General features: G+C 38.4%; 1 long non-coding RNA gene across 2 annotated transcripts; it reads right to left on the reverse strand.

The window, feature by feature from the left end:
- Positions 1-18788: 18788 nt before the first annotated feature.
- Positions 18789-23658, reverse strand: LOC130464311 (uncharacterized). Of its 2 annotated transcripts, XR_008924692.1 has the most exons (7): positions 23553-23658; positions 23148-23231; positions 20740-20788; positions 20536-20625; positions 19088-19959; positions 18949-19012; positions 18789-18851 (listed from the first exon to the last, which is right to left on the reverse strand). It is a non-coding gene; the product is annotated as an uncharacterized lncRNA (long non-coding RNA). The 2 variants fall into 2 exon arrangements; XR_008924691.1 differs by lacking the exons at positions 18789-18851; positions 18949-19012 and having other exon boundaries at positions 19019-19959.
- Between the last annotated feature and the right edge of the window lie 48431 nt (positions 23659-72089).

The following is a 72089-nucleotide window of genomic DNA, read 5'->3' on the forward strand; positions in this document are numbered from 1 at the left end:
ATTTAAATTCTACAAAGTTCCAACAGTTCAAGTTCAAGTGGCTATCAATCAATTTTCTACAAGAAGCCTACTATCATACAAGCATCATATCAACAAGCATTTCAAAGTACAAAAATCAAAGCTACATGCAATCCTAGAGATTATTTCTTAAGAAAAACATGAAATACTTACATGGACAAGCCAAGAACAACAAGATCAAGGGAGAGTATTTGACCTTTAAGAGAGAAAAAAAAAAGCAAGAGAATGGAAGTGTTTGCTCTTCAAATGGCATGGCAAGGGGGGCTTTTATAGCCCAACCCCGCGCTGAACTCCGAGCCCTGCGCTGGGCGCCGAGATGCCGCATGCGCAGAATCTTCAGCGCACGGTCCTCCGTGCTGATTGCACTTTCTTTGCTGCTACGGTTTTCTACACCAGGCATCAAACATAAAATCATGCTACCTTCCGAAATGACGGGTATATACCTGTATCTCCAAGCACCAATAGATGAATATCTCGAGAATACAAAGTCCAAAAAATACAACAATTTAGGCCTTCGACTCCAAACGGATCCAAGCTCCAGGAAAGTCAGCCGAAATTTCAAAATTTAAGAGCCAATAAAAAGCTCTTCTCCCCAGTGAAGCACATCCCCGGCGGATCAATTTCGGGTATTCAAAATTCAAAATTCAAGATTAAAAAAGTTCGAGATTCAAACTTTTCGATGCCAAGCTCCGTCCTAAACCAAAGGCGGAAGAGCAGTACAAGTATAAATCAGAGTCGTCATAACCGCACGGAGGTAGACTTTATCCTTTTTTCTAATGCCTGTTTTGTGCAGGTACCGGCGTACAAAGAATGGTCTTGATTGCAGAACATCTTGACCGTTCTCCGTCCCGAGTCGAAAACTTTGACTTGTGCTTTCCTAACCGGACGCTCAGTTAAAGTGGGGGCTTCCGTAGACACCTAAATCGTGTCTCCCCATTGGGATGATGACGATACCGTTATCCTTGCTAGGTGGTTGGAACAACTCCATGCGGAAGTCCCGATTGCTAGAATATATTCCAAAATCCAAGAGCCAAAGTCCAATCTCTGAGACCGTTCCCATTCCGGAACTCGATACAAAATACAATTTCCAAAAATCAATTTCAAATTCCAAGTGCAATCTCACCCAATGGACCATTTCATTGGTTTACAAGGACTTTTCCAGTCGAAATGACACTAAGCAATCCAAATTCGGGTGCCGACCCACAAAATCGAGCAAGCTGGGCCTCGTCCCGTAAAACCGAATTCAAAAAACCGAAACGGCTTATTTTTAGACGCAAACCAAACCTTAATCCCCAAGCAATCACTACGTGCCAATTTTGTACAATTCGTACAAAGGTACACCCATTACTAGCCAAATACAAGGACGACATCTTCGTCCTTGTTTGGCAGCTTCTGCGCCACGTCAACAGCGCCTGGCGTACCTGCTGCGTTGGACGCTGGCGTTAGCTGGCGTTTAGCCCTTCATTTTCCTATTTAAACCCCTAATTCTGAGCATTTAGGGAGGGTAAATCGAAAACAGAACTTCGTAATACAAAAATTGCCACTCAAAATCAAAATACAAAAACTCTTCAAAAATCTCATACAATCTCAAAGTTCTAAGCAATTGGGAGCTCCAAAAGGAATTCTAGCCTAAACCTAACTAGGTATTTCTGAATCCCAATCCTAATCTACAATGTTTCTATGATTTCTATTTCAAAATTATTAGTAAAGTTGGCACTTTTATTCTTAAAAGTGTCACTTACAACAATCATATACTTTTGCAAAATCTACACTTTATGTGATACAAATACAAAATTTCAAGATTCAATGATGTTTAAGGTTGTTTGTAATCACTTCCTTAAACTAGAATCATCTTCAAAACATGGAGTAATCAGAGGTGAGGCCTTTCTATTGTTTAAAGGTCTAATCTTTGAGATTCAATACTCCATTTTTCAATATACAATTTCAAGTTTCCAAATTCCAAGATTTAATGATGTTTAAGGTTGTTTGTAATCACTTCCTTAAACTAGAATCATTTCAAAATAGGAGCATATCAAAGATAAAGCCTTTTTAACATTTAAAGCTCCCATCTTTGAGATTCAAGACTCCTAAGTTCAATATTTCAAGTACAATATTTCAAGTCCAATATTTCAAGTTCAATATTTCAAGTCCAACATTTCAAGTTCAATTTATATGTTCAAAATCTAAGATACTTTAAGATGAGCAACTTGCCCTAAAGTTGAGATTTTTAGCTTTGAATCCGTGTCGGACGCACTTATTCTTAAGGAGTCGTTTGGCGTTCGGATCTCATGTGAAGGAAATAATGCCCTTGGTCCAAGTATGCATTCAATGCTAAGTCTAATAAATGCGGTTCAGTATTATTTATACAAGTTAATAATTCAGTGAGATCAAGTGAACTGTATGCCTAGCTAGAGGCCGCTTCAGTTCAAGTGGAATTAATAATATTAATCGATAGCTTACTCTTGACTGAACCCGTAGGGTCACACAAATAGTACGTGAACGGATAAAGTATTTAAAGGAATTAAATACTCCATTTATGGATATTCGGAATCGACGGATCTCGGTTCCAGTAGGAGCTGAAATCGTCAAAGGCAAATTATGAATACTCCGGAAACAATGATATTGCCGGAAACGGAAATATGGATCGTATCGGAAATATAAATATTATCCAAGTCGGAGATGTTGCCGGAAACGGAAACATGGTACGTATCGGAAAATATTATCGGAAATGGAAATATTGCCGGAATCAGAAATATTGCCGGAAACGGAAATGTTGTCAGAATCGAAAATATTATCGGAATCGAAAAATAATTTCGAAATCGGAAATATTAAATATTTGTTCGAAACGGAAATTAATTCCGGAATCGGAAATATTAAATATTGTTCGAATCGGAAATGAATTCCGGAAACGGAAAATTAATCGGAAGCGTGTCGTACGAAATAAATATCGAACGAGCTTGCTAGACGTAAGGCCCGACACGAAGCCAGGCCCACGCCTAGCAAGTCCAGCACGCAAGGCATGAGCAGCAACAGCCAAAGGCACGCAAGGCCCAGCGCAAGGCCAGGCCCAACGCGCCTTTGGGCTGCGAGCAACACGCGGGCTGCGAGCAAGCCATGGGCTGCGAGCCAGCCATGGGCTTCTCCACGCGCACGGGCATGGCCGGCACTCTTGTGGGCCGTGCTCGTGTGTGTGTTGAAGTTCGTGCATGCATTGAATACTTAAGAAATTAGGATTAGATTAAAAAGATTAATTTCCTAAAGTTACTAGTTTCAACTAAAGTCTAATTCTAATAGATTTAGATTACTTGAATCCTAGTAGACTTCTAATTCCATTATTTCTACCCTATAAATATGTGATGGCTTTCATAATTTCACGTTAATATTGCCTCAAATATTCGAATAATTCATAATACCTTAGGTGCAATTCTAGTTAATTAAATCTAAAGCGGATCCGAACTTGCTGTGGACTATCTACGAAAGGACGACATTTGGAGTCCTAAACTTGTTCTTGTTCGGTTCGGGAGCAGCTAGGGAAGGCACGCTTCACATGTATGTATCCTAAATTATGCTAATTGTTATGTGGCAATTAATTTGGATTCCTGGCTTTATGGTTTTTCCGCATGAAATATATATGATTTATATGTATCATAACCTAACAGTGGTATCAGAGCCTCTAATTAATTCCATAATAAATAGTTAACATGGTTAAATTTTATAAATTTGCAATGAATTAAAAGGGGTGATTAATTTCGAAATTTTCGATTTTTTGTAATTAATTGCAAATTCGTGCGATTATTTAGTGATATGTTCGCAGAATTTTCGACAGTTTAGTCAATAATGGTCGGAATCGTATAATTTTATAGTGAATTTCGCATGTAAACGGTGTTTTAAAATTTTGACTAAAATCAAAGATTTGATGCTGAACCCAGAATTCCCAAATTCAAAGCCTAAATATGACTTTTCGGAGGTTTTAGTTTTTCGAACGCAAAATTTGTAATTTTAAGATGTTAAATTAAATATTTGCGATTCTTGTTTGTAAATCTTGAATTTTTGATTGACCTACTGTATATGTTTAACAAATTTAAATGCCTAATCTTGTTAATTATACAACCTAATTTGTAATTGTGATTAATTTGTTGAAATTCGAATAATTTAGAATTTGATTTGTTTTTCAAATTTAATTGACAATTTAATTAGGTATCCATGATCAAAAACCACCATAAAAAATTGTTAGGTTTGATAAATTTTTTAATTTTTTATGACCTAAACTTGAATCAATGATAATCGGAAATTAATTTGAATAATAAATATTTGATATTTCGCCCTAAATTTATGAAATTAATATGTTTTTATCAATTTGTCTATAAATTTGAATTAAAAGTTTTGATTTTTATATAATCCGCTCATAAATCTTGCAAGCACAAACAATGGACGTTACGTGTTACCCTTAAGGGGTGTTGTATAGTGCGGGCATGCGACGACGAGCAAGGGAGCTCGTCGCCCATGCGGTACGAATGCAGCGAGCAAGCAAGCGTGGCATGCGCGCAAAGCAGTGGGCCTGCCTATGCGCTGTGTGCTGCGAGCATGGGCGGATGGGGCGAAGGGGCAAGGCACAAGCAAGCAAGCAGGCGCGCGCGAGCAGCGAGAGATGCCTCGCACCAGCGAGCTGCTGCTGCGCCTAGGCGTGGCTCGGCTTGCTGCGTCTAGGCGTGGCTGCTGCTCGTGCCTTGCTGTGCGATCAGTCGAGGGGCGCTGGTACCTTGTGAACTCGACGGGGCATGGGCGCAAGCCCATGGCCTCGTCTTGATCCGATTGATGCACTTTGAATTAAATTTTAAATTTGCAGTTGGAAAACGATTTTAATTAAATTTAAAATTCGTAATTTTATTTTTTCTCGGAATTTAATTTTGAATAATCTAATTATTATAAATTTATTTATACTAATTATTTTACTAAAATTAAAACTTTGATTAAATTTAAATTAATTAATTTAATAAACTGAAAATAAATTAAAGGATTCAAATTATAATTTATATGAGCTTTAAATTTTAATTAAATTTGTATGTTTCCGGTTAGACTAGGAAATACAATTTTATGTTTAAAATTAGTAAAGCATGTAAATTTAATGGTTTAAGTGGGAGCGTTTTAGTCATAAACTCTTGATTAGGTCTACATTCCTTTAAGGTTTAAACAACTTGATTAGAATTGGTAGATTATTGGAACCCTTGATTAATTGCTGCAAATATTTATGTGATGCATAATATGTTCAACTAACCAGCTATGTGGGCAATTCATTGATAAATGAATGGGTGAATGGTATATTGTAAATGTAATGTTTTGCAGGTTATGGAAAGTGACTAGTATGGCCCAAATAAGATAGAAAAAATGGTCTGCGTACCATTAATTTGAATGTAAAATTGGTCTAATGCACCAAAGTTTATAATTTAAATATGGTCTGCGTACCATCAAATAGTTGTAATTAGTTTCAATTATAACTTATCCTATTTGAAGAAAATGGCCCCTCCCATGGTGAAATTCAAGACGGAGTTTCAAATCCATTTTCAAGACGGAGTTTGAAGTTGAAGCTTCAAGATGAAGTCGGGCTATACTAGATCACATTTATATCTTATGCATGTTTTAAGTTATTTATTGCTTTAAATATGTCTTAATTATGCATAAGATTGTGGCTTGATTATGTTGCATGATTAAGGATTATAGCTGATCCTGTTTGAAGAAAATGGAGCCTCCCACGGTGAAATTCAAGACGAAGTTTCCATCCATTTTCAAGACGGAATTTGAAGTTGAAGCTTCAAGATGAAGTCGGGCCATACTAGATCACATTTATCTTATGCATGCTTTAAGTTATTTATTGCTTTTAAATATGTCTTAAATATGCATGAGATCGAAGCTTGATTATGTTGCATGATTAAGGATTTTAGTTCACTAAAAATCTAACCAACATAGTAAGAGCCTTAAGTTCCAAACTTTAAAAAGTGAGTTAAAAGGTGCCATGCATGCCAAAATAACATTTACTTGGATAAACCTTTACATCAATCTTAGTAATAGTTTTCCGCCTAAGCGAGGTGTTACTTATTGTTCCTAAAGGGGTAAGGTACACAAATAATTGTGAGTACATGTTAGTTTTGGTAAAACTCAACGATATAAGTAAAGAGTCCTTTTATGTCGTGGCAAATGAGATAGGTTTACCTAATAAGTTCTTAGACGTACCTATCAACCAAGAGTAGTTTCTAGACTATTAGCAAAGGCATTGCTTACCTAAAATATTTTAGAATTGAGTCTAAATACATAATGTGCTTAATTCTTCAATGATTTAAGGATCTTGGAATCATTTTATTCACACCTGCCGGAACACATAACTTGAATAAAATGCTTAATAAATGATAAATTATGCATGTCTGCTAGAATTTAAGTTTATTAAGAAAAACTGTGAATGGTTATTTATTTATTTATTCTTTTTCAATTGTAGTTTTTACTATGCCAAACAACAATTCATTCAACATCCGATCAATTCTCGAAAAGGAGAAGTTGAACGGGAAAAACTTCCTTGACTGGCAAAGGAACTTGCAAATAGTTCTTATGCAGGAAAAAAAAGGAGTATGTCCTAGAAGAGGCGATGCCCGAAGCCGCAAGCGACGTGGTCACTCAGGCAGCCCTCAATCGTTGGATTGATGCCAACAAAGATGTAAAGTGTCTAATGCTTCCAACCATGAGTGCAGATCTACAGAAAACGTTCATCAACTCAAATGCTTTCACAATCATCAGTGAGTTAAAGAACATGTTCCAAGATCTGGCTCGAGTTGAAAGATTCGAGATTCATAGGCAAATTCTTGAGACTAAGCTTAAAAAAGGCGAGCCCGTAAGTTCACATGTTCTCAAGATGATTGGACTCATTGAGAATATGAGTCGGCTGGATCAGCAATTTTCTCAGGAAATGGCTATAGACACCATCCTCCATTCTCTTCATAGCGGGTATGATCAGTTCAAGCTAAACTACAGTATAAAGAGTCTGGAAAAAACGCTCACTGAGCTTCACGGTATGCTGAAGACCGCTGAAAAGACGCTCAAAAGTGATAAGCAAGATGTGCTTATGGTGCGTGGGGGAAAGTTCAAGAAATCTGGCAAGAAGAGGAATGCTAAGAAAGGTGGCAAGAAGGCCAGCCCAACTAAGCAAGCTGGCGGCACCAATTCTGAAAAAAAGAAGGTGAGCCAACCCACTTCTGAATCTAAATGCTTCTACTACAAGAAGAAAGGGCATTGGAAGAGAGATTGCTTGAAGCTTAAGGAAGATAAGAAGAACGGAACAGTCGTTCCATCTTCAGGTATTTTCGTTATAGACTGTATACTTGCTAATTCAACTTCTTGGGTATTAGATACATGTTGTGGCTCACACTTATGTTCCAATTCGCAGGGACTAAGAAGAAGTAGAAGGTTAAGCAAGGGTGAAGTCAACCTACGAGTGGGAAATGGAGCACGGATTGCTGCATTAGCCGTAGGAACTTATTATTTGTCGTTACCCTCTGGGCTAGTTTTGGAACTGGAAGAATGTTTCCATGTTCCAAGTCTTACTAAAAACATCATTTATGTTTCTTGCTTAGATGCTAAGGGATTTTCCTTTTTAATAAAAGACAATAGTTGCTCGTTTTATTTCAAAGAGATGTTTTATGGATCTGCTAGATTAGTCAATGTACTTTATTTATTAGATCACGACAAACAAGTTTATAACAAAAATTCCAAAAAGGCCAAAAGGAATGATTTAGATCTCACCTATCTGTGGCATTGTCGATTAGGCCATATAAACATAAAGCGCATAGAAAGACTTCAAAAGGAAGGAATTCTAGAACCATTTGACTTAGAGGATTATGGTAAGTGCGAATCATGTTTACTTGGCAAAATGAAAAAGCAACCTTTCTCTAAAGTTGGAGAAAGAGCAACTGAACTATTGGGTTTAATGCATACAGATGTATGTGGACCAATGAGTACAAATGCTAGAGGTGGTTTCAGCTACTTTATCACTTTCACTGATGACTTCAGTAGATATGTTTATGTCTACCTAATGAAGCATAAGTCTGAATCCTTTGACAAATTCAAGGAATTTCAGAGTGAAGTAGAGAATCAATGAGGCAAGAAGATTAAGGCACTGCAGTCTGATAGAGGCGGTGAATATCTGAGCTATGAATTTGATGACCATCTGAAAGAATGTGGAATTCTACCATAATTGACTCCTCCTGGAACACCTCAATGGAACGATGTGTCTGAACGGAGGAATAGAACCTTGCTAGACATGGTTAGATCAATGACGGGTCAGGTCGAACTTCCAATAGAATTTTGGGGACATGCACTAAACACAGCTGCACTCACTATAAATAGAGCTCCGTCTAAAGCTGTTGAAAAGACTCCATATGAGTTATGGTTTGGAAAGCCTCTAAAAGTGTCTTTTCTTAAGATTTGGGGTTGTGAAGTATACGTCAAACGATTAATTTCAGATAAACTTCAACCAAAATCTGACAAATGTATCCTTGTGGGCTATCTAAAGGAAACAAAGGGGTATTACTTCTACAATACATCTGAGAACAAGGTGTTTGTTGCTCGAGATGGTATCTTTTTGGAAAGAGATCACATTTCCAAAATGACAAGTGGGAGAAAAGTAGACCTCGAAGAAATTCGAGTCGAACAACAAACTCTAGGGAATTCTCAAGATGACATTCAGGTTGAAACTCATAGATCTTTAGAAGAATCTGGTGAGAATCAAGGACCATCTAGAAATGTAACCCCGCGTAGATCGCAGAGATATAGATCTCAACCGCAAAGGTACTTAGGTATTTTGACGAACGAAAGCTATGAAGTTCTATTACTTGAAAGTAATGAACCTGCGACTTACAAACAAGCTATGACGAGCCCTAGCTCCAAGCAATGGCAAGAAGCCATGCAATCTGAATTAGACTCCATGTCTGAAAACCAAGTTTGGGATTTGGTTGATTTGCCAGTTGGCTACCAAGCCATAGGAAGCAAATGGGTTCTCAAACTGAAAAAGGACAAGGATGGAAAACTAGAAGTTTTCAAAGCTAGATTGGTTGCAAAAGGTTACAGGCCAGTCCACGGTGTGGATTACGATGAAACCTTTTCACTAGTTGCAATGCTAATTTCTATTCGGATAATGTTAGCAATCGCTGCATATTACTATAACGAAATATGGCAGATGGATGTCAAAACCGCTTTCTTAAACGGCATTTTGACAGATACTGTGTTTATGACACAGCCTGAGGGCACTAGAGGAAAAAACATCATAAGTTGCCCTTAAAATAGGCTTATAAGTTGCCAATTATAAGGGCAACATATGGGGGGTCACTTTTGTGAAATTATCAAAAGTTGCCCTTGACAAGGGAAACTTATAATCTTATAAGTTGCCCTTGTTTGCAACAAGGGCAACTTATGTGAAACTTATAAGTTGCCCTTGTTAGGTTATGATACATATGACAATTCATAAATCATGCGGAAAAACCATTTAGCCAGGAATACATATTATTTACACATAATCATATAGCATAGTTTAGATGCATACTCTTTGTTGCGTGCCTTCCCTAGCTGCGCCCGAACCGAACAAGAACAAGTCTTTAGGACTCCAAGTGTCGTCCCTCCGTAGATAGTCCAGAGCACGTCCGGATCCGCCTTAAGATTGACCAACTAGAATTGCCCTTAAGGTACTAATAATTTCGGCACTTTTAGGCAAGGTATGTGACTGAATTTTTCTCTCAAAAACTCACTTTGAATACTTGAATAATCTATGTAAATATGTGACCCTAGGCACCTATTTATAGAGTTATGGAAAAGGTTTTGGAATCCTATTAGGATACTAATTTATTTAATTATAATCCTACTAGGACTCTAATTAAATAATCATTATCTAATAGTTTTATGATTTAATCATATTTCAAATCCCGATTGCTTTAGGATTCCCGCACAAGCATTGCATGAGCACCGTACACCCGCGCAAGCCTTGCGGCCCACGCTAGGCGCACAGCGTTCGGCCCACTGCTGTGCTCTCGCGCGCGCGCCCCAGGCCTTGGCTGGGCCTGGCCTTGCGCTGGGCCTGGTCGAGGCTTGGCATGCGATGGTGCGTGTTGGCTCGTTGGGCGATGGCCTGGCTTCGTGCTGGGCCTTCGTCTAGCGGGCCTCGTCCGATGCTAATTCGTACGATACGCTTCCGATTAAATTCCCGATTCCGGATTTCATTTCCGATACGAACAATATTTAATATTTCCGATTCCGGAATCAATTTCTGTTTCGAACAAATATTTAATATTTCCGTTTCCGGAATTATTTTCCGATTCCGATAATATTTCCGATTCTGACAATATTTCCGTTTCCGGCAATATTTCCGATTCCGGCAATATTTCCATTTCCGATAATATTTTCCGATACGTACCATGTTTCCGTTTCCGGCAACATCTACGACTTGGATAATATTTATATTTCCGATACGATCCATATTTCCGTTTCCGGCAATATCATCGTTTCCGGAGTATTCATTTCTTTGTCTGTGACGATCTCAGCTCCCACTGAAACCAAGATCCGTCAATTCCGAATATCCATAGATGGAGTATTTAATGCCATTAAATACTTGATCCGTTTACGTACTATTTGTGTGACCCTACGGGTTCAGTCAAGAGTAAGCTGTGGATTAATATCATTAATTCCACTTGAACTGAAGCGGCCTCTAGCTAGGCATTCAGCTCACTTGATCTCACTGAATTATTAACTTGTTAATTAATACTGAACCGCATATATTAGACTTATCATTGAATGCATACTTGGACCAAGGGCATTATTTCCTTCAGTCTCCCACTTGTCCTTAGGGACAAGTGTAAATTTCCTAATTCCTTTGTCGCTCGATGCTTGCTCTTGAACATAAGGTAAGAGTTGTCATCTTTATTATGTCCAGAGGTGTTTCTCGGTTTCAGAGTTCAACTGATCAAATAAACAGATAATCATAGCCTATGATTCATCCGAGCACGGCCATGCATTTCACAGTTTCTAGCTCTCCGAGTGGCCTTGTACAACTTTTAAGCATCTCATCCCGATTTATGGGAGGACAATCCCAATCTTGCGCCCAAATGACGCGACACATTGTGACGCTTTTTGGGACAAATTGCGACGGTAAAGAGTGTCGCTATTTCACATAGCGACGCTTTGGGAGAGGGTCGCTATTTTCATTGCCGCTATTTACCGACGCTTTAAAGCGTCACAATTTGCAAAATATCGATGAATTTCGCCTCCGCTATTTGGGATATAGGGACTCTATAGATAGTCGCAATATTTAGACTGCAAAAAGCGTCACTATTTGCACGCTTATAGACACATTTCTCCGCCACTCACTACTACAAAAATGGGCAAATAGACCCGTCCAAAAAGGCATAAGAGACCTCCTCTGAGGGGGTCTCTAGATAGGGGGGTCTCTTTTTAAAAGAGACCCCTTCTTAGAAATGGGGTCTGTTTGTTAAAAGTTGGAGACCCTTCATGTAAGAAAAGGGGTCTCTTACGTAGCCTGATTATTAAAAATATTCAGACCCCATATGTAAGATATGGGGTCTCTTTGATTCTTTTATTAATTTATTTATTAATAAGCTCAGACCCCATATATAAGATATGGGGTCTCTTTGATTTTTTTTATTAATTTCGTTTCTAATAAGCTCAGACCCCATATGTAAGATATGGGGTCTCTTTGAACTTTTTAGTATTATGCCTAGAGAGCCCTTTTTACGAATAACGGGTCTCTTTTCATGTATGTTTTTTTTTTTTTTAAACATTAATTCAGTAAACCTGCTGCTGTAATATTTTTTTTATAATTTAACAATTGTAATTTTTACATGCTAAACCTGCTGTAATCTTTACATGCTAATAACCTGTACTTTTTTCATTCACCGATTGTATCAAACCACCTGCTGCTGTAATATTTTATAATAACTCAATAAACATTCCATAATAGTCCATATTACCAAAAAATATATTTACCAAAAATAATGTACAAAACGCAACTTTACATTAATTGTAATTTCCAAAAACGTAAAATAAAAAGTACGTTCTAAAATCTAATCATATATTCACACCGATTTGCCAATCAAAACTCATGGAGTTATTTCCATACCGTCATCTTTGTTTTCTTCATTTGATTCTTGCTTGAGAAAATACTCGAACCACATGTCTCTAACCTCATCAAACATTTTCTGTAAATAGGTTTCGTGAGAAACTGTAAATAAGTAACATAATTAGTATTTTAGTAAACGCATAGTTCTAGCAAATGCATAGTTCATTATAGGAAAGCATTTTGCACTTATGAGATTTGCCTTCTATCAGAAATGACATTTGCATCACATCTATACTTGCAGCCAATCAAATCAAGTTTCGGAGTCGATGCCTAGAATATTGTATGAAACTGTGAAGCTACAAAGATAGATACAAGAAGTCATGCAGTCACTGTACACATGCAGTCATGCAGCTCAGAACGAAGCATACTATGTGCAACTGTGATAGGCCTGGGGGATAGCACAATTTCAACATCTTCAAGTCTACCACAGTTGCATTTCACAATTTCCAAGCACCCGACCAACTAACACTGATCTGCTTATCGTCCCACACCAGATTATAAAGGGCCTTACTTTGATTCCTTATTGTCCTTTCAAATCATCAAATCATCAAATTATCAAACCATAAACCTGAATCTGTTTATGCTCCTAAGACCACATAAAGAATCTTATATTATCCTAAAAAAAAGAAAACAAGAGCATCTACACCATCAAGGACAACTCATGTCCAACATCTTACTCTAAACAGAAAAACAGGAGCATCTACGAAAGAAAAACAATAATACAGAATCAACCTATTAATAAGATCCTATGACATAAGGCAAGCAACACAATCAACCAACAACAAGAATAACCTCCAGCTAATATGAATCTGCTGCTATGACAAAAAAGGTTGTGGCTTTAGACGAGTGGTAGCTGCTGTTGTCCGTAAGATAAGTGCAAGATGGGAGGTTGAGCTAGCAGAAGCTGCTGCTGCTGTACGGTACGGCCTGATGATTGCTAAAGGGTTGAGCTTGAACAACATCATGGTGGAATGTGATGCATCAAATGTAGTCAGGAGTTTGAAGAGCAGGTCTGAGGGACTATCACCACTTATGTTAGTCCATGATGATAATAATCGGTTGAGGGATGATTTTGAGTCTTTTTCTTGTTTTCATAGGATAAGGATTGCAATAAAAATTTAGAGTTGACTCCTCGGGGCAAGACTGTCTATTTCTTCTTCTAGGACGTCTTATGACAAATGATAAGTCAGCCAGCACATGTTTCACAGCTTTTGTAATATAAACCAATATGGACTAAACCTAAACTAAAACATAGGATAAGGATTGCATTGTAGGGAAGTTTACTGTTTAAAACACATTTAAGAACTTACACACGAGTTGGCTCGTTAAACCTTTGCTCATCGTGCAAATTTGAGATCTAAGCACTACATTAGGTAATACAATCAATTCATGAGGACCCTTTCAAAAACTATGCACACACTAGCAACTTGTAAAGGGAGGTAAATTTATTAATACTAAAATGGTGGTTTAAGTGGATCAAATAGGGAAAAAAGGTTTTGTACCTGATGCAAGACAAATTGACAAGTGAAGAGTTTTTATGCTCAAGCACATTGAATATTTAGTCCAGTTTAAGTTCCCTAATGAATAGCATATCAAGTCTGGAAATACTTGGCATGAAATTTAGAATATATATCAAAAATATTTCTTGACACGAGTTCAAAACCTAATTTTGGCTTACATGTCGAAGATCCAAAATAAAAGTACCAAAAATTCGATCTCCAAGTTCAAAAGAAGTTGGGAACCTTATGTAAATACAAACTATAAGGACACGCTTTTATTACTCTACCATATGATCCCAGTAAATATTCAACTAATATGGAACCTTTGCAATGAAAGGCGGATTGTTTATAGAGAAATCACAAATTGTATATGGATTGCCATTTTCAACCAGTCATCATTTGCAACTTAGATTCCTAAAGATGATTCTATTGAGATATTTACTCTTTTACAATTCGTGATTGGAGTACACTTTCATACAACTAATTAGTCAAAGTTCAACCTCTACATTGCAAAAATAAGATAACCTGGTAACATATAAACAAATAAGTGACCAGGACTCATAACTCCACTGCCACTATTTAATTAAACCACAACTGCATTCAAGCATTATCCTCTACTTTTAAGACAATAATCCACGGAGGGAAAAACAATGAGAAACAGGGACAAAAACCGGCATTCTCTATAACAACTCAGGTGTCAAGGTCAGAATCTATCAAGATCCCAAATGGGAAACAGAAGATGTCATAACAATAGGTACTATGCAAGAGAAAATCGGTAAAATGTTATATGTGTCACGGCCACAGGTTTTATAGCAAAGTCATAAGAAAACTTAGAGAATTAGCATCTATATCTAATCATGGTCATGATCACGGAAGATGCAGAATTGAGAGGTGTACGGTGATTCCAATTTCTTAACTAAGTCCTAAATGAGTAATAAATCAAGAATCATTTCATTTTAGGAGACCTTTGTAATAGTATAATAAATCTATGTTCCCTATCCTGCGAAAATGAACAGAGTATGAATCCTTCAAGTGGCATTTGTGCTACACTATTCTCTCCCCCAACCCCACAAACAGAAACCAATGTGGAATAAGTACCAAGCAACAAGTTCCATAGCAGCACATAGTCTATCATTATGATTTGCGTCACATGAACATACATAATGGATCACAGCCAATTGAAAGAGCATTGGTATTAACCTTTTTTAGCAAGGCAGTGTTGTCCGCCTTCGTCTTCCTTTGGTATCCTGGTGGAGGGCAAAACTTCCAAGGGCAAGAATTTTTCACCCCTTGCAAGCGCAAATACTTGGACTAGTAAGCTAGTGCTAGGGAAATCCCCATCCTCCATTCTGCAATTAGACACAAGGATATCATCAATAGTGAATGAATTAAACTAACTTCTTTTTTACAGAATTAAACTGTTTCATGACCCAAAATACAGCAATAGAAGATAAATAGAGTGTGATGTTGTAGACCACGAATGTCCCAAACTGCAGAAGTCCCAAACTGCTTATATGTCAAAAAGAAACACGAAGCACATAAGATGATAAGACAGTTAAATATCATAAAATTCACGATGATAAAGGATTGACAAAAAGTTCAAATAATTTTCAGAATACTGATGAAAAACTTGATAATGTTGGACAACTTTCTGAATATGGTGGGGACGGTTCTGAGACCGCTTCCGAATTGAACTCATCTAGCCGTTGTTCTGGTGGCACTAATTCTGAAGCCGACGTTGTGTCTGGTATTAGGTCCCAAGATGACGGAAAAAAATAGAAAGAGAACAATATCTCTGAGAGAGTTGAGGAGCCAAAGGATTTGACTGACGAGCAAAATAAATCACGCTCAGCTGCTGATTCACCTGCAGATAAAAATGAAGTAACATCACCACCCATATCTGACAGTGTTTGAACTTAGCAATGCCAAAATGTCTTCCCGACACATTCCAACAGAAAAACACGGTACCAAACCACTAAACAAAAATCATACAACACATTTTAACCAATTAGATAAAAATGGACAAGGAATTGCATCTCAACAATGAGCACATATTTTTGGCCATTGCCACAACAAAAGACTATCACATCATCTCAAAGAAGACAAATGAAAGTCAAAGCTCAATATTGTAAAAAAAAGAGAAAATAAAAGAAGGAGGACAAGCACACTAGCAACTTATTCAGTCTATCCAAAGCCAATACTCTTTCTCATTCGACTCTTTTTTTCATCTTATTGGGGAGGGTGGGGAAAGGAGAAGAGGAACAGATCAAGCCTTCTGCAGTCTGTACAACAAATAACATATTCCCCAGAAACATATTGCTAATCTACTTCCATTTTAACCGATTACCATTTACAACAACCTTGGGGGAAAAAATGTCCCCGTATAGAACAAGTGTGCAAACATGACAAGGTCAAATTCATACTTTCCCGTGAAACTGGAAAACGTAACCAAAAACTGCAATTACATGAACATTAACACAAAATTGCAGCAACTGAAATTTCAGAAATTCAGAGGGGGAAACCTAAATTCGTAGTTGAAAATGAAGTAGAAAATTTCAGAAGAAAAAAGCCCTAACTTGTAGCAGAAATCAAAAATTGAAATCAAAAATCGAATAAACCCACAAGATATTCAGAAATTCAAAACAAAAATTAAAGAGAAGAAGAGAGTGCTGAGAAAAAAAAACCCTAAATCTGTAGTTCGTTAGGAACGATGGTGAGGTCGCCAATGGTAGCGTGGTTGTCCGATGGTAGTACAATTCGCCGGTGGTGGTGATTTTTTCCATGAGTTCGCCAATGGTTTCATTGCCCTGAAACCTAGATTGAATCGAGAGAAGAAGGTTTGGCCGTTTTGGGGGACAAATGACAAATGAAAGTAGAGACCCGTTGTGTAAAACGACGGATCTTTCGGTATCTTTTTTTCTTTATTTTGTATGAGAGGGAGCCGGAAGGTGGGTCATGTGATATATAAGAGACCCCTTTAGTTAAATGAAGGGTCTCTCGTATTTTTTATTTTATTTTAACGGAAAAAAAGTGGCCTTTTTTATACACTAGAGACCCTTTAATTAAGATAACGGGTCTCTTGTCTTTTTCCCTCTAACTTGAAATGGGTCTTTTGACTCATAAGAGACCCGTTATCTATCATATTAGATCTCCTAAATCAAAGAGAGCCGTTATATTGACCAACGGGTCTTTTGCTAAGGGTCTCTTTGCCCATTTTTGTAGTAGTGACTATAAACCATATAGAGACACTTTAGACACCCGAAATATTTAGACTCTTATTAGAGTCCCTATATGTTTACTTTCGTGCGAGTTCTCCTCATTCCCTCCAAAATAATTTAGACCCTTTGGAGCGTCACAATTTGCATCACACACACAGACATCAATTAATCTAAAATCACAAATTATTTATAAAATATATATTGACCATAGATGATAGTAATCAAATACTCTACATACTACATTATCATAAAACACCCTTAACGTCGTGCTTTGATTAATTTAGAAAAAGTGACATATAACAATATACATCATCCATACATTAAATTAATTTCCAGAGTCTAGTTAACTAAAATAAAAGGAATATGTTAAAAGAAAAACAACTTCCTATCATCATTTCTTCTACAAGATAGTCCAAAACTAAATAAAAACTACCTCCTGACTACGTACAAACTAATTACCAAGTAAACCTATTGCTATGCTAGCTTAGCTTCAAGATAACTTGTTGATCTTGATCTTGATCTACATATACCATGACCACTTGAATCATCAATAATCTGCAAAGAAAATTTAATATATATATATATATATATATATATATATATATATATATATATATATATATATATATATATACAAAGCATGATGAACACATTTTAAAATCAAAGGAAAATTAACAATATCATTTGAATCACTCAAATTATATTTTTCAAGGTAGATCAAGCAAACACTTATTCAATCTACGATCTTTGAATAATGAGATAAATTATAGTTCAGCGAATTCAATCATACATGAACATTATTAAAAAAAGGTCCAGGTATCTCCGCGGAAAATGAAACAAAGAAAAAAAAAAGTCTAGATATCGCAGCTAGAGATCTGTGATATTTACACTTAGTTCCCTATGATTCTTCCTATCCTGCTCTTTATGGTATCCTTTACAACTTTTACAAAAGAATCAGTATGTATAACTTTAAAATTCCAAATTGCATCACTTCTAACTCTCCATATTGGTATTACTAAGGCAGGAACAGCAGTTTACTGCACCCTTTTCTGGAATCTAGAGCCTTTGTAGTCCTTCTGTAGCCATTTCAGCATGTATAACAGATCAATTTTTGAAGTTCTTATCCCCAGCCACTGCTTAATCTGGTCTAAAGCAGCCTTGCCGTAGACACAACCAAAAGACAGGTGCTCAAGAGTTTACCGGTGGCCTAGCTCTCTATTTTAAAATTCAACGCTAGAATTGGCTTACACATTATGATGGTAATTTGGTACTTTGTTGTCGTCTGAGCTCACGATCGAATTTGGAGCCTAATCCTTTTTAGGTGGAATTTTAATGACCATGGTTAAGCCATATTTAGTGTCATTTGAAAGCTATATTAAGCCATATTTAGTGTCATTTAAAATTATTAATAGCTTCATTCAGCATTCCTCCCACTGTCATGGTCAAAGCCTAATTATTACCAAAACTGTTAAGCTTTGAAAAGATTGTCAGGTTGTATAGCGACTTAGTTGATGCTTTGAGGTATTTTATTGAGGTAAAAATAACCAAGAACAATAACTTAAGCTAATCTGATAACTGCCATGATTTCACTTGAAATAAATCTATAATTAATCTGGCAGTTGAAAGTTTAGCCTAAATATATCTATAATTAATCTGGCAGTCGAAAGTTTAGCCTAAATATGTTTGCAAACTTATTATACTTGTAGCTGTGCAAATATTTTCACTACTAGAAATTACTTTCAAGATGACAGAATTCTGATGCTATATAACTACTCGCAAGAAACAAGGATAATTACTTGAATATATACTCTATTAATCACTAACTTACAGGATCATGATGGAATGATGGATACTTACATCACATGAAGATCATTTCATAATTGTCTCCTGCATGACTTTCCTCCCAGTTACGTACTTGTGACACTCGAAAATACACCTGCAGAAATGGTTGATCTGCATCGCAATAGAAAACACAAATTTCATAACTCATACCAAGAAGTATACTAAATTTATCAGTTAGACTAGTTTTTTTTATGGAGCATAGAATCACCTGTAGAAGAAATTACGGATGAAAGAATCACCCGTAGAAGCTATACAATCACACCTGCATCGATCTGTGCACAAGTTAACCATCAATATGTCAACACATAAACGTGAATGGAATGGTAGAACATAGATAAGATACATACTTCCCATCTCTAATGTGAACCGATTTACTGTCAAAGAATCACTTCTACAATAAAATCTTCCCTATATATTTGCACAAGTTAACCAACTATATGTTCAATTATTGTTACTTTGATTGGGAAATTTACCCCAGACCTTGGTAATTGGCACACAGGTCTGCAGTACCAGACAGCAGCTGGAAGATGAATCTTCAGGATGACTGAATGACTCAGACTGCTGTCACCAAATTAACTCAGACTCCAACCTGGGAGTTTTTTAAGTCCAAGAGCCTTCATTTGAGTCCATGCATCATTCACCCCCTCCCATCTATTCATAGCAGCAAAACTATGAGCTAGTTGTACATAATTTCCAGCACATGCAGGTTTCAGCATCATCATATCTCTTGCAACAATTTCTCCAAGTTTAGCATCACCCTTCATCCGACATGCATCGAGAAGTATGCCCAAAACATCAGTTGTAGGGTTAGAGAACATTTTCCAAATGAATTCATATGCCTCCCCAATCTTTCCAGCTCGACAGAGCAGATCAACGATGCAAGCTCGATGCTCAAGTTCTGGTTTAATTCCAAAATCCCGAGTCATAGAATTGAATAAGCTCAGACCTTCAGAAACCATCCCATTGTGGCTACAAGAGAAGAGAACAGAAAGGAAAATGACACGATTTGGTTGATTCCATGAAATTAGAAAATCCGAATACAGCTTTAAAGCCATCTATCTCCCCTTTTCCATGACTTCCATATCCTGTGATAATTGTGCTCCATGAAACAATATCATGTTTCGGATCCGTCAAAGTTGTTACATTGGATCACGCTTTCATAGGGCTCATTCAAGAATTAATCAATCTATCAGTCAACACAAAGAGCTTTGCATCCAACCTGACAGGATAAAGAAATGAAAAATAGAGGTATCTGTCATTTGTGGATTCTTAGGTAAAAATCAAATAGTCCGCAAAAAAAAGGGAGTATTAGTATACTATAAATTATAGTAAATTTATACATAATATGTATAAGAGTCAAAAGAAATATAGCTATATTAAATAGAAAATGTTTTATATGATTTCCAGTGAGATCATACAAAACAAAGATCCGAAAGAATACTGAAATGATTAAATAAAGATCCTTGGAGGATAGTCTTCCAGGTGTTAAGTAAAAATCAGTCTGCTAATTATATTATGATATAGAATCATAAATAAGAACTGAAACTTCTTGACAGACTAGAAACTTTCTTAATACAAAAGAATCATAGATAAACACCAGATCTAAAAAAGAACAAGCCTATGACAGCAGCATAAAGCTTGTTTCATTTACCATATACTATTGTCAAAGAATGATGATGGTAAAGAGAGCACCCCTTATAGTCCTATCCAAGTTTATATAACATCAGCTTGGTGTCTAAATGAGGTATTCCACACAAACTTATAAAAGTACAATAACACTTATCCAGCAAATTACCATGTCATAAATAAATGACATTCGCCCAGGAAGAAACATCTCATTAGTTTTGGCGACACTCTGAGGCTTGATTATCCATTGGTATACAGGCTGAAAGAAATTTAAGAAAATTAGTAATCATTTAAGAAAGTCACAAACTCGAAGCTATTTGACATACTACAATCAAATAGCACCAACATCTGGAAATTAAAAATATCTGAGCACCTTTGCTGTGGCTATCCGGTATGATACAGGCTGGTCGTCCTTAACTACCCTGAAAATCACAAAGCTTTCTTTAGGGCATACATGGAAGCAATAAGATAAGACTAAAATGATTATTTGCATACAGGCATACAGCTTCCCTCCCCCTGGCCATAACTAATTCATGTCTTTCAGCTATTTCTAGCATCTCACTGTACCATAAAACAGAAGAAAAATAACAGTGGGGAAAAAGGAGGAAGAAATATATATTTATTGGCTACTGCATTTTGTAGATTTTGAGGTCATACCAGGTCAAAATTCGATCATATTATTGGGCACCTTGCAGTTGCCGGTAATCACGGAGAAGGAGCGTTATGCGATCCTGTTTGCATATCAAATTTATTAGACGGGAATGTGCAGAAGACATTGGATAGAATTTAGAGAGACAAAAATTTCAATAATTTGGTAATTTCAGCAGGGATCTTGGGAGGTCTACTGGGGGTTGACATGGGACTTGTCTTTGAAATTTCAGGAGATTTAATCCCAAGCCCTTCTTGGTTAGTACTTAAGTAGCTAGAACTCCCACCCCCCTTATTCATATCAGTTGCTACTCCAGCAACAACTATAGATAATACAGCATCATCAGTTAAATATGCTCACCAAATTCTATGCTACCCTCCATTCTAATTCAATCACAACCCTTACTAACAAGCAGCAACAGCAACTCAGTGAAAAACCCAGAAAAAACAGAATCAAATATGCAGTTACCTAGAAAAATATCTCTTGTTTCTTTTCCCCTTAATGGTTTTACAGAGTGCAGTAATAGAAGAATCTAATGAACAGTCTTATAACTTAGATTGACTTTTTCTGAAGAAATGGGTATTTTGGATTGGCTTCACTTTTTCAAAATAGAAGTTCGGTGTTAAATTTTACGAAGTATAGTTTTTCTATCCATCTGTCTAATGAGGACCGTACTAAGAAGAGGATTATGCAGAAAAATACGGTAATTTAGTGATCCTCCTTCGCCAGTGGGTGGTGTGAAACATGATACATTGTGAAACTTAGGCAAGGATCTCTTTACCGGGGTTGGTATCTTGTATTAAAAGTATTTTAAATAGTCTAATAGAGAGGGGGAAAAGTACTGCTAAATCCTAACCGGTCCAACTACAAACAGTTTTCAAGGACACACAAATTCTACATTGAATATCTTGTAAAATTTTAGATTTTAGATGTATCCCTTAAATTGCTGAAAATTTGAACATATTTTCGTTGAACCTGGCGACAAATGTTCCATTAAGCTCTTGGAAAGAACATTTTGGCTCTACAGCCTTTTACGTGACTGTTCATAATTCACTGCCATTCAGTTGGAGCTAAAAAGCATGTATTCTCTATTGTCTAACTGACTTAGAGTCATTAATACAGGTTCAAATAGTTACTGAAAAAGGGCTGGCTAAAAGAACCATTTCTTGTAACCTTTTGAATAGCTGCACCAATGTTTCAATTGAAGCACACATTATCTCTTTAACACAGAATCACAGAAACCATTCTAACATTAAAATTTCAGTATAATTTAAGGTAAAACAAATAGATTGAAGGTTATAACTGAATAAAGGTTAGAGGTTATAAAACAGATAGATAAAAGGTTATAAAAGAGCCACTTTACTTTACTTGAAAGTTGTTACTTTCCCAGTTTGGAGGAAAATGGATTTTCTGGTATGAAATGCAAAGTTACATAACAATTGTAGTTGTTTAAAGGGATGTGAATAACTTAATATGGTGGTGGAAATGTTCAAAGTTCAATATTAGCATACAGTGGCATAAATACGCCAACTAAAATTACCAAATTACCCTCTCCTTCTGTTTTAACTTGTACTCCGTCCACTACGTAACGAAATAATGCAAAATTAGACAACATAATGTCACAATTAGATAGAGGTTAAGTAAGCCGGTACAACATAGTACAAACTATATTAATAACAGCATCCCCTAATAGTTCAAGAAATTAAGGAACATGCTTAAAGTTACAAGCTCAAAATTATTTGATTCCCCTTTCTCCCAATGATATTATTTAGCAAGTTTGAACCCGTTTACCAATACCCAAAAGTCGAGGAACTGAACAAATATTAACAAAAACCAGTATTTGAAAATCAACCATACACTCTAACAACAAAAATGGTCTGTCTAGCCAATGAAATTCACACCTAGGGCCTTTCTTGGCAGTATTTTCTGGTTGCATTCTACAGCAATCATATTTTTAAACAATAAAGTTGTTGAATATGAGGAGGGTTATGCTAAATCCCACTACATTGTGCCAAAAGAAACCAAAGTAAATGGTACTCTGTCGCTTACTCGTATCTAATTAATAGTAAAATACTTACAAGAACCTCAGTATACACAACAAATGAGAACTTATGAAGCAGAGAAAAGCACACCTGGTCAGCAGTGGAAAACCCCCTTATTGTATCACCTCATATAACTGCAATTCCCTTGTTACCCAGTGGCTGCAGGATGACGGCCTGTACAGCTGAAACAGTTAGAAGAAATTTGTTCGCAGAAGCTGATTTCTCGAATATATACCAGCAAATCAGGACCAGCACCCTTCTCAATCGATCTAACACGTACCCAAGCGAAGTTAAACAGCATGATACGGAAAAAAAGCCTATTGAATCACACAAAATTAAGCCTAGGTATTGAATAATATAAGCACTCAATGATTTAGACAAGTTGCTAATTTTCACAACAATTAATTACATAAATTAATAAAAGAAATGTAAAAAAACGTGCAAATTTAAGCTCAATTCTATGAATTACTCAGAAAACACAAATTACGACTGTACATATTCTGGTGATGGGAAGTTCCTCAGCTTATAGCAACGAAGTCTCAGATCCTGCGTTTCTAGCAAGGATTTTCAGAACTATTGAAAAGTAACATGCATAAAAAGTGTAAGCAGCATTTTGATGAGAAATTTAATGAAAACAATGGAGAAATCTATATTTCTTTGTTTTTCATCAGATTTTTATTTTGTTTTCTGCACAGCTAAACTGAACAGGACTGAGCAGAGCAGGACTGATCTGATCAGGACTGAGCTGATCAGGACTGATCTGATCAGGACTGAGCTGATCAGGACTGATTGTATCAGGACTGAGCTGATCAGGACTGATTGTATCAGGACTAAGATGATCAGGACTGATCAGAGCAGGACTGATCTATTTTCTACGTCATAAATAGCCTAGGACTGATCTATTGTCATGTTATTAGCATTATCTATTTTCTAAAATCAACAGAGAGATAAAAAGTTCACGTGTGTTCAAAAATACTCTAAACAACTCCATAGAGAAGCACTAAAAAAAGCTAGGTAACGACTCTGTACCATAAACCCTTACTCGCAAGTTCAAAATAATTCAACAGAAGAATACAATGTCGTTCTTTCTAACAATAGAACCTAAAGTGTAGCTAAACATATTGATCTTGTTTGCCTTCTCTATAGGGAAAAAAATATTATAAGCGATAATAAAATTAAATAAACTTTAAAATAGACATAAGTAAAATAAGCACCTCTATATAAAATAAATAAAACATAATAAATAGAGAAAATTTGTTTTTCCCAATCAAACGAGGCCTATGATTAAGAGGAAGAGGGATTATTGTTTTGTAGATGAATAAATGTGAAGCACAACTGTGTCGAAACTGTCAATCCACATATTTTCAATCCATTATTGCAAAAACACAACACCGGCAAAAGCCTCAAGTTCAAATTTCACTATGTCTGCAATTGTAAATTCAAGGTAAAAAAGAAGGCACTCACGAGCAAGATTCTCAGTTTCATCATCCAGCTTCCGGGTGTTTAGAGATGTGCCACTGGATGCAGCTTTGTTCGACCCAGCAGCCGCTGCAACCAAGACACATAAAAATTAGCAAAGTCATCTGAAATTAAGGTTAATTCACTGCCAAAGGATCTGTTTGCCTTCTGCAGCACTGGTGACACATACTATAAACAAGTCTAATATCAAATATAACACAAGCCAGCACTTCATTAACACCGATCATCTTAGCACAGATCAATCCCGATAAACTTCGCAAGGCAACATAACAGCTAGCTGAATCACAAAATCCTCTTTTAAGTTATCACAAACTTCAACAATCTCCAACCCAACATACCAATGAGTCAATGACTAACTAATACAAAGTAATTAAAATACCAGCACTACTTCTAGAACCCTAAGCCCTAGTCCCTCAATATGATGTTCTGCAATGAGATGTTGATAAAAATTAATCTCCAAAAGAGAACACTCAATTGTTTAGACAACTTGCTAATTTCAACTATTATTACTTGCATACATTAATAAAAATAAATAATATCCATCGTGGCATATTACCTTAAAATATTACTTCGGAATGCAAGTATAGCATAGTCCTTCAAGACCAACACTTTCAAGAATGTAAGCAACCTGAAACATAGAATAAAACATGTCAACACGAGAAAAGCTAATGCTAAGAAAGCCTGATAATCTATCAAAAACTTCTACATTATCTAAGGTAAGTACCTTGAGCTCCTTAATTGAAAAACAAGAGCCCACTGCAAGGTGATTTCAGGGATAGCAGTCAAATTGTTGTTACTGTGAATGCCATCAAGCAGTAGCATCTAAGTCTAATGAAATTACCTAATATCTAGGGTCTAATCTCTTGTTAACTGATTACTTTGGTTTTGTATTACTAGTTAAGGTAAATTTATTTTCCCAGTATTCACAAATATTGCAAAGTCTAGTTATATACAACTTACCTATTGTGGGTAAGGATAACCTATCAAAACAACAATATGCATTTATATTCAGTCAGAAATCACTAAATGCAAGAAAAATCTTGGGAAATTCAACCATATCAGATGTTATAAACAGGAGTAAAATATAAAAAATCTCATCCAATGAAACCACCAACAAACTAATCGGTTTGATTAATAAGAGGTCGGAGGGGGAATACCCAAAACAAATTCACGGGCCATAGTATTGGCTTTAGTAGCTAGCAACGTTGAAATTGAGAAAGATAGTAAAGCCTAAACATCAGGTATGCAATTGGCAATAAGAACATAAATGTAGAGGCAACCCGGCCAACAACACAACATACCGCACAACAGTCTGCAGTTACTATCTGCTGAAAAATTATTTTCCATCCTTTGCCAAACCAAACAACGTAAAATGATAGAAATGGGGGAAATCGTTTTCCATGAAAACATTTTATTCCTTACCAAACGGAGCCTAAGAGAAAAATAAATCTCACCATATGATTATAAGACTCCGTTTGGCCAAGCTCTTAGACCAGCTTGTATGAGAAAAAAACAGAAATTTGGCCAAACAGTCATATTTTGTGAAGTGTTTCTGACTTTACAGAGGCCCAAAGTGCTCCTTAAAAAAGAAGCTTGCATTTGGAGCTTCTTGAAATGACTTGTCGGGGACCCTGCACCCAGATTTGCTAATAAAAACGCAAAAATCCGAAGCCAAGACCAATACTCTAAAGCTACCAAGTATCAAAACTAATGAAAAGAAAACGTCCAACCCAACATAAAATTCAAGCTTTCAAATTTCAACAAACATTGGTTGAGTCATCTATCATAAATTCATAATAGGGACTAATAAAACAACAATCCAGGGTAACGAATAAAACAAACAGCAAAGGTATTATAAGTTTATTCATATAATGGTGTTTTTTTGTATTGTTTACGTTTTCCTATTTTAAGGGAAATGAATGGCACAAAAAAGCATACACGACCGAGGATGCTTCAAGGGCTTTTAAGCTAACTCTTCTGTCCCGAGCTCAGCAGATTCAAAACTGAAAAGTAGTATACATCAAGAGTGTCAGTGTGTTTTATAAGAGCAAATTCATGGTAATTTTGCAAAGACATACAACACTACTATTGAAAGTTAACAGCACATATTTCACGACGCTAGATAAGTTTTTGAACCTAAAGATTCAACTTACCAAACAAAAATAAAATTTAAAGAACCACTTGTTTGGATAAGTGGACTGTAAATCTATTCTCAGATGTATGATTTCATGAAACTTAGGTCTGGCTTTTGAAAAAATCCCTTTTGTGGTTACTAACTTCATTTTAGTTTAGAAATCATGCCTCTGAAGAAGTATGTGACAGAAGTGCCGATTTCGGCAGCTTGAAAAACACATTCTGTACCTGGTTTCAGTATGGCAAAGTTCTCAAGCTACCATTAAAAAAAGAAGTTCATGATGTTTAAGAAAACTAATGGAGATTCACCACCAATAGGGCAGGTAAAATGAAGAGCAAGACCGAGTCAATCCTAATACCTAACATTTGGTTGATACATCAGAAGGTTATGAGCATACACGCAATCGATACGGTGTGATAATTGACTATCAGAGGAAGCCACATGGTTCAGTTGGCTTGCGAAAGAGTAGTCGTGCAAAGCACCGGTAATCCCAGAAGCCCATCAACAAAAATCCCACCCAAAAAAGAGAATAAAAATTAAAGGGGTGGAAATTTAAGCTACGGTTCTATGAAAAACTCGGCCAACGCAAATCACAACTGTGCAAGTGAATTATTATTGATGATTTTGTAAAAGCATTGAAATTTAAACAACAATTAAACAACAACATCAGCATCTTTGTTGTAATAAGCAGAAACATAAAACAACTAGGATCTATATGCAATATAAATGACTAAGAAAACCAATAGAAATTAAAAAGTAATTAAAATACAGCCATGATGGAAACTAGCTACATATTAACCCTAAATTAAAACATAATAACAATATGGTGAATTCTTGCATAAATCTGTTAAATTGCAAGAAAATTATTATCAGTATGAATAAAAAAAATCAAACACACAAATTCCGGCTACAAAAGTAAAAAAATAAACAAACCTTCAAGAATTTCTTGAGTGAATTGGGCGAATCTATCTGACAAACCAAACAAGCTATAATTCTACAACCCACAAACGAATTTCTCAGACGAATTTCGCCAGGAAAAAAACACTAATTTATAGATGCTTGAGATGGTTTTGTTTGGGCAATTATGAAGACGAATTAACCCGCTGGGATTTCAATCCTTAAATATTGAGAGGAATGAGATTATTGCTACAAACTGGGAAAGAATTTGAGGATTTTCCGACGAAATTGAGGGGATTCCGATAGCTTGAGTGATTCTCTAGGAATGTTTCAGAGAGCAGTTGATTGTTGAGAGTGAGGGTTGAGTCGGTTGTTTGAGGGAGAAAATCGTGGAGCAGGGTGTGGGAGCAGGGTAATTAGAGTTAGGCGGGATATCTTTTTGGGGGAAATATTTGGCGAAATATTAACACGTGGGCTTCACGTGTTTTTTTATGGTAAATAGCGACGCTTTAATGTGTCGTAATATATTACGACGCTCTAAACCGTCGCAATTTGCAAAGTAGTTTTCGCGCCCCAAAACCCTTGCGACCCTTTGTTACACCGTCACAATTATTCCACCTACATATGTATCATTTTCCTGTAGTGTAGGGGATAACATCGATTAACCTATAATTCACATAAGTCACACACTACTTATCTCAAGAAGCCAAAAATAAGTAGCATGTTATACTTAACTCCTCCCCATCCTAATCACTCAAAACACAATATTTGTTTTGTTCTCCCTTTATTTAATCTCTAATGTATGACCATGTTATAACTTATTTTTATAGTTGTATTGAGCATTATTATTGATTGTAGTTGAATAGCTACTAATTGTACAAACGTAATATCACTTTCTTTTATAATTACAATCTTAAAATTATCACACATTTGGTGGATCTAAATCTATAATTTTATTTTAAAGTTTTCAACCTATTCCTTTTATTGCTTAATATTTTCATAATTGTTTATTACTCTATAATAACTTATCAAGTTCTTTAGTTTTCTGTTACTAAATTTGTGTAGAAACTAAAGAGCTAGATAAAAATGAGGTTCATATGTCATTTGCTAATATAACCTTTTACACATTATAAATGACCTTTCTACAACATGTGTTTTTATTATTATCATATGTTACCGTTAAAGTACTAATGCAATAAAGATTCTATTGTTCCCATACATCATAATGCATGAAATGGTTAAAAAAATAAAAATCATGTACTCAGTAATAGTAAATTATTTATGAATTAATTATTACTACAAGAAGCACATTTTAAAAAATACTACAGTGACAATCTGTCATTTATAAAACTAGAAAATGTATATGACCAAAGAAATTAAGCTTTTCATAAGTTTTTAATTAATTAATTATTTTCTAAACCAAAATCACAATGAATAATACATAGCACTAAACCATAAATAATAGTTAAAACTTTGATTTGACACAAAATCACGTAGAAATTGGTTTGTATAGATTGTTTTAACAATCTTGTTAACTTTTTGATAAGGCATTTGTGATGAAATCTTGCAATGAGTATATATTAAACAATTGGTTAAAATACTTTCTGAAGGAAAAAAAGAGGTAGTCATTCTATGATAATAAATATTGATTTATTGATGTTGGTTTGCATGTATTCTAAAATTTACCCACGCATATATTGCGTGCATAGCCCATCAAAACATAAATTTGGAGATATCATTCAGTTTAAACACAAAATGCAAATCAATAGTGTTCCAATTTTCATCAATCATGTTTTGAAAACCAGGTTGCTGATACCACATGGGCACCACTTTAAACACTTTTTGGAGGGAATTATTGTGAGGGGGGATGGCAGTAGAAACAAGCTTAATGAGATTATGGTAAGAAGTATATCTAGGAAGGTGATCACAGAAGAATTCGGGAACATATTTAGCAATTTCATATTGACCCAAGTTATGTCTAACCTTTGAAAAATAGGCATATTCTTTCTTTTATTGGTCCAAGTAAACTTCTTACTAACACAACCAGCATCAATTAGACAACATTCATCCATATTAGTAAGGTACTTGTCCACTCTTTTTTGTTTAATAGGTCTCCCTCCTAATTTTTCTGATTGAGAAGTTACTTCATTAAAATCCCCCATCACCACCCAAGGGACAGAAATATGACTCGACATATCAATAAGATCACTCCTAGTTTCTAGCCTACTCTTGTACTTAGTACTAGCCTAAATTGGAGAAAGGACAAATTGAAATTTAGTTGGAGATGTTAGCTCAATGATGCCATGAATAGCATGTCGATCCGACCCTATTGTGAAGAAATTCACAAATAGGGGGTTCCACATTACTACGATCCCCCCGACAGCCCATGGGGTTCAGCCATAACGTACTTCTCAAAAGGTAGGGATTTCATGATGTGTTTGGTATGGTAGCGGTTGGTTTTGGTTTCAATAAGGATGATAACATCATGCATGTGCTCGTTTTCTGATATGATTGATGTTGGCTTGGAAGCCCCTTGTAGCCATTCCTCTACAGTTCCAGGCAACAATTATCATTGGATCAGGGGTTTTGCGATCTCTGGAGAACTCCTTGAATGTCTTGTTTGTCTTGGGGTGTATTTTGTCCGAGAAATCCCAGTTTCTCTTGCTCCACGGGGCTTGCTTCCTAGCATTGAATTCCACCTCTGTCACACTGGTTTGCTCCTCTATTTCCTTCACCAGGATAGCCAATACTTCCACTTGGGGGGAATGCCTCGCTGGTCAAGATCACCATGAGTCCATTGGTTGCTTCCCTCATTGTTCCTTTGAGTGGGGATCTTGATGACAATAGCCATATTTTCCTCAATTGAAGGAGTACAGGAATGGGGTCCCTGAGGAAATCCAACTCCGGTGAGAAGATATCCTGCGATATTCTCGCAGAGGGAATGACCATCCACCACCTGATGAATACTTCCATCGGTGAAAAGAGCGCTTGATTGTGTTGATACATCGTACCTCCTTTTTTTGGAGACATTACCATATCTTGGTAGGGGTAATCCACCCACTGAGGCTCGAGAATGAAGACAAGAATCGTCTCTGGTTTGACCTTGAACCACCTTGATGGAGTTTTGAGCAGAAAGATCATTTTGTTGACATAAAGTTCTGGGTAGGTCGGGATCGGAGGATCTCTACAAACATTGTGGTTAAGATAGGGATCATCGGTGATTTCTATGATTGGAAGAGGTAGATCCAAGGGTAAGGGATGGAAAGGACGGGTGAATTTGGGGTTTGGTGTTGCTCTGCTCTTGAAGTACTCCCTCTGTCCCTTAATACTCGCACCGTTTCGACTGGACACGCTTGCCAATGCACAACTTTGACCGCCAATATCTTTAACTACATATTATAAAAACTTATAAAATTATTAATATTTTGAAAATATATATTAAGATGAAGCCAACAATATATTATATACTAACATTTGTTTCCATATACTAGAAATAAAATAGGGTCAAAGTGAATTATGTGAATAGTGCAAAAAGTCAAAACGGTGCGAGTATTAAGGAACAGATGGAGTAGATGCTTATGTAGGGGGGAGAGTGAGTGAAATCGTTGTCCTACGACGACTCGTCGACGAAGTCCAACATGGAGCTGTCAATTTCGCTCGACATTGTTTGGTTTTTTAGTTTCTTTGGGTTGAGAAGGTGAAGGGGTTTTAGGTTTGGATGTGAGAGTGGAGTTAGGGTTTGCAGAGGAGGCGATGGTGTTTATAGTTTGATGGGAATTTAAAGCGGGAGAGGGTGCTTAATTTAAATTCGAAAGATTGCAAGGGAGTGATGATGATTGGTTTGGCTCTTGGTGCAATCTCGACCATTTAATTTTCTTTTAACTTCTACCGTTGATTTGATTCCACGTCATTTTTGCTCAACAGGACAGCTATTTTGAATTTGGTTGTTGAATTTCTCCAGTGGGATAACATTGTTTACTGCCACCACTAGTAGAAAAAACCCCTGTTGCAGCCCCCTTGTTGCAGCGTACATGTATAAATACGCTTCAACAACCAGTCGTTCAACGCGGGTCAAACCCTTTAAAGGGTTATCGCAGCGTACATTTTAAATGTTCGCAGCAAATGTGTTTGTTGCAGCGTACAAAATAAAAGGCCGCAGCAACAACCCGACTTTATCGCAACGTACATGCTATTGCCCCCTGCAACAAGTCCGCGTTTCAAAATTTTTTGCTGCAATAACGTTATTTCGTCAATAGCTTTTTCACTTAACAAAATATCTCAAAATTTTATTTCCCAGCGCTCTCTCAACTCCTTCTCTCCAAGCATCTGGCCTTCGAACTCAGCCGTCGAACTCAGCCGCCGTCGAAATCAGCAGCCGTCGAACTCAGGCGTTGCTCGACCCTGCGTCGCTGTCTTCGCCGGTGGGTCTGTGTTCTCGCCTCATCTCCCCCATCGCGTTCTGTTCTCGCCGTCACAGTCCCAAGTATTTCGATCTCTTACTCTCTCTTGCGCGAATCTGTTTGAGGAGGTATAGTTTTCCAACTTTTTGTGTTTGTTTTTCCCTAATTTCGTATTTTTAGGGTTTGCTTTCAGTCAATTCTTGATTTTTCCCCCAATTTCGTATTTTTAGGGTTTGATTACATAAATTATTCTTATTTTTTGTGTTAATTAATACATTTTTTTCCGATATTGATTGTTAGGGTTTGATTTTTTTTTCCGATTTTGATTGTTAATTTAACTTGGCGACATTTATATGACGGTTTATTAATATAATGGGGAATTCCTTCATTATTGCATTTTAGACTTCAGAGATTCATATTAAATGTATCAGTTTACTTGACTCAAGCTTGGTATGAAATGTGTGTGGATTATGATTGTATTGGACCATTGGTGTTTAATGTTTATGCTTCATGGTAATACATTGGGTTATAATGGTCTATGTTATTCAAGATTATATTCATTGACTATAGTTGTTGTTGTTTAGCCTTGTTTTTCATTAAGAGATAAGCATGCTATGATTTGCTTTTCTGTTGTTGCTGCAAATTTCCCTACCTTTTTTCTTTAATAATCGAAATGTGTTGGTTATGAAGCCTATTACAGATCTTAATTACTGTTTTATTTATTTATTTTTGTGCAATTTTGGCTAATTCTTTCAATTGGGTTGCTATTATATTTATCAAATGAGAAATTAATTGGTGTTGGAAAGTTAGCAAATGTGTAATTTAGTGTTGCACAGATTCTGGTTAGTTTCTACACTTGATACTCCGAGTATGTATTTTGGGTACGATAAAACTTTGACGTCTTTAATTAATGTTAGAGCTTAGTAAAACTAAAAATCAAACTATTTTTAATTACTTAATTTGATTTGGACATAAGCTAGATGAATCTATTTGGATGGTTGGTGTTATTGATATGTTCATGAAAGGGTGCCAAGTCCCCAAATTTCTCCAATTGTTGTACACTACGTGTATGCATGAGACATATAAGCACTATCAATATAGTCGAGTATTATTACATACAACGAGTAGTCAAGTATTATTATGTACTCCCTATATCGGTATATGATGTGTGATCAGTATCGAGTGAATTAAGCTAACATATTTGTTTACAAAACCCTCCAAAATTATGAGTTTATAGTGAGTGAAACCTAAAATCCAAAGTTAAACGCTGAATTTTCCGTGGAGCCAGTCCATGGAATATGATATTTACAAGGCGACAAATGCACTCAAAAGCTATAACAAGGTATCTACGCATTTTTTCCGAATTAATATTTATAATTCTTACTTTGGCCGCACTTCAGGTGGGATTGAACTTGTGAACTCGTTATGCAGTGAGTAATATATATCTGATATAAGTGTTGGGTTTTGTTTAAGGGTATATATATATGCTTTAGTAGTAGCTTATGGCTTGGTAGTGTGGTGAACTGTGAAAGATCCTAGCTACTTGTTTTTAGTTGGCTTTGTATCAGTGTGTGTTGTGTACCTTGTAGTTTGGGTAACAGATACAATTTCCTGCTGTCTAGATACAGCAAACAAATGAATATCACCTAGTTGTTTCAGTTCATGGTTCAAACATCAGAACTTCAGAAGCTGTAAAAATGATCATGGACCTTCGTCTGAGGGTCAGTTGTACTCTTTTGTATCTGCTACATATACTAGATAGTTTTGTACAACTTGTCAACTGGATAGCGGACACTAGTCTCACCACTAGAGTTCCCTGCCAGACTCACGTAGTTACAATAATTGAAGCAAATTTTTTTTTAGAACAACAATTTTACTTCACAGTCATTAAATTTAGGATATGTTCAGGTTGCTAAGAGTTTTTTTGTTGAAATGGTAGAAGACTAACAAATTTCCTTTGTCATCCTGTCTTTGCTAAGTGTTTTTATTGGCTGAATCATATCTTATTAACATTGCAGGGAGATGTATCTTACAAGTTTGGGATCATGCAGCAGCACTCCAAACATGGAGAAGTCCTTTGTGTCGCCGTCCCATTGCTCGTTAATACCTACTGAGGCTTCCCAGCAACAACGCGTTAATCCAGAAGTTGCAAATATTTTAGGGAGACTAGAAATGTATAATCGTCGATATGGTGAACACTTCAGTGGTTTCATGCAGGTACATACCGTTATAAAGACTGTTTTCTATTATTTTTTTTGCTAAATCTTATCTCATGAGGGAATATATATGTACATCTGACATTTTGGATCACTAGTACTCCACTAGACTTCTCTTCAGGTTTGGTTGTTCATATTTTGGCATACTATGTCAGGCAGAAGGTAATAACTAGATCATAGGACATGCACTGATATCATAGATGGAGTTGTTCTGGTTCATGTTTAGAGGTGGATAGTTGGTCATCTTTCATAATATTAGCCAATTCATAAGTTATAACCTGATTTGGCCCGTGAAATTTGAATAAACTTGCTGCTAATATGTACTTTGTCCGGCTAATATTTGTCCCCAAATTCTGAATGTTTTCATGTTTACATGTTATATCCTTCGGTTTAAATGAACCACATTATTAAAATTTGGAGATTTTGGACTTGAGGATGCTGCAAGTTAGAGACTAATGCAATAATATTTGCTGAAATCAAGTCCTAGAACATGGTTAATATACGGTAACAAGTGGAGTGTTTCCTACTTTCCTTGTTGGTCCTTAATAGATACAAAGTACGGAGTAATAAACACTACTTGCTATTATGATCAATCCTCAAAGGATTTACTTTACAATAAACCTTAATTTATATGGACCGATACAACATGGAGTCAGGCCAATATCTCCAAACCATCATCAAACTATGATAAATAAACTGAAACTTCATGAAAAACAATAATAAAGCACAAAACTTCATCATCTTAGTCTTTAGTTACTCATTTATAAACAACTCATATTTTGGCTAAAATGATATTTTCGTCCCCAACTTGAACTAAAGAATCTAATGACTCATTTCAAACTCATTACATGATAAATGTGCTTAGTTTTAAGTTTCCAAGACTTTTTGCAATGTATTTATGCACATTTAAGGCTCATTGGGTCGTTATAGGCTATATTTAGGCTCAAATGACATTTTTGCTCCGAACATTGAACTAAAGAATCTAATGACTCATTTTAAACCTTTTACATGATTAATATGCATAGTTTTAACTTTCTAAGACTCGTTTCAATCTATTTATTCACATTTAAGGCTTATTGGGTCGTTATAGGTCATATTAAGGCTAAAATGAAGCATTTTCGCTCCCAACTTTGAACTAAAGAACCTAAGGACTCATTTTATACTTATTACATGTTTAATATGAATATTTTTCACTTTCTAACACTCATTCCAATCTACTTATGCAAATTTAAGGCTTGTTTGGTCGTTATAGGTCATATTAGGCTAAAATGAGGCTTTTTTGCTCCCAAATATGAAATAAAGAACCTTAGGACTCATTTTAAACACATTAAATGTTTTATATGATTAGTTTTAACTTTCCAAGACTTACTCCAATCTATTTATGCACATTCGAGACTTCTTTGGCCGTTATAGGTCATATTTAGGCTAAAATGACATTTTCGCTCCCAACTTTGAACTAAAGAACCTAATGACTTATTTCAAACTTATTACATGTTTAATATGCTTATTTTTAAAGTTTTCAAATACTCATTTCAATCTATTTATGCACATTTAAGGCTCATTGGGTCGTTATAGTTCATATTTAGACTAAAATGACATTTAATCTAATGCTCCCATCAAATTTTTGTTTTTGAAGGTCTATACTACAGGAAGGCGCCTTATGCTAGTGAGGATATTTATGTGGTTCGTGAGCAATGGGCTAAGTTTTTTACCAGAAAGTATTTATTATTGGCTTGAGCGCGTTTGATGGAGTTGGCTTAGATGTTATAGAACAATATTTTGTATTAAAATGTATGCGTACGTTGAAATTGGAACGTACATATATTTAAATGTATTAGTACATGCACTTTGGTTTTGGAATATATACAAAACTACAGTTATTGTTTATATATTTGTTATACAGGTTGTGATATTCTATTATTGTTATGACAGGTTTCTATATTTGGTGCAAAGTCCCTAAACAAAATTAGAATTTTCCGGCCAAAAGTGCTTTGTTGCAGCGTACATATATATGTGTACGCTGCAACAAGGGTATAAATTTTGGCAAATTTTCAGACTTGTTGCAGCGTACAAATAGATGTACGCAGAAACAAGTGGAGTTTTTTGCAGCGTACACTTGTTTGTACGCTGCAACAAGTCACTATTTTTGCCAAAATTTTGACACTTGTTGCAACGTACATGCATATGTACGCTGCAAAAAAGTACTTTTTGCAGCGAACATTGTACGCTGCAACAAGTTCAGACTTGTTGCAGGCCCCCAGTTGCAGCATACGATGTACGCTGCAACAGGGGTCTAAAAGCCCGCTGCAATAAGGGTTTTTTCTACTAGTGCACAATTTTCTTTTTCGCAGAAAAGGTGAGTTTCTTCTTCTTTTTTTTGTTTTTTTCTCCCCTGTTTCCTGGGATGCAACGGCTTTTTCTTTTGTTTTGTTGTTGGAAAGTTTGATCGATTTTTTTCTCGTGACAATGATCCAAGGGGGTGGGATTCACTTGATCTTTATCATCTAACGGTTGTGGCTCATCCTGGAAGATGTTTTGTAGGGTTTCTCCAGCGACCTTCTCTTTGCCGCCGACCTTTGGTTTCTTTCCCATTACCATTGGTGTAGCAGGACACCTCCTTCCGAGTGGCCTATGGAGCAACTCTTATTTGAAGGAACCAACCCAGATGGTTTCCTTCCTCTGTTTTGCTAAATCCAACAAAATTTGGATTCTAGCAAAGCGCATCTTGTCCTGTTCAACATCACGTAGGTCTATTCTGATGAAGGTACCTAATGACTCTGCAATTTTCTTTAGGATTTCCGGGTGAGTGAATTTCAATGGGTAATTCTTGCATGGACACCCAAACAGGGAATTTCGAGATAGTATAAGACTAGTTCAGTTGAATTGAACCCTAGCACAGAGCCGAGTCAAAACACTTGTATTGAGAATAGATCTGTTTAATTTCAAGAAGGCCCTTCTCCCGATCTTCCTAGAAGTTAAGTCTCTTCGTAGAGATAATAATTCTTGTTTATTGTATTGCTCTCCACTTCCGTGGATTCTTTCGATAAAAAGGTTGTTTAAATTTAAGCAACATCTATGAAGAGCAAAGAAGAGAGTTTGCTCCACTTTTAAGCATAATGGAGGTTTCACACTAAAATCAGTTGGCAATAGTAGGAGTAACTCAACATGCTTATAAGATGATGTTTTCTCTCCTTTATCCTCCAACGTAGGGCAACTCACATATGGTAACATTGAGTTCAACAAACTTTTACCAAGGTTAGCTCAACTCAGTGAGCTCTCTTAAGACCTGTACAGGGTCTTATCAGCTTAGCCAGACCAAAGGTGGCAAAACGATGCCACCAATCAAGAACAAAGGCCAAAGGCAAGATAAGGTCAGAAGGGAAAAGCCGAGTAATGCCGATCCGACAGACCAAGACCCTGAGACAAACTAACCTCGACAAAGGTAGAGCATACCTCACAGACATCATAGGTCCAAAGAAGACCTGCAGGCTAAGCGGCAAAAGTAAGTACATTGCCGCCAAACACGTGGTGACATCTGAATAGGCCAAAGTACAGAATAGTACGCCTATAAATTCCCACCACATCATTTATGATGGGACACACAATATTCTCGGTACTTGCTCCACCTTCTCTTTACTTTCTCTCTCTAAAGGTTTATTATATATTTGCTGACTTAAGCATCGGAGGGGGTTTTCTCGGTTAAACCTCCGAGGTTAGCTTACGTTTGCTCTGCTTGACAGGGCAAGGCTCATCCAGATCGTTCTCCCAGTTCCATACTCGGAACAAGTGTCTCCAGAAGGAGGGGAACTTTCAAGACCTTGTCCTTAAGCACAAAACAACCCAAAATAATGACAAATCAAAATCAGAAGAACCAGTGATACAACAAATAGAAAAACCTATTCCAAAAACCAATCCAAAACCTCCCGTCACGCAACAGTTTGGCATGCCTCAGGATGTCGGACAGAGCAAGAGGTCATCACCCCCAGACCCAAGGCGACTCCTAGACAAGTCGTCGAAACTCCCACCGCCGCTTTAATGGAGCGATTGGCAACCCAGTTTTTGCCAGATCAGATGCGCACGACCATTGCGGTTCTGGCTACAATGACGCAAATGACCCCTCATATTTAGTCTAAACGACCCCCTCCAGAGGTTGAAGTGGAACAGAGGAAAGACAAATCCAACCATCCACCTATCTGCTTTTGGGGGACACAAGATGCTGTATACCATCACATAATCTATGTGGTGTAAGGTCTTTCCCTCAACTTTGGATGGGATGGCCCAGAGTTGGTTCAATAAGATACCTAAAGGATCAGTCACATCTTTCCAGCAACTGGTCATTTCGTTTCACACCCAGTATGTGGCAAACATCATCCGCGAGAGAATGACAGGAGAGCTGATGTCACTCGTGTAGGGGTCACGGGAATCCCTGAGAGAGTATATCTCCAGGTTAAACATGGAAGCATCAACCATACCTAAGTTGCAGCAAGAAGTAGCGGTCCTGGAAATGATGTATGTTCTGCGAGATGAAGACCTCAAAAATTACCTCCGCAGGAAATCCTTCACAACCCTGGCTGGGGTATTGGGAAAGGCGAATGAGTTCATCAAGAGTGAGGAGATTGGCAGAGAAACATATCAAAAGTATGTGACTGGAGAAGGAAGCCAGGCTCATCAGGCTAAGAAAGAGCCCTACAAAAAAGAATATGCAGACAGAAGAGATAATCATCATCCTAGGAAGGATAGGGAGGTTAGAATAGGGGCAGAGATAGTGAGTTCAGAACTAAGAAGAGAGGGAAATTCAATGAATACACCCTATTGACGACATCTAGAGCACAGATCTTTGCTATTGGCAAGGAGGATGAGAAATGGCAGAGGCCACCAAAGATGTACAACAAGTTCAGGAATCCGAAAAGTATTGTAATTTCCATAGAGATAACAGACACCTCACAGAAGAGTGTACTCATCTGAAAGACAACATAGAAGACCTGATCCGTAGAGGGTGCTTAACTAAGTTCAAAGCAAATATTTCATACAACATAACATATGAGAACAGAGATAGTGACAATAGAGGTGACGATAGGAGGCTAGGCCACAGGCAGAGTCAGCTTGCAGACTGACAAAAGATTAGGGGATATATTGGTAATAAAAGGAGAACCAATTCATGCTGGAACTACAGCCAGCGGAGCAAAAGCCAGTGTAAGTGAGTTCAGGCACCAGGTTAATTACCATAATGCAGGCAAACAACCTTCTCCACCGATGATTCCCAGTGCACTTTCACCGAGAATGATTGCAGGAGCATAATCTACCCTCATGATGACCCTATGGTACTATCACTGAATATCTCAAATAGAAAGGCGCACTGTATTTTGGTAGACGGACGGAGCTCCGCAAATATCCTATTCTGGCCAGCATTCCAAGAACTGCAGGTTGAAGAAAAATATGTCAAGCCGGTCACTTACCCTGTGATTGGTTTTACTGGGGCTTTTGTCATGCCAGATGGAATAGTAAGGCTCCCGAAGAAGATTGGGCAAGGAAAAGACATTAAAGATGCCATGGTCGATTTCATGAGAGTAAAAGTCCCAACAGCATACAATGTCATCCTAGGCAGACCATTCATTCATGACACATGGGTTGTCGTCTCAACTTACCATCTTACAATGATATACACAATGAGCGATAACCGCTCAGCAAAAGTCAGAGGAAACCAAGAGCAGGCCAAGAAATTCTATCATACAACATTGAAATAGCCTCTCGGACCACCCCCACTGGTCAAGGCAGAGGAACCTCTATCCCGCAAGAGGAAAAGAGTAGAGTGGAAAAAAGACAAGCTTATGGATATGGAAAACTTTGAGCACCGTGAGGAGGAACCATTGAAACCCACCCCTAATAGAGGAAACAAAGGAGATTAATCTAGAGGAAGGGGTAGAGGAAAGAACTGTTAAAATTGGTACAGACATCGATCTTTCCCTCAAAGTAAACCTTATTGGCCTGCTTAGGGAATATGCATACATCTTTTCCTTTCTCACTAATGAGATGCCAGGGATTGATCCTAGTGTCATGGTGCATAGGCTGAATTTTAGTAGGGAGGTCAGACCGGTGAGGCATAAGAAGAGAAACTTCTCGGCAAAGAAGAACGCATCCATCCAAGAAGAGGTCAACAAGCTACTGGAAACCAAGTTCATAGAAGAGTGTGATTACCCAGAATGGTTGACCAATGTTGTGATGGTCAAGAAAAGTAATGGTCAATGGCTAATGTGCGTCGACTTCACTGACCTACACAAGGCATGCCCAAAGAACTGCTATCCACTCCCTATGATAGACCAGTTAGTCGACTCCACCAGTGGGCATGCTTTGCTGAGTTTCATGGATGTATTCTCTGGGTACATCAAATCAGCCTGTTCGAGCCTGGTCGTAAGAAAAACGCTTTCATCACAGAGGTAGGGGTATATAATTACAGAGCCATGTCGTTTGGCCTAAAAAATGCAGGAGCAACATACCAAAAACTCGTAAACAAAATATTCGCAGATCAAATGGGTCGTAATATAGAGGTATATGTGAGTAATTCAATAGTGAAGAGCAAGAAAGACGCAGATCACATCAAGGATCTGTGCGAAACGTTCACCACGCTAAGACAGCATGGCATGAAGCTCAACCCAAAGAAATGTGTCTATGGGGTCAAGTCGGGAAAATTTCTGGGGTTCGGTCAGTGAAAGGGGAATTTATGCTAATCCAGATAAGGTAAAAGCTATACTTAACTTGCCAGAGCCAAAGAATGTGAGGGACATCCAAAGTTTAACAGGAAAGATGGCATTGTTAACCAGGTTCATCAGTAAGTCAGCAGAGAAGTCTCTTCCCTTCTTTCAGTTGCTGAAAGGGAACAAGGAGTTTAGATGGGGGGAAGAGCAGAGGAAATTGTTCAGAGAAGTAAAAAACCACTTGAAAAGTCTTCGGCCATTGCCAGACCAGAGGTAAATGATCTGCTACAGTTGTACAACTATGCTTCCCGGAAGACAGTGGAAGCAGCCTTGGTGCTGGAAAAGAACAAAGTTCAGCAGCCAGTCTATTTCGTCAGTCATGTGCTCATTTCGGTAGAGAAAATATATCTTTTAATTGAAAAGATGGCTTTTGCCATTACGATAGCTACTAGAAAGTTAAAACCATATGCTCACAAAAGTGCAGGTACTGACTAACCAACCTCTAGAGAAATCATTGCAAAGGTTGGGAACTTTTGGCAGACTATTTAAATGGGCGGTCGAATTGTTAGAGTACGACATGGAATATAAGCCCAGAAAAACCATCAAGGCAAAGGCAGTAACAGATTTCATCGCAGAAGCTTCCTATGAAGAGGAACCTCGAACATGGCAGATCTCAATAGACGGCTCTGCTGCAGTAACACAGTCTGGGGCAGGCATTATCACGACTTCGCCAGAGGGCAATGTCTTTGAATATGTCATTAAATTCAAATTCAAAGCTTCAAACAATGAGGCAGAGTATAAGGCTGCAATCGTGGGTATCCAAATGTGCAAAGGAGCTGACGCAAGGAAGATCATTTTAAAAATTGATTCACAATTGGTGGCTAGCTAGTACAGAGGTGAATATGAAGCCAAAGAACCATCGATGCAGAGGTACTTGGCATTGATGAAGGAGGCAGTCGCCTAGTTAGAGAGTTTTGAGATCCAATTGATCCCCAGAGTAGAGAGCAACTAAGCATATGCTCTATCCAAGTTACCCAGTTCCACTTTACAAGACCTGGAGAGAACAGTAATGGTCGAGGTACAAAAAGAGAAAAGTATTGAAAAGAAGCCCATAGTAAACTATGTCAGTACTGAATGGTACAACAACATTGTATTGTACGAATTGGGCTGATGTCTCCCCACAGCAGAACCAGATTAAAAGATAATAAAGCGAAATAAGCGTTGGTTCGTCATTTATTAGGGTAAATTGTACAAAAAATCTTTTTATGTACCTCTTTTTAGATGTGTCTCAACAGAAGAGTCACAAAGAATAATCGAATAAATTCATGAAGGGATCTACGGAAACCATATCGGAGGAAGAACCTTAGACCTGAAAGCCTTGAGAGCGGGATACTATTGGCCCACCATGGTAGGAGACTCACAGTCATATGTGAAGAAGCGTGACGAATGTCAAAAATTTACCCCCGTCATCAACCAACCTTCAAATGATCTGCAACCCATCATCAATCCAATCCTGTTTTCTCAGTGGGGAATGGACATTCTGGGCCCATTTACGGCAGCCAGTGGAGGAAGGAGATACTTAATTGTGGCAGTTGATTATTTCACCAAATGGATTGAGGTAGATCCAACCAAGAGTATCATCGCAAAAAGAATGAAGGACTTCATCTGGAAGAATATTATCACAGGTTTGGCATACCAGAGAGTCTGATTTTTTTTTATCATGGCACACAGTTTGATTGCACGCCAATCAAAGACTATTGCAGAGTTACGAATTAAGTTTGCATACACAACAGTATGTCACCCCAAGAGCAATGGCCAAGCCGAGGCAGCTAACAAGCAAATCTTGAACACATTGAAAAAGAATATAGAAGATTTCAAGGGCGCCTGGGCCGACCTCATACCGGAAACTTTATGGTCCAAAAGAACCACGGAGAAGGAGGAAACAGGGGAAAGTCCCTACAAGTTGGCTTTCGGGGCTGAGGTTGTGCTACCAGTGGAAGTAGGCCTTCCAAGTTTCAGGTTGTAGTACTACTATGAGAACACGAACGAGCAATTAATGAGGGAATCGTTCGATCTCTTGCCAGAGGTCAGACTAAATGCCGAGCTCAAGCTAGCAGAAAATAAAGAAAGAATGAGTAGAGCGAACAACATAAGGGTCAAACACAGACCAATACAAGTTAGAGATTTGGTCCTCAAACAAACAGCTGCCACTAGTAAAGGCAAGGCAAAAGGAAAATTCATTGCCAACTGGGAATGGCCATATCAGATTAAAAGGGAACTAGTTCCTAGCTCCTACCATCTAATGACTCTGGATGGCAGAGAGCTAAAGAACAACTGGAATGCCAACATGCTCAAGAAATACTATGTTTAGACATACAAATCTAATGATGTAGCAAGGCTAGAAAAAGCCGCGTGTTTTTGTTTTACCTACATGATGAGTATAATAAAAATTGGCATTACCATTACCCGTCTTCTAAGAAAAATTGCACTAGCACAAGTAGTTAAGGTAAACTTATAAGTAGTACCCTCTAGAGTTAGTTTGGTCTGATCAACTGAACTAACAGCAGGCGAATAACATAGTAGTGCTTTGGTCAAAATATTGGAAAATGATAAATTGATTTCCTAGTTTTGCTCTGGCCAAAGCCAGTGCCATTCAAAATCAAAGCAACCCGCGGAGATTGGAAAACGATAAACTGATTTCCGAGTTTTGGCCAGAGCAATTCAAAATCAAAGCAACTCGCAGAGGTTAAAAAACGATAAACTGATTTCCGAGTTTTACTCTGGCCAAAGCCAGAGCAATGTAAAATCAAAGCAATCCGCAAAGGTTGAAAAACGATAAACTGATTTCCGAGTTTTGCTCTATCCAAAGACAAAGTGATTAAAAATCAAAGCAACCCGCAGAAGTTGGAAAGCGATAAACGGGTTTGTCCAAATTCTGAGCAATTCAAAAATCAAAGAAACCTGTAGATGTTAAAAAAAAGATAAATTGATTTCCGAGTTATGCTCTGGCTAGAGCCAGAATAATTCAAAATCAAAAGCAACCAGCAGAATTCAGAATATGCCAAGCTTTGACATGCTACAACGAAGAGCAAAGCAGAAACATGAATATGAAAACTTTCAAAACTAGCAAAAATAAACTAAGTAGAATGCGAAGAAAGAGTAAGAAAAATCGGCGGATTTACTTGCAAAAAAGGATAAGTGACAGAACGTACATCCTGGCCACATGGCTAGACAACCCTAAAAAGCTAAGCGTTCACCGAGTTTACATTCAAAACCTAACCCTATATAGGGGGCGCGAATATAGTATTCAAATACCCAGATAAACTAAACAAAGACACTAGTAGTGAACGAAGAGCAAAGAGGTAGATGCCCAGACCATTATTGATCAGCTTCAGGAGTAGGCTCTGAGGGAAAAACATCAGCTGGGTGAACATTGGCGACACAAAAGTCTGGGACACCGTCATCCTACACGGACCATCCCCCCGACAAAGTTAGGCCTCCTACTCTCGCTTTCCCTAAGGATCGTCACATGCTGCTTAGCCAACCAATCATCTTCGATGACTAACAAGTCAAGATCAGGATGCCTAGCTTTAAGAAGCAGACGAAAAGCTTTCTAGCCACCATTGTACCGTTGAGTTAACAAAGCATATTGATCGTCAGAGATCAAATACTCGGCAATGGCAGCCTTGATCTGTTCTTTGAGGGAGCCTTGCATCTCAGCCAGTTCGTCTGCATATTTTTGTCTAGCAGTGGTCAACTCCTCAGTCAATGCCCGGATCTGCTCCCGATCGAGCCTGCTCTAGATCAAGATTAGCTTGTGTTAAAGAGCCCCCTGCAGGACACAGAGCAATGACCTCGGTCATAAGGTTGTCTTTCTCTGTAGCCACCTTCTACATATCAGAGTTGGCAAAGGTCAAACCAGCGTTGGAGCGCTCGAGCTCGATCCTCAGATCTCGAATGACCATCTCGTTATCTGCTAGGCGGGGCACATGTTGGCGATAATTGCGCTGGTAATAGAAGAATAAATCTTTCAATTCCCGAACAGTGTCACAAGCCTGTCAAAAGCAAGAGAGTTTGCTAAGTATAACGAAAATAAGGAAGTTAAAAACAACAAGGCAAAAATTTACTACGTACCTCTACAACTTTTTGGCACGCATAGGAACTAGGAGTGTATATGCGATCCCTAGGTTGGTCGTGAAGGAAATATGTCCTTCACCCAAGGTGCATTAAGTCTAATACCAAGGTTCAGATTAATTACGAACAATTAATTCAGTGAGATCAAGTGACCGGAACAGCTAGCTGGAGCAATGCTTCCGATCAGTGAGTTCTAATGGATATTGAACTCACAACTTACTCTTGACTGAACCTACAAGGTCACACCAATGACACGTAACAGATCACCGGATTAAATGAATCAGAAATTCATTTAATAACTTTTCGGGAATTATTTGGAAACGTATTATACGATACGACCTTTGTCGGAATCGTATATCGTATCGCGAATATTCGTAAGCTGGGCGACACGAATAAATTGTATCGTACGACGGTGATTCGTCGTATACGAAACGATAAATAATATATCTGTGAGGGGGTCGAAAAAGCGCGAGGCTAATGTGTGACCTGTTCCTCATGGGTGTGACGATTCTTTTTATTCAATCAAGTGTAATTGGATTTCCTGTGAGTATACACCCAATTGAATAGTAATATAGGAGTCGCCATTCAGTTTTAACGACAATGAGAAAAAATGACAAAACCCGGTTATCGTGACATAAAGGGAGTGCAATTATGTTTTACCACGACGGCCGTAGGTTCCCTTGTGATCCCTGGTGTGGGGATCTCTCAATATACACCCGCAAGGTAGAGATTGAGGGTTCGGGGGACTGTAACTACCGAGAGGAGTAATTCGCTCGTCGATAACTCCAGAGGCAGGATATCCTTACTAGCTCAGCATAAATAATTGAAGGGACATGCGTTAACTATTAAACTAATCTGAATTGATTTTAGCAATATGCAACATATAATACTAATTCGATCGTGATTATCTGATTTAAATAGCATTAAGGGGCCTAGCATGATAAACCGATTTCCCAAAAATATTATATTTGTTAGGCGTGATAGAACAATCATATTAGGTTAGTTTAACAGTTCATAAAAAGGGTGAGGAAAGCAGTTGAATCATCGAAAAGGGACACATTACGACGCACCCTTGAGAGGTGCGTCACAGTTCTCATAAAACTAACCACTTTGACTTTGCTATTTCTCCTTTTTATTTAACGAATCTCGATTATGGGACAGGATACGTTCTGTTCGATTTATGGATCGATTGCGACAGAACGCGTGAACAGTTTCGCAGCGAGAGGCTTAGGCTAAGGGGTTTAGAGTCAATACTCAGAGTATATTATGTGTTGTTGTGTGTTGTTTCACGTCGAAACTAGGGGTCTATTTATAGGAAAAAGTGGCGTAGAAAGATAGTTTTTCAGGAATTTGAAGACGAAACGGATTAGGAAAAGAATCCGTCCCAGGTACTTTCGGCGCCCAGCTCTGGGCGCTGGAATTTTCGGCGCCCGGGGCTGGGCGTTGAAAATAGGGTCTGGCAGAATTCTTTGGTCAGATTCGGATTCCTGAAATCTGTACAGTTTCAGATTAATTCAAGTCTTTTAGCGCGTATTAATTTTGTGACGGAATGCGTCTGGGCCCGTTACGAACTCTAGGCTCGTTAGGATTTTAATTAATACGTAACTCTTATTTCCATCCTATTAGGAATAGGATTCTCGCGGTTTTCTATCTCATTTAGGATTTATGTTGGAGTGCAACACCTAATTCTGACAGGTTTCTATCTTTTATGATTTGCCACTTTTAGAAGCTACCTTTTACGGCAGTTACTATTTTTAGCAGGTTTCCATAAATAGCAGGTTTCGGGTAAAATGAAATGGAGAATCGAGATTCGTTTATTTTATAGGAGATGTGTTGTCAAGTGGAGTTTTTATGCTTTCATCATCGAACCTTTCCCTTGCGGGAATGGGGACAAAAGTAGGTGTCTACAGTTAGCCCCCACTTTGACTGAGTCTTGGAGTAAGACGATGGTCAAAGTATTAGACGGAGTGCGTCACACAAGCCATGGTGTATGTGACCTGTTTTGCGAGGGTCTCACGAGCCCCCGGGTGATAACATTTGACTTAAGGGTCATCACTTGAAGTGTCGACATATCCCTCACGTGTCATTGGGATTTGTCAACTGATAGTATAGAAACTTCCTCACTTTGTCATTGGAAGGATCTAAAGACGCGTAGAAACTCCCTCACTTTGTCATTGGGAGTAGCTACAAATGTTTTCGAAATTAAAGCTGTAAAGTGTAATTGGGCCTGGCCAAGCCCAATCACGAGGTAAAACGTTTTTAAAAATTCTCATTTTTAGGGCTAGCTAAACGAGAAAACCCCCTTGTTTTTATAGGAAGTAAAACGAAGGAAAATCCAACAAACCAATTCTTTAATTTTTGGAAAAAGGGAAAACCAATAAAAGTTATCGCTGCAGCGACTAAGGACCTGCGCTGTTAGTGACGTAGACCCCGCCCGCTGAAGGTGGGCGAGCCTGTCCTCTGAGGGGGACCCCCCGTCCGATAGAAGTGGACGAATCTGTTTGATGTTTTTTTTGAAAATAAGGACCTACTCGGTTTGTGACGTAGACCCCGCCCGCTGAAGGTGGCGAACCTTGTCCGCTGAGGGTGGACACCCCGTCCGCTGAAGTGGACGAATCTGTTTTGAAATTTTTTGAAAATAAGGACCTACGCGGTTTGTGACGTAGACCCCGCCCGCTGAAGGTGGCGAACCTTGTCCGCTGAGGGTGGACACCCCGTCCGCTGAAGTGGACGAATCTGTTTTGAAATTTTTTGAAAAGAAGGACCTACGCGGTTTGCGCCGTAGACCCCGCCGGCTGAAGATGGTGAGCCTATTTTAAATTTGAAGACTTTATTTTTCGAAAACTGAGGACCCGTGCTGACTATTTTCCTTAGTCTCACACGCTGCCCACTAGCGTCACACTCCCGTCGGACTAACTAGTCAAGGCACTTGGATGCTTCGGCTAAGCCTAAGTGATGCAACGAAAACTAAGTGTGGAAGAAGAACGTAGGCACAAAGTATGTAGGCTTTTAAAGAATGCTTGTATTGCTTGAGTTTGTTTACAAATGCTTGGATGATATGTACAAATGAATGAGGAGGCCTATTTATATTATAGGCTCCTTGGATCCCTAGAAAGTTCTACTCTAGAACAATCTAGAACCGGGTTGCGCTGCCTGATGCTCCGATCGAAATCGGAGGAGTTGGTAATTAAGCAAATCTTAGATGAATGTAAAAGTTAGGAACGAACCGCCCACATTGTTTCTCAGGAAGAATTTTTACCAGGATTTAGTGAAGCCCCGCGCGGCTAGTGATGCAGACCCCGCCCGCTGAGGGTGGGCGAGCCCATTTTGAATTTCTTATTTTGCCTATGTAGAAGGGCTTTTGTGATTACAACCTGTTGGTGGGTCGTAATATTTCCTGATTAGATGTGTCCTATAAGTGGATCCACATTGTGTATATTTTAACAATATGTTTTTTTGAGATATCCAAACATGATATGGCGCAGTCTGGAAATGTGATTTTGATCGCGCGCTCCTCGTTGAAGTCTATTTTTTCGCGAGCCCCCAAGCACTAGGGCTCGTTGGTTGTTTTTCGCATCTTGTAACCATGTTTGGGGTCATGCTCATATGTGCGAGCGACCTTCTATAGTAGTGTGCTACTCTTACCAAAGCCGTGAGGTGCGACTTTCAGTGAAGAAATCGGCAATTTTCAAGCCGAAATATGGCAGGGCCCAATAGACGTTAGGGCCTTTTGAGCCTGGATTCATTTTCGGCGCCCAGGCCTGGGCGTTGAAATAATTCACGCCCTGGTGGGGCGTTGAAAGTGTTGTTTGGGCTGGTCTTTTGATGACATAGTTGGCCTCTTTTTCATTCCTTTATTTCACTTGGAAGTTCTATGTATTCTCTTCTCTTTTGTTTTTTTCTTTATTTTAAAACGTGATGATTTTCTTGAGAAGCCGTAGCCGATTGGTGGACTACGGTGCTTGTCGCTTTGGGGCGATTATTTTAAGGAACTGTCGCTCTTAAGGCGTACAGTTATTGCAATAGTTGGGCGAGTCTATTTGGCCCGAGGAACATACCTTGAGGTGTAAGACTTTGATCGCTCTTATATTTTTTGAACGTGTTCGTGAATGATGATATGTATGTGCGAACGAGCGTTCATAGAATGGCCGTTGTGTGCGGTCCATTAATCAGTTTGCTTGAATCATTTTTTTTTTGAGCAATGACTGATTTTGAATAGTTTGCTTAGAAGCTTGATAGGGGTCAGGTCCATTCATGAAGTGGGCTCAAACATCGTGCCCTTTCGATTGTTCAAACATTTGCTTCGAGATTTTTTTTTATTTTGTTATGGTTATTTCGTAGCTTGGAGCCCCCAAGTATGCATGTTGGGATGCTTCATTTTGGCGTACGATTCTGTAGGTTCTTTCGAGAAAGATGCCTTGGGGTTCCACTCGTGTAGGTGCGAGCTATCCCTTCATGGTAGGTAATATTTTGCTGCCTTTAATCCTTAATGTAGAAGTCGTGTAGCTTGCATTTTGAATTTGGGCGATAAGTAGTCTTTGCCTCTTTTACACATGCTCTTTGGTCGTGCCTACATTAGTGCAATATGCCTTACTCTTTTTTAGACTTGTACTGTGGGATGGTTGAACTCATGGTGCAACGTAGGCGTGTGTGGCCTAACGGCGTGTCTTAGAATATTCCTCCAGGCGTTGGGATATTATTATTTTTTGCATTGGAGTATTTCATCATGCCTTGTTCAGGGGCTCGAATAAGTGTAGCACCTTCTGCGTGGGTTTGCACGGCTTATTAATTCGTTCGATACGAGGATTTATAGGTGTTTCTTTCTTGTTTTTATATCAGGGCAAGATTTAGCAAGCAGAGATATTCAGCGCCCAGGCTGGGGCGTTAAAGATATCGGCGCCCAGCTCTGGGCGTCGAAAATGATTTCTGGGTATATTTTGATGGTTCTTATCCTTTATTTTTCTTTTGCTTTTGCCTTGGAACGAGGTAGAATGTGTAACGGGCGCTTATAGGGCGAGCGTTAGGTGCAGTAGTTTGATCGGAGTTTTGGTGACTCGCGATTTTCAGTTACCCTTGTTAGTGGGGTGACTTTATGTATTCTAAGTAGTGCTTAGAATTTGGGAGGGGTTGTAGCCATTCTAAGGTTCATTTTACATGATTAAAGCTTAGGATTGCGCCCCTATGATGTATGTATAGCATTAGCGTCGAGAATTTGCGATAAAATCGTCATTTCGAGCATTTTTAGAGTGTTTTTCTCAAGCCTCCAATTGTAGCTACGGGATTGGCTTGGTGCTATAATGCTTTGCATACATTTGTATGCATTCACGGTGACACGGATCATGAATAGTTTGAACCAGACTCGTTTAGTGCGAGGTCTGTTCGAGTAGTGGTTTTGCTGCTTCTCTTGTAAATGTCGTATTGTGCGACATTGCCATGGTCAAGGTAGTCACATGTTGAAGTGTGCCTTGACTAAAAGCTAGGTGCCTTTCTTTACCCATAATCATATTTAAAAATCTTTTTGACTCACTTGCAACGTTGAGATGGACGCATACTTAGCTTAAACCAACGACACTTTATTATGTTCGAAGAAGTCTTTGAAATTCATTTGAAAATTATTTAAAATCCGAGTCCTACTTGTGTACAATCCGAGGTGTCCTAAGTAAGTTGACTTATAGAAGGGTTCGTATAGGATTACATGAGTGAATCAAAATACTGTTACGATTTTTGGAATGCTGTCTAAGGATTTGCTGGAAGCCAGGGTGCAGGCGTCAAGATATACTTGTGCCTGTTTGGCATGTGCTTTAGGCTTTTAGGGCCATCTTTTCCAGAATTGCGGGAATATAAACCTTTTTCAAATTGACTTAGATTTACTTGGGGTATGTCTGCACAAAAGGTCAAGGTATACTTAGTTCTTTCCCTAGCTCTTTCATTTCACTTTTTAGCCCCCAGTTGCTGTTATGTCTTCCCATTAATGATGCTTTCAGATTTCGATTTTAGATGCCCTATGTCATACTTCTGAGTAGGGTGAGCCTTGGTTAAGTGCCAAGTCCTATTGACAATGTACCATTTTTTTATTCAAAGGGGATTCGCAAGCATTTGAATTACCATGAACGGGTGCCCTGAGGTCGAAGGAACGATGGGGCGACGCCGTAGAACAATCTTTTTTATTGCAAGCTTACTGCCCCTTACTACTTGTTGGCGATTTGAAGGAAATAATGCCCTTGGTCCAAGTATGCATTCAATGATAAGTCTAATATATGCGGTTCAGTATTAATTAATAACAAGTTAATAATTCAGTGAGATCAAGTGAGCTGAATGCCTAGCTAGAGGCCGCTTCAGTTCAAGTGGAATTAATGATATTAATCCACAGCTTACTCTTGACTGAACCCGTAGGGTCACACAAATAGTACGTAAACGGATCAAGTATTTAATGGCATTAAATACTCCATCTATGGATATTCGGAATCGACGGATCTTGGTTTCAGTGGGAGCTGAGATCGTCACAGGCAAAGAAATGAATACTCCGGAAACGATGGTATTGCCGGAAACGGAAATATGGATCGTATCGGAAATATAAATATTATCCAAGTCGTAGATGTTGCCGGAAACGGAAACATGGTACGTATCGGAAAATATTATCGGAAATGGAAATATTGCCGGAATCGGAAATATTGCCGGAAACGGAAATATTGTCAGAATCGGAAATATTATCGGAATCGGAAAATAATTCCGGAAACGGAAATATTAAATATTTGTTCGAAACAGAAATTGATTCCGGAATCGGAAATATTAAATATTGTTCGTATCGGAAATGAATTCCGGAATCGGGAATTTAATCGGAAGCGTATCGTACGAATTAGCATCGGACGAGGCCCGCTAGACGAAGGCCCAGCACGAAGCCATGCCATCGCCCAGCGAGCCAACACGCACCATCGCATGCCAAGCCTCGACCAGGCCCAGCGCAAGGCCAGGCCCAGCCAAGGCCTGGGGCGCGCGCGCGAGAGCACATCAGTGGGCCGAGCGCTGTGCGCCTAGCGTGGGCCGCAAGGCTTGCGCGGGTGTACGGTGCTCATGCAATGCTTGTGCGGGAATCCTAAAGCAATCGGGATTCGAAATATGATTAAATCCTAAAACTATTAGATAATGATTATTTAATTAGAGTCCTAGTAGGATTATAATTAAATAAATTAGTATCCTAATAGGATTCCAAAACCTTTTCCATAACTCTATAAATAGGTGCCTAGGGTCACATATTTACATAGATTATTCAAGTATTCAAAGTGAGTTTTTAAGAGAAAAATTCAGTCACATACCTTGCCTAAAAGTGCCGAAATTATTAGTACCTTAAGGGCGATTCTAGTTGGTCAATCTTAAGGCGGATCCGGACGTGCTGTGGACTATCTACGGAGGGACGACACTTGGAGTCCTAAAGACTTGTTCTTGTTCGGTTCGGGCGCAGCTAGGGAAGGCACGCAACAAAGAGTATGCATCTAAACTATGCTATATGATTATGTGTAAATAATATGTATTCCTGGCTAAATGGTTTTTCCGCATGATTTATGAATTGTCATATGTATCATAACCTAACAGTGGTATCACGAGCCTCTTATTATTTTCATAATCTAAATTGCATGAACATGGTTAAATATTACAAATTTGCAAGAATTAAAAGGGGTGATTAATTTTCGTAATTGTTAATTAATTGCAAATTGCGTTTATTTAATTATACGTACGCAGTTTTTCGGCAGTTTCTTCGTTACTCATCCAAATCGAGTGATTTTTGTGTCAATTCCGCATGTAAAAGGCATTCTAAAATTTTGACAAAAATAGTGTTTTTCTGCCGAACTCAGAATTCTCAAATTCGAAGCCTAACTATGACTTTTCGAAGGTTTTAGTTTTTCGAATGCAAAATTTCGTAAATTTAAGATGTTAAATTAAATATTTGCGATTCTTGTTGATAAATCTTGAATTTTTGATTGACCTACTGTATATGTTTAACAAGTTTGAATACCTAGCCTTGTTAATTATGCAATCTAATTTGTAATTATGATTAATTTGTTGAAAATTAGAATAATTTAGACTTAATTTGATTTTCATAATTAATTATAATTTAATTAGATACCTATGATTAAAAACCACCATAAAAATTATAAATTTATGATAAATTTTAAATTTTTATGACCTAAACTTGAATCCATATTAATCGGAAATCAATTGAATAATAAATTTTCGATTTTTCGCCCTAAAATTATGAAATTAATATTAATTTATTAATTTGTCATTTAATTTTAAATGTAAATTTTTTAAAATTTATGCGATTCGTTCATATAACTTGCACGCACAAAGCAATGGACGCTACGTGTTACCCTTAAGGGGTGTTGTATAGTGCGGGCATGTGACGACGAGCAAGGGAGCTCGTCGCCCATGCGGCACGAATGCAATGAGCAAGGGCATGGTGCACGAGCACAAGGCAGCATCCCTGCCTTGTGTCGTGGGCTATGAGCAATGGACGAATGGGCATGGGTGAAGGCAAGGCACGGCAGTCGCGTGTGGGCAGCAAGCGAGCTGCGCTACAACGCGCACTGCCTCGCGCAAGCGCGCGCAGCGAGCGCAAGCTCGCGTGCCACGAGTGCTGCGCCCAGCGTCGATGCCGCGCGCAGCGAGCGCGCACAGCATGCGCTGGCGAGTGCACGAAGCGAGCGCTGGCCCGCGTGCAGCGAGCGCTAGCGAGCGCGCGCAGCGAGCACATGCTCGCGTGCATCGAGCTTTGGCGCGCGCGCAGCGAGCACCAGCTCGCGCGATGGCTTGCGAAGGGTAGAAGCAGCAGCTATGCGACGCAGCGCATGGGCTGCGCGCACATGGCCAGCGATGGCTGTGTGCATGTGGCCCATGGGCGTGTGATGCGTGAGGTGTTTGCGTTGCGATTAGATCGTTTTGAAATTTTAATTTGAAATTTTCAGTTTACGTAATTTTAATTAATTTTAAAATTAATAATTTAAATTATTTTCTTGGATTTTAATTTTGAATATTGTAATTATAATAAATTTTATTTATTCTAATTATTTTACTAAAATTAAAATCATGAATTAATTTAAATACGACTGAAATTAAATTAAACTTTTTGGATTCAATTATAAATTTATATGAGCTTTAAATTTTAATTAAATTTGTATGTTTCCGGTTAGACTAGAAATACATTTTTATGTTTAAAATTAGTAAAGCATATGAATTTATTGGTTTAAGTGGGAGCCCTTTTAGTCATAAACTCTTGATTAGGTCTACAAATCCTTAAGGTTAAAACAACTTGATTAGAATTAATAAGGACTGAATAATTGGTAGATTATTGGTGCCCTTGATTAATTGCTGCAAATGTTTACGTCATGCATAATGTGTTTTACTAACCAGCTATGTGGGCCATTCATGATAATGAATGGGTGAATGGTATATATTGTATATGTACTGTTTTGCAGGTTATGAAGTGACTAGTATGGCCCAAATAGGATAGAAAATATGGTCTGCGTACCATTAATTTGAATGTAATTGGTCTAAAGTACCAAAGTCGTTTTTCAATTCAAATATGGTCTGCGTACCATCAAATAGTTGTAATTAGTTTTAATTATAGCTTATTCTATTTGAAGAAAATGGTGCCTCCCACGGAGATTTTCAAGACGGACTTTGAAGTTAAAGCTTCAAGATGAAGCCGGGCCATACTAGATCACATTTATCTTATGCATGTTTTAAGTTATTTATTGCTTTTAAATATGTCTTAAAATGCATGAGATCAAAAGCTTGATTGTGTTTCATGATTAAGGATTTTAGTTCACTTAAAATCTAACCAACATAGTAAGAGCCTTAAGTTCCAAACTTAAAAATTGAGTTAAAAGGTGCCATGCCAAAATATACACTTGCTTGGATATCCTTTACATCAATCTAGTAATAGTTTTTGCTCAGCGAGGTGTTACTTATTGGTCCTAAAGGGGCAAGGTACACAAATAATTGTGAGTACATGTTAGTTTTGTGAAACTCAACGATATAAGTAAGGAGTCCTTTTATGTCGTGGCAAAATCGATAGGTTTACCTAATAAGTTCTTAGACGTACCTATCAACCAAGAATAGTTTCTAGACTATTAGCAAAAGGCTTTTGCTTACCTAAGATGTTTTAGGATTAATTCGACAAACTGTGCTTAGTTCTTCAATGATTTTAGGATCTTGGAATCATTTTATTCACACCTGCCGGAACACATAACTTGAATAAAATGCTTAATAAACATTGAATTATGCATGTATGCTAGAATTTAAGTTTGTTAAGAGAAACTGTGAATGGTTATTTATTTGTTTATTCTTTTCAATTGTAGTTTTTAATATGGCAAACAACAATTCATTCAACATTCGATCAATTCTCGAAAAGGAGAAGTTGAACGGGAAAAACTTCCTTGACTGGCAAAGGAACTTGCAAATAGTTCTTATGCAGGAAGAAAAGGAGTATGTCCTAGAAGAGGCGATGCCCGAAGCCGCAGGCGACGGGGTCACTAAGGCAGCCCTCAATCGTTGGATTGATGCCAACAAGGATGTGAAATGTCTAATGCTCGCCACCATGAGTGCGGATCTGCAGAAAACGTTCATCAACTCAGATGCTTTCACAATCATCAGTGAGTTGAAGAACATGTTCCAAGATCTAGCTCGAGTCGAAAGATTCGAGACTCATAGGCAAATTCTTGAGACCAAGCTTAAGAAAGGCGAGCCCGTAAGTCCACATGTTCTCAAAATGATTGGACTCATTGAGGATATGAGTCGGCTGGATCAGCAATTTTCTCAGGAAATGGCTATAGACACCATCCTCCATTCTCTTCATAGCGGGTATGATCAGTTCAAACTGAACTACAGTATGAATAGTCTGGACAAAACGCTCACTGAGCTTCACGGTATGCTGAAGACCGCTGAAGAGACGCTCAAAAGTGATAAGCAGGATGTGCTTATGGTGCGTGGGGGCAAGTTCAAGAAATCTGGAAAGAAGAGGGATGCTAAGAAAGGTGGCAACAAGGCCAGCCCAACTAAGCAAACTGGCACCAAATCTGTAAAGAGGAAGGTCAGTCAACCCACTTCTGAATCCGAATGCTTCTACTGCAAGAAGAAGGGGCATTGGAAGAGAGATTGCTTGAAGCTAAAGGAAGATCAGAAGAACGGAACAGTCGTTCCATCTTCAGGTATTTTCGTTATAGACTGTATACTTGCTAATTCAACTTCTTGGGTATTAGATACAGGTTGTGGCTCACACTTATGTTCCAATCCACAAGGACTAAGAAGAAGTAGAAAGTTAAGCAAGGGTGAAGTCGACCTACGAGTGGGAAATGGAGCACGGATTGCTGCATTAGCTGTAGGAACTTACTATTTGTCGTTGCCCTCCGGGCTAGTTTTGGAACTGGAAGAATGTTTCCATGTTCCAAGTCTTACTAAAAACATCATTTCAGTTTCTTGCTTAGATGCTAAGGGATTTTCCTTTTTAATAAAAGACAATAGTTGTTCGTTTTATTTTAAAGAGATGTTTTATGGATCTGCTAGATTAGTCAATGGACTTTATTTATTAGATCACGACAAACAAGTATATAACATAAATACCAAAAAGGCCAAAAAGGATGATTCAGATCTCACCTATCTGTGGCATTGTCGATTAGGCCATGTAAACTTGAAACGCTTAGAAAGACTTCAAAAGGAAGGAATTCTAGAACCATTTGACTTAGAGGATTATGGTAAATGCGAATCATGTTTACTTGGCAAAATGACAAAGCAACCTTTCTCTAAAGTTGGAGAAAGAGCAAATGAACTATTGGGTTTAATCCATACAGATGTATGTGGACCAATGAGTACAAATGCTAGAGGTGGTTTCAGCTACTTTATCACTTTCACTGATGACTTCAGTAGGTATGGTTATGTCTACCTAATGAAGCATAAGTCTGAATCCTTTGACAAATTCAAGGAATTTCAGAGTGAAGTAGAGAATCAATTAGGCAAGAAGATTAAGGCACTGCGGTCTGATAGAGGCGGTGAATATCTGAGCTATGAATTTGATGACCATCTGAAAGAATGTGGAATTCTATCAGAATTGACTCCTCCTGGAACACCACAATGGAATGGTGTGTCGGAACGGAGGAACAGAACCTTGCTAGACATGGTCAGGTCAATGATGGGTCAGGCCGAACTTCCATTAGAATTTTGGGGACATGCACTAAATACAGCTGCACTCACTATAAATAGAGCTCCGTCTAAAGCTGTCGAAAAGACTCCATATGAATTATGGTTTGGAAAGCCTCCAAATGTGTCTTTTCTTAAGATTTGGGGATGTGAAGTATACGTCAAACGATTAATTTCAGACAAACTTCATCCAAAATCTGACAAATGTATCCTTGTGGGCTATCCAAAGGAAACAAAGGGGTATTACTTCTACAACACATCTGAGAACAAGGTGTTTGTTGCTCGAGATGGTGTCTTTTTGGAGAAAGATCACATTTCCAAAATGACAAGTGGGAGAAAAGTAGACCTCGAAGAAATTCGAGTCGAACAACAAACTCTAGAGAATGCTCAAGATGACATTCAGGATGAAACTCAGAGATCTTTAGAAGAATCTGGTGAGAATCATGGTCAATCTAGAAATGTTACCCCGCGTAGATCGCAAAGATATAGATCTCAACCGGAAAGGTACTTAGGTATTTTGACGAACGAGAGCTATGACGTTCTATTACTTGAAAGTGATGAACCTGCGACTTACAAACAAGCTATGACGAGCCCTAGCTCCAAGCAATGGCAAGAAGCCATGCAATCTGAATTAGACTCCATGTCTGAAAACCAAGTATGGGATTTGGTCGATTTTCCAGATGGCTACCAAGCCATTGGAAGCAAATGGGTTTTCAAACTGAAAAAGGACAAGGATGGGAAACTTGAAGTTTTCAAAGCTAGATTGGTTGCAAAAGGTTACAGGCAAGTCCACGGTGTGGATTACGATGAAACCTTTTCACCAGTTGCAATGCTAAAGTCTATTCGGATAATGTTAGCAATCGCTGCATATTACGATTACGAAATATGGCAGATGGATGTCAAAACTGCTTTCTTAAACGGCGTTTTAACAGAAACTGTGTTTATGACACAGCCTGAAGGTTTTGAGGATCCAAAGAATGCTAGAAAGGTATGCAAGCTAAAGAAGTCAATCTACGGATTGAAGCAGGCATCCAGGAGCTGGAATATACGTTTTGATGAAGCAGTCAGTGACTTTGGTTTCATCAAGAACGCAGACGAATCTTGTGTATACAAGAAGGTCAGTGGGAGCAAAATTGCTTTCCTAGTATTATATGTCGACGACATATTACTTATCGGAAATGACATTCCTATGTTGAACTCTGTCAAGATTTGGCTTGGGAAATGTTTTTCGATGAAAGATCTAGGAGAAGCACAGTACATATTGGGCATCAAGATTTACAGAGATAGATCTAAAAGGATGATTGGACTTAGTCAAAGCACTTATATCAATAAGGTGCTTGATAGGTTCAAGATGGCGGACTCCAAGCGAGGCTACCTACCCATGTCTCATGGAATGACTCTAAACAAGACTCAGTGCCCAAAAACACTTCATGAGCGTAGACGAATGAATGGGATTCCATATGCATCATTGATTGGTTCAATAATGTATGCTATGATATGTACACGCCCGGATGTTGCGGACGCACTCAGTGCTACGAGCAGATACCAGTCAGACCCAGGAGAGGCGCATTGGACTGCTGCCAAGAATATTCTGAAGTACCTGAAAAGGCACAAAGATGACTTCCTGGTCTATGGTGGAGATGATGAATTAATTGTTAGAGGCTATACGGACGCAAGTTTCCAAACCGACAAAGATGATTTCAGATCACAATCTGGGTTTGTCTTCTGCCTCAACGGAGGAGCAGTAAGCTGGAAAAGTGCTAAGCAAGCACCATTGCGGATTCTACAACTGAAGCGGAGTACATTGCTGCACATGAAGCAGCAAAGGAAGCTATATGGCTAAGGAAGTTCATAGGTGAACTTGGTGTAGTCCCCTCCATTAAAGGACCAATAGCCCTGTATTGTGATAATAACGGAGCTATTGCACAGGCAAAGGAGCCTAGACACCACCAGAGAGTCAAGCATGTACTTCGTAGATTTCACCTTCTACGAGAGTTCGTTGAAAGAAAAGAAGTCGAGATAAGCAAAATTGGAACTGATGACAACATATCAGATCCATTGACTAAACCTCTGCCGCAGGCGAAGCACAACTCGCACACTGCACCTATGGGAATCAAGCATATTGGAGAATGGCTTTGATGTCTCTGTTTAATGTTTTAAAGTTTTAGAGTTTAAATCTTTGTAAAACATTATTAGTTAATCATTCACAATAAATAAAGAGAATTCATTTTTCCATTTAATTTGTGGTTTATTAAATGATGAGTCCCTTCAATTTGACGATATATTCAAGATAGACTGTCAGGACCAGTCCTGTGACTAAGAAATGTCTATCAAGTGAACTTGAATGTCAAAGGTTGAAAATGGTCCCTAGTCGGAGTTTTCTATAAAATTGGACGCATAGAAAACGTTAGACGATTAGAATGCAAGATGACTAGTAGTTCTGTTTCTTGAACTATGTGGACATGGCAATGTCATAATCATTTGCATAGATACTTACTTTGTGAAGACTAGTATCGGACAAGACCTATGAAACTTTACTGTAAGAGATGAAAATCTGTCATAAGTAAATTTCATTAAAATTATTAGACACTAAATCCTCAATACCTGAGTGATTTGAGATTACTTGTTTGAGAACTGGTTGCTTTGACGTTGACCAACCGTCGCACCGTAAAAGGAGGCTATAAAGGCAACGCTCAGGTAATCACTTATCAAACGAAGTCTAATCTCAAGATCGCAAGATTGGGATTGTCCTCCCATAAATCGGGATGAGATGCTTAAAATTTGTACAAGGCCACTCGGAGAGCTAGAAACTGTGAAATGCATGGCCGTGCTCGGATGAATCATAGGCTATGATTATCTGTTTATTTGATCAGTTGAACTCTGAAACCGAGAAACACCTCTGGACATAATAAGGATGACAACTCTTACCTTATGTTCAAGAGCAAGCATCGAGCGACAAAGGAATTAGGAAATGCACACTTGTCCCTAAGGACAAGTGGGAGACTGAAGGAAATAATGCCCTTGGTCCAAGTATGCATTCAATGATAAGTCTAATATATGCGGTTCAGTATTAATTAACAAGTTAATAATTCAGTGAGATCAAGTGAGCTGAATGCCTAGCTAGAGGCCGCTTCAGTTCAAGTGGAATTAATGATATTAATCCACAGCTTACTCTTAACTGAACCCGTAGGGTCACACAAATAGTACGTAAACGGATCAAGTATTTAATGGCATTAAATACTCCATCTATGGATATTCGGAATCGACGGATCTTGGTTTCAGTGGGAGCTGAGATCGTCACAGGCAAAGAAATGAATACTCCGGAAACGATGATATTGCCGGAAACGGAAATATGGATCGTATCAGAAATATAAATATTATCCAAGTCGTAGATGTTGCCGGAAACGGAAACATGTTACGTATCGGAAAATATTATCGGAAATGGAAATATTGCCGGAATCGGAAATATTGCCGGAAACGGAAATATTGTCAGAATCGGAAATATTATCGGAATCGGAAAATAATTCCGGAAACGGAAATATTAAATATTTGTTCGAAACAGAAATTGATTCCGGAATCGGAAATATTAAATATTGTTCGTATCGGAAATGAATTCCGGAATCGGGAATTTAATCGGAAGCGTATTGTACGAATTAGCATCGGACGAGGCCCGCTAGACGAAGGCCCAGCACGAAGCCAGGCCATCGCCCAGCGAGCCAACACGCACCATCGCTTGCCAAGCCTCGACCAGGCCCAGCGCAAGGCCAGGCCCAGCCAAGGCCTGGGGCGCGCGCGCGAGAGCACAGCAGTGGGCCGAGCGCTATGCGCCTAGCGTGGGCCGCAAGGCTTGCGCGGGTGTACGGTGCTCATGCAATGCTTGTGCGGGAATCCTAAAGCAATCGGGATTCGAAATATGATTAAATCCTAAAACTATTAGATAATGATTATTTAATTAGAGTCCTAGTAGGATTATAATTAAATAAATTAGTATCCTAATAGGATTCCAAAACCTTTTCCATAACTCTATAAATAGGTGCCTAGGGTCACATATTTACATAGATTATTCAAGTATTCAAAGTGAGTTTTTGAGAGAAAAATTCAGTCACATACCTTGCCTTAAAGTGCCGAAATTATTAGTACCTTAAGGGCGATTCTAGTTGGTCAATCTTAAGGCGGATCCGGACGTGTTGTGGACTATCTACGGAGGGACGACACTTGGAGTCCTAAAGACTTGTTCTTGTTCGGTTCGGGCGCAGCTAGGGAAGGCACGCAACAAAGAGTATGCATCTAAACTATGCTATATGATTATGTGTAAATAATATGTATTCCTTGCTAAATGGTTTTTCCGCATGATTTATGAATTGTCATATGTATCATAACCTAACACGATTATGACTGTGTCTAGGGGTGAAAGAAGGTCTTTAAGCGAACGACTATGTCTAGTGGTGAAAGAGGGTCTTTAAGTGAGTTAGTTCGCTTTAGGGAGGGTCAAGTCGAGTACTTTAGAGGTCATGGGCGCTTGCGCTAGCCCCCATTCAATTGAGGCAGAGCGATCTTTTGAGTCTTGGCTATGCGCCTAGGAGTGTGAGTGCTCCTTCTGGCAAGGTACGTGCCTTTATTATTTTTTGATGTGTGCTCATTAATTTTGGCATCTTGGTGACTTAAGTTTTTCTTTCGACTTGGGTTGCAGGTAATTAAATTTCAATAAGGGACTTCTATTCTTTATTCTTGTTATTCTATAGGCTTTTAATATTTTTGCAAATTGGTTGGACCGAATCATGGATTGCCTACGTATCCGCTTTAAATAATTTTAATTTGGAATCAGGTCTTGCGTAGTTCTTAGCCTAGAAAATGGTTTTTTAGAATGCCGATTTTAAACAAGTACGTCCTGAGGTGGAAACATATTATTTGAAACGGTAGAATAAGTGAAGTTTATTATTATTTGAATCTGCTGCCTTGCCGTAAGCCAAATTTTGTTTTATATTTTTTTTTTTTTGAGTACATGTATTTTTTCTTGGTGGTACGTATATCTGAATACGTGCTGTACCCCCCAAGTGTTCGTTATTTTTCCGTGTATGTGCGGATAAAATGACGAGCACTTCTGGACAAAATTTGGCAAGCAGAGAGAATCAGCGCCCAGGCTGGGGCGTTTAAAGATTTCGGCGCCCAGCTGTGGGCGCTGAAAATTATTTCTGGGCGGATCTTTTTTGGTTTTGTGCCAAATATTTGTGAATCTTTTTTTGTGCGCTAAATGTTCTTTTTCTTTTTAAACGAATTTTTAAAGGCGCTTTGCAAAGTTCGCTTTTTATTATTTATTATTTTTTGTACTTTTCATTTTTCCTTTTTATTCGTGACTCAAGACGGTTTGAAAGATGGGTTGAATGAGTTGTATAGGTATTGGTCAAGCATAAGGATCACATCTTCTAGGACTCACAATTTGCAGCCTCAAGCTAGTGTCGTGAGTTTAAATTAACCAAGGTCAATGAGTAGTATGGGGACGGCTTAAGGGTATATCAACAGTATGTATCCACACAAGTTATATGGTCATTATGCTAATGGTGGTGTAAGAACAGGTTTTGGGCTTTGGAGATAATGGGTATGACGCACGTGTCAATGGCCGTGCGTGGTTTGCGGTTGATAACAAGTTTCAAAAACAAGAGTTGAGGTAATGGTTTCTTGGGTCATGGCAATGAGAACATGGATAGGTTAAAATGAGCTGAACAGGGACCCCAGAGCGAAGGCGTCTAAGAGCATAAGGATTGGAAAGGGTAGACATCGTAGAATTTTATGATTTGGATTGGTTGACTCAATTCTTTTCCTTCGTTTACTTAGGTAAATGTTGCACTACGGGATAAGTATTCCCTGGCTTGCTCTTTTCGCTCTCCCTTTTCTCTTTCTATTTTTTCTTTCTTTTTTCCTTGGGATTCCTCCCTAATATAAATTCTTCAATTTTTAATTTTGCCTAAAAGGTAGAGGGTTGTGGTCTTTGAGTCACGAGGCGAGACTGAGTGAGCCTCGTTTGGTAGGCCTATAGTGGACCTTTTAATTGTCTTACTTTGCAAGCGTATTTAGTCGTTTCTTAAAATGTGCAAATAGCGTAGATTCAAAATGTTATTTTTACCTTATTGAAATTTAACGAAAGAATTACACCGAAGATAATTTTTTGCTTCTTTTCAGATTCCGGTTTCCTGGATTTAACTGGAAGTTGTGATTTAGACTCGAACTTTCATTAATTTTTCTGATTATAACCCATGTATGAATACAAGGAGGTGGCCTAGACTCAAAATAATGACATGGCGTAAGCCTATAATACTTGACCAAGCGACTCTCAGACTTAGGCTAATTGGACCATAACTTTCGTTGGTTGACACTTTAGATTTTAACCCTTGGGTGTTCATTTGTCATGCGCCATTTTGCTTAATGTTGGCAAGGTAGTTAATTGGGGAGATCGAATTTTTATTTTTGCAAGACTAGAATCATTAGTGCGGCTTCTCTCTTAGTGTGTATTGCTTTACCCCAATGGTAGCCATATTGGTATGCCGATTCGGGCATTTTCATGGTTGGTCATGTTGCATTCAAGGAAAATCTTTTAGTCCGTACTTAATAGTATTTCAAGGAGTGAGTGACTCGAGAGGACTATGATAGTCGTGACCCAATGTGATCCTAAACCTTGAGGCTATTAATTTTTTGCTAACGGTATTGACACCTTAGGTTCACTTTGGGGTTTGTGCGACTATGGGGAAATGATTTTCAGAATGTGACCGTTTCCATTTTGCAAATACTTGAATTAAATGATATGTTCTTTTTATTGGTGAGAGAGTATTGAGGCCGTGGATTCTTAGCAAGGTATGACAATTACATATGGGTGCTCATTGATTTAAATGTTAGGAAGGGAGACTCAATATGGTATAACCTTTTAGCTTGCAGAACGATACCAAGTATTAGGACCGATTCTATGGATAAGACAACTAAGACTTAGGATTTAGATTGTACTTTGGCATAGCCTAGTCTAGACTCGGATTTACTTATTTTCCATTTGAACATTTATTTTTTGAAGACTTTATTCGAACTTTTTTTTGAATACTTTGCCCATGTGACATTCAAGGTCGTTTAATTAGCATGCTCAGTTTTATTGCCGAGCATTGTCGTCGCAGGGGGCCTAACGACGACACAAAGAGTTATTAATTTTTCGCGAGTCGCCTTTTGAAATCGAGTGCTTTTCTTACGCCCTCGTAGCAATTCTTTTGATGAACATTTTTTTGTGCTACGTACTTTCTTTTTGCTTGGGCGCCGAGGTTGCTGCGCCTGACCAGAAAGTCAAGCAGCAACTTCAGCGCCCAGCAGTGGGCGTGAGAAATTTTGGCGCCCAGCCAGGGGCGTTGAAAATGCGTCCCTGGCTGGTTCTCGTTTTCTGTTTTCTGTTTATGCGACTTCGACTTGCGTGCTTTCCTAATAACGTCCTTTACGCGTAACAGCGTTCGTGGGATTCGTTACAGGCCATCCCGAGCGTTGCTTATTTTGTGGAAATCATTCGGGTTTGCGGAACACGTGTTTCGGTATAACTCTTTGGCAAATTCGTCTATGAATGTTTGGGCAATTTTTAAGGTCATTGGTTTTCTAGGATAGTTTGTCACACACAATCACATATTTCGCTACACATAACTACATTACAAACATGGATTTGGAAATTAAGTATGCCACGTAGTTTATGATAGGCTTCTATGGGTAGTTTATTTGCGCCTGGCTTGGTACCGCTTCTATCGTAGATCCAACACATGCCCCGGTCGAGGTAGTGTCTTCAACAGACGAATTTCGCTCAAGAGGCCAACCCGCAAGTGCAAGCCAAGGGGGCATGCAGGTGAGAGGGACCTAATGGGCGAGCGATTGGCTTCGGGATAGGTGTACTACCTGCACAAGTACCGAGTGGGAAACATGCGCGGCGTATGCACCCCCCTATTGGCGAAAAAAAGGTATCCTTAGTCCCAACTCCCGAGGGAGTCGAGATTCGTTATGATGTTCTGCCCGTTCACATTAATATGCTGATTTTCAGGTCGTCCCAACTTGATGGGGAAATAAACGCGGGGTAGGATCGTTTCACCCTTCGGCTATTTTGATTACCTACAAGCACGAGTATTTCCTTCACTATCCCCAGTGGAGTCGCCACTGTGAGGGGGTCGAAAAAGCGCGAGGCTAATGCGTGACCTGTTCCTCGTGGGTGTGACGATTCTTTTTATTCAATCAAGTGTAATTGGATTTCCTGTGAGTATACACCCAATTGACTAGTAATATAGGAGTCGCCATTCAGTTTTAACGACAATGAGAAAAAATGACAAAACCCGGTTATCGTGACATAAAGGGAGTGCAATTATGTTTGACCACGACGGCCGTAGGTTCCCTTGTGATCCCTGGTGTGGGGATCTCTCAATATACACCCGCAAGGTAGAGATTGAGGGTTCGGGGGACTGTAAATACCGAGAGGAGTAATTCGCTCGTCAATAACTCCAGAGGCAAGATATCCTTACTAGCTCAGCATAAATAATTGAAGGGACATGCGTTAACTATTAAACTAATCTGAATTGATTTTAGCAATATGCAACATATAATACTAATTCGATCGTGATTATCTGATTTAAATAGCATTAAGGGGCCTAGCATGATAATCCGATTTCCCAAAAATATTATATTTGTTAGGCGTGATAGAACAATCATATTAGGTTAGTTTAACAGTTCATAAAAAGGGTGAGGAAAGCAGTTGAATCATCGAAAAGGGACACATTACGACGCACCCTTGAGAGGTGCGTCAAGGTTCTCAGAAAACTAACCACTTTGACTTTGCTATTTCTCCTTTTTATTTAACGAATCTCGATTATGGGACAGGATACGTTCTGTTCGATTTATGGATCGATTGCGACAGAACGCGTGAACAGTTTCGCAGCGAGAGGCTTAGGCTAAGGGGTTTAGAGTCAATACTCAGAGTATATTATGTGTTGTTGTGTGTTGTTTCACGTCGAAACTAGGGGTCTATTTATAGGAAAAAGTGGCGTAGAAAGATAGTTTTTCAGGAATTTGAAGACGAAACGGATTAGGAAAAGAATCCGTCCCAGGTACTTTCGGCGCCCAGCTCTGGGCGCTGGAATTTTCGGCGCCCAGGGCTGGGCGTTGAAAATAGGGTATGGCAGAATTCTTTGGTCAGATTCGGATTCCTGAAATCTGTAGAGTTTGAGATTAATTCGAGTTTTTTAGCGCGTATTAATTTTGTGACGGAATGCGTCTGGGCCCGTTACGAACTCTAGGCTCGTTAGGATATTAATTAATACTCCCTCCGTCCCGGAATACTTGACCTGTTTTCCTTATCGGGCCGTCCCTTAATACTTGACCTGTTTCTAAAAATGGAAATATTCTAACAATATTATATTATTTCTCACTCCACCCCTATTAACCCACCTACCCCCTACTCCATACAAAAAATAATTAAAAATTCTACCCCTACTCTCCCCCAACCCCACCTCTTAACCCATCTCCCACTAATTACATTAAAATAATACCCCACTATCAACTACTACCTATTAAATTAAATAAGTCAATTCAAGTTCCTTAAACTCTGTGCCGGTCAAACCGGGTCGAGTATTCCGGGACGGAGGGAGTACGTAACTCTTATTTTCGAATCCTATTAGGAATAGGATTCTCGCGGTTTTCTATCTCATTTAGGATTTATGTTGGAGTGCAACACCTAATTCTGACAGGTTTCTATCATTTATGATTTGCCACTTTTAGAAGCTACCTTTTACGGCAGTTACTATTTTTAGCAGGTTTCCATAAATAGCAGGTTTCGGGTAAAATGAAATGGGGAATCGAGATTCGTTTATTTTATGGGAGATGTGTTGTCAAGTGGAGTTTTTATGCTTTCATCATCGAACCTTTCCCTTGCGGGAATGGGGACAAAAGTAGGTGTCTACAATATCGGAAATATATTAAATCGCGAATACGAAGGGCATCGGAGTTGTCGGCCCGTTGAGCCAAGCACGTAAGCTTGCAAGGCCCAAAGAGCTAGCAAGCTCGCGAGCCAAGGCAAGCGAGGCTAGCCCATTGGGCGCGAGCACGCAGCAGCAAGCAATAGCGCAATAGCAGCGACGAGCGAGCAAGGCCCACGGCCCAGCTGCTCGCGCGCGCGCTGTGGGCTTCGGCCTGCAGTGTGTCGCTGGGCACGCGGGCGTGTGTCCGTTACTTGGATCGCACGGCTTGCTAGCCGGCCTTGCTTCTTGCTTGGTCGGTTAGTAAGGTTAATGATATAACCTTACAACCTAGTTTCCAACACACACACAATTCATATTACTCAAACCCTAGAGACACAGAGAACCCTAATTCTCTCTGTGCCTCCAAAGTGAGTTCTTCCCAAAAGCAAAGTATCTTGATCAATTTTCTAAGCTACGATTATCAAGACGGATCTGATCGTGTCGGTGAACCAAGTAGAGGAACGACAAGTGGAGTTCTTTGTTCGTGTTCGTTGACAGATTATCGTGGAAAACACGCTTCGAATGTAAGTTTGCTTAATCTGTGCTTTATACATGTTTCCTGGCTTTGGGGATTGTTCCGCACATGTTATTATGTTTAACTGTATTTCCCTACAGTGGTATCATGAGCCTTATTTATTCAAATCATGAATTAGCATGATTATTATTGTTTTTGCATCTGTCGAAATTTTGGATTTTTTGTTGATTTTTCGGAATTTTTTACGAATTATTGGATGAATTGCGTATAATCAGGTCCGAAATAAAAAATCATCGCTTTTTCGATTTTTAAAACCCTAATCTGATGAAAAACAATTTTCTAAGATCAACTCATGAGAATAGAATTGCGAAAACAGGCCTCGAAGTATCGTTTTTTGGGCGTTTTTGTTAATTTTTCATTAAAAATTAGAAGTGTCGGACAGTAATTCAATTAAAAGGTCAATCTAAACTACTCGGAATGGCTTGAAATTTTGACACAATGTTTCTGGGTACATGCTTGATCTATGGTAAACATTTCAGATTTTTCCGATAAGTATAAACCCTAATTTTGCCTTTCTCCAATTCGTAAAATTTGCAACCCTAATTGAATTTTAATTAATTTTGGTTTAATAATTCGGTTAATTGGGGAAGCGGGTATAATTTCATGGGTCAGTGGATAATTTTAAAAATTATTGGATTAAAATTTTGAATGGTTACGTTAATTTTAATCGCACTTAAACCAAATTATTAATAATTTGAAATTTAATTGTTTATGAACGATATAAAGTTTCGGATTTCTTTAATTAAAAGTTCAAACTTTAAAGTTGATTCGATCGTTCTTGAAAGTTTGAATATTGTTAGCCCTTGATTTATTAATTTTACAAAATTGGATTGTCGTTAAAGTTTATTAAATCGTTAAAAATCGTTGTTTTTCGAAAATTAAATCGTATCTTTTTTTTTGAAAAATAAAATTAATGCAAGTTCGTGAATTAAATTTAATTTTAATTAAGTTGGTCCGTTTTACGAACCAAAAACACGAACATGAGCATGGTGGAAGTATGGCTCGTCGAGCCATACGAGGCCATTGTGCTCGACCGAGCCATGCGACACGGGCAGCAGCAGCGATGTTGCGTGCCTCGTGCGCGCTGGGCGAGGAAGGGCAGGCGAGGTAGCTTGCGGGGCTGCGACGAAGCGAGGCGCAAGCCTTGCGACGTCGAGCACTCACGATGCACAACACGCAGCGTAGGGCAGCATCGCTGCAGGGATGCGCGCGCGCGAGCGATGGGGCGGGGTGCGCGAGCTCTTGCTCGTGTGCTCTTGGGCCTCACGCGAGGCGGGGCTGGGCGCAAGCCTAGCCCAATCAAGCAATTGGACTTTTTTTTAAAATCGTTTAATTCGGTGGGCTTCGTATATTTGCATTAATTTGGGCTAACGGGATATTTAATTTAATATTTTATTTGCTTGGGCCGGGCTGCAAGTTTTAATATAATATTTCATAATTATTTATCCGGAATAATTACTGGTTTGAGTGGGAGCCACTAAATGAAATTAAAATGAAATAATTATTTTAATTATTTCGTAGGTCGCATTATTTTAATTAAATTCAATTTTAATTAGAATAAAGTCTAAGGATTAATAATTTGGAAATTGATTAATCTTTTAGGACGCGTTTATGTGAACGTGAATTTTAATTAATTCACGTAAATACTTGAATATTTACATGGGCCATTCGTTTTAGCATACGAATGGGTGAATGCGTAGAATATATATTTTATGCAATGCAGGTACTCCAAGTGACTAGTATGGCCAATTTAATTAGGATACTTAAGCAGGTCTGCGCACCGTTCTATCTTTGAATGTAAAGTTTTAAATATGGTCTGCGTACCATGGAAATTTTGATGTAATTTTATTATTTCAAGTATTTCTAAGTTTAGAACTTTAAGTTAGCATTTGAACGAAGATTCAAGACGATGCCAAGCTAACAAGGAGGTGATGAAGATTGGATGCTTCAAGACAAGATGTTTTGGGCCATACTAGATCACCAATTATTTATGCAATTTAATATATATATTATGCGTGAATGTATGAATGTATGTATGCTTTACATGAACAGGTTGTTTCCTATGAATCGATTAGTTTTAAGTTCAATAAATAATCGAACCAACATAGAAACAACTAGGTCCAAGTAATATTGAGTTTTAAAAATTGCCTTCCAAATCAACACTTACAAAAATCTAGGGATCTAAGATAGTAGGTTTACGCTAAAGCGAGGTGCTATTTTAGTTGACTTAGGTGGTAAGGCGTCCTAAAGGAGCATGTTGATTGTGGTTACAACTCAAACAACAATGGCATTAAAGATGTGGCAATGGGATAAATTATGGCATTAATTTATTAACCAAGAGTAATTTGGAGATTACTAGCAATAGGTTTTGCTTACCTAAAATCTTAAACTACTTAAGACATGCTAAAGTTGCTTAAGGATTTAGGACTTTTGGGGTCTTGGAATCGTTTTATTCATTTTGGACCATGTTTTTGCTTTTTGCATGAATGAGATGTTTTAATAGCTTTAATGATTGCATGTTTTTCTTTTATTTCAAAGTTATTGAATTGTATGAATGGTTATTTATTGCAAATTCTTTTCGATTGTAGTAATCAAAAATGGCCGCAAACAATAACACTTTCAACTTGCGTTCAATTCTCGACAAAGAGAAGTTGAATGGAAACAATTTCCTCGACTGGCAAAGGAACTTATAAATAGTTCTTATGCATGAGGAAAAAGAATATGTCCTTGAGGAAGAGTTACAGGAAGAGGCTGGGCCGGAGATAACTCAAGCTGCCCTTAATTGTTGGATTCAGGCCAACATGGATGTCAAATGTGTGATGCATCCATGAGTCCTGAACTTCAGAAAACGTTCATTAACTCGGATGCTTACCAAATCATCTCGGAGTTGAAGAACATGTTTCAGGACCAAGCCAGAATCGAAAGATTCGAGACTCAGAGGTTGATCCTTGAGACTAAGCTCAAGAAAGGAGAACCAGTGAGCCCACATGTTCTTAAAATGATTGGACTCTTTGAGAACATGAGAGCTCTAGATTCTGACGTCTCAAATGAAATGGCTATTGACATCATTCTCCATTCGCTTCATAATGGCTATGATCAGTTCAAGTTGAATTACAACATGAACAACATGGAGAAATCTCTTACTGAGCTTCACGGTATGCTGAAAACCGCTGAAAAGGCGCTCAAGCAAGAGAATAAGCATGATATGCTTATGGTGCGTAAGGGCAAGAACTTCAAGAAATCAGGCAAGAACAAGGGCAAGAAGGATAAGGGCAAGGCTTTGCCCTCATCCAAGTCCAATGGCGCCGGTTCTGGTAAACAAAAAAGGGCGACTCGTTCTCCTGCCGACTCTGAATGCTTCTACTGCAAGAAGAAGGGGCATTGGAAGAGAGATTGCTTGAAGAAGAAGGAAGATGAGAAGAACGGGAACGTTGCTTCGACTTCAGGTATGTATGTTATACATTGTAATCTTGCTAATTCTACTCCTTGGGTATTAGATACTGGTTGTGGCTCACACTTATGTTCCAATTCACAGGGACTAAGGAGAAGTAGAAAGCTTGATAAAGGCGAGATGGATCTACGCGTGGGAAATGGAGCACGGATTGCTGCATTAGCCGTAGGATCTTATTTTATTTCTTTGCCTAGTTGGTTTGTTTTGGAACTAGAAAACTGTTACTATGTTCCTAGTATCACCAGAAACATCATTTCCGTTTCAAGTTTGGATTCTAAAGGTTTTAGTTTTCAATTTAAAGACAATAGTTGTTCTTTTTCTTTGAAATGGAATGCTTTATGGTTTAGCACAACAAGAAAACGGTCTTTATGTGCTAGATACGAGCAAACACATTTATAACATAAATACCAAAAAGGCTAAAACTGGTGATTCAGATCTCACATTTCTGTGGCATTGTCGATTAGGCCATATAAACATAAAGCGCATGGAATTACTTCAACGGAAATGAATTCTAGAATCATTCGACTTAGAGAAGATTGATCAATGCGAATCTTGTTTACTTGGCAAAATGACAAAGCAACCTTTCTCAAAGGTGGGAGAAAGAGCAAGCGAACTACTAAGGCTAATACATACGGACGTATGTGGGCCTATGAGTACGGAAGCTAGAGGTGAGTTCAGCTATTTCATAACGTTTACGGACGACTTCAGTAGATATGGCTATATTTACTTAATGAAGCACAAGTCTGAATCGTTTGAGAAATTCCGAGAATTTCAAAATGAAGTAGAGAATCAACATGGCAAGAAAATCAAAGCTTTAAGATCGGATCGAGGAGGTGAATATCTTAGCCACGAGTTTGATGACCATCTAAAAGAATGCGGTATTCTTTCTGAA

This window comes from Spinacia oleracea, chromosome 6 (genome assembly GCF_020520425.1).
Source record: "Spinacia oleracea cultivar Varoflay chromosome 6, BTI_SOV_V1, whole genome shotgun sequence".
NCBI lineage: Eukaryota > Viridiplantae > Streptophyta > Magnoliopsida > Caryophyllales > Amaranthaceae > Spinacia > Spinacia oleracea.